Source organism: Humulus lupulus, chromosome 1 (assembly GCF_963169125.1).
Source record: "Humulus lupulus chromosome 1, drHumLupu1.1, whole genome shotgun sequence".
Taxonomy (NCBI): domain Eukaryota; kingdom Viridiplantae; phylum Streptophyta; class Magnoliopsida; order Rosales; family Cannabaceae; genus Humulus; species Humulus lupulus.
The window spans coordinates 146,425,435-146,497,523 of record NC_084793.1 but is presented as its reverse complement, the minus strand read 5'-3'; the positions used below and the strand labels follow the sequence as shown (position 1 = coordinate 146,497,523).

General features: G+C 33.5%; 3 protein-coding genes, 1 long non-coding RNA gene and 1 pseudogene across 5 annotated transcripts; 1 reads left to right on the top strand and 4 right to left on the bottom strand.

Moving 5' to 3' along the window:
* Positions 1-15,405: 15,405 nt before the first annotated feature.
* Positions 15,406-17,362, bottom strand: LOC133823208 (uncharacterized). Its single transcript, XM_062255849.1, has 3 exons — positions 17,114-17,362; positions 16,891-16,962; positions 15,406-15,423 (listed from the first exon to the last, which is right to left on the bottom strand). Exons 1-3 carry the CDS (start codon positions 17,333-17,335, stop codon positions 15,406-15,408), a joined length of 312 nt encoding a protein of 103 aa, XP_062111833.1. The 5' UTR covers positions 17,336-17,362.
* A 4,972-nt stretch (positions 17,363-22,334) lies between these two features.
* Positions 22,335-34,294, top strand: LOC133823203 (protein argonaute MEL1-like; annotated as a pseudogene).
* Positions 34,295-35,530: 1,236 nt separating this feature from the next.
* Positions 35,531-39,344, bottom strand: LOC133819707 (uncharacterized). 2 transcript variants are annotated; one of them, XR_009886434.1, is made up of 4 exons: positions 39,149-39,344; positions 38,988-39,066; positions 37,373-37,438; positions 35,531-36,312 (listed from the first exon to the last, which is right to left on the bottom strand). It is a non-coding gene; the product is annotated as an uncharacterized LOC133819707 (long non-coding RNA). The 2 variants fall into 2 exon arrangements; XR_009886435.1 differs by lacking the exon at positions 37,373-37,438.
* A 1,098-nt stretch (positions 39,345-40,442) lies between these two features.
* LOC133823196 (uncharacterized) lies at positions 40,443-42,884 on the bottom strand. Its single transcript, XM_062255823.1, has 4 exons — positions 42,232-42,884; positions 41,497-41,701; positions 41,013-41,311; positions 40,443-40,641 (listed from the first exon to the last, which is right to left on the bottom strand). The coding sequence occupies exons 1-4, from the start codon at positions 42,882-42,884 to the stop codon at positions 40,443-40,445; spliced, it is 1,356 nt and encodes a 451-aa protein (XP_062111807.1).
* A 22,796-nt stretch (positions 42,885-65,680) lies between these two features.
* Positions 65,681-66,779, bottom strand: LOC133798670 (organ-specific protein P4-like). The gene is made up of 2 exons (XM_062237109.1): positions 66,622-66,779; positions 65,681-66,304 (listed from the first exon to the last, which is right to left on the bottom strand). Exons 1-2 carry the CDS (start codon positions 66,667-66,669, stop codon positions 66,032-66,034), a joined length of 321 nt encoding a protein of 106 aa, XP_062093093.1. The 5' UTR covers positions 66,670-66,779; the 3' UTR covers positions 65,681-66,031.
* Positions 66,780-72,089: the final 5,310 nt, after the last annotated feature.

The window sequence follows — 72,089 nt, the reverse complement described above, 5'->3', positions numbered from 1 at the left end:
TAGGAGGGTGGGACCTTCATTTAGGGGTACAGGTAGGGGCAGAGGCCCTAGTTATCTGAAGAGGAAGGCTCCTGATGCCTTCCCAGCTCTGGGCTTTGACAGGCGACAATGTGGTATTACAATGGGTTGCTAGGGCAGCAGTGAGGCCTGGAGGGTTTATCATGAATGCTCTAGGTGCAAGATACACCATACACGGGAGTGTAGGGAAAAAGCTTGCTTCTTATGTGGAGTAGTGGAACATTTGAAGAAAGATTGTCTAAGAGCATGAAAGGAAGAGCCAAGAAAGGTGGACAGCTCGACCCCAGCTCGAGTGTTCGCATTGACTCAGGTAGAAGATGAGGCTTATCCCTCAGTAGTTACAGGTTAGCTTTTTAGTGTTGGAATTTGATTGATTCTGGTGCTACACATTCTTTTGTTGCTAGTAGAATTATTGATAGACTGTATAGACCATGTGATTATTATGTTGTGGGGTTCGGAACCTTATTACCCACTGGGGAGCTAGTAGTATCCAGAATATGGGTCAGAACATTTCCAGTGACAGTGGAAGGCAGAGAGTTATCCGTTGATTTGATAGAGTTGGTTATAACTGACTTTGAAATGATTCTGGGTATGGATTGGTTAGTGAAGTATGGGGAAACCATAGATTGCAGAAAGAAAATGGTAACCTTTGAGCCTGAAGGTGAGGATCCTTTTGTGTTTGTTGGCACTATGCACAGACCCCATATACCTATGATATATGTTCTGAAGGCTAGAGATCTATTGCAAGGAGGTTGCATAGGATTCTTAGCCAGTGTGGTTGATACCACTCAGATCATGCTAGTGGGACCAGAGGAGACCAGACTAGTCTGTGAGTTTCTAGATATGTTTCCAAAAGATTTACCAAGGTTGCCACCACACAGAGAGATTGAATTTGTGATTGAACTGGCACTAGGGACAGAGCCAGTGTCTAGAGCACATTACAGAATGGCCCCAGTAGAATTAAAAGAACTAAAAGTACAGTTGCAGGAGCTGTTAGACTTAGGTTATATCATATCTAGTTTTTCATTGTGGGGTGCACCAGTTCTGTTTGTGAAGAAGAAGAATGGTTCTCTGAGGATGTGTGTTGATTACAGAGAACTGAATAAGTTAACAATCAAGAACAAGTATCCTCTGCAAGGATAGATGATCCGTTTGATCAGATACAAGGTAAAAGGGTATTATGAAAGATAGACCTTCGATCTGGTTATCATCATTTGATGGTCAAGGAGGGAGATATACCGAAGACGGCTTTTTGAACTAGATATGGGCATTGTGATTTCTTAGTCATATCCTTTAGGTTGACTAATGCCCCAGCTGCTTTTATGGATTTGATGAATAGAGTGTTCAATGATTATTTGGACCAGTTTGTGATTTTCTTCTTTGATGATATTATGGTTTATTCTCAGTCTGAGTCAGAACATGAGCAGAAAGACTTATTATTCACCATTTGAATAGGGCTACAAACCCCAGAATGCTTTATTTATATTGTATGCATGCAGTAATAAGTTTTCTTGCTGAGCCTTGGCTCACGAGTGCTATGTGCTGCAGGTAAAGGGAATGAAAAGTTCACCCTGCCTTGGGTGGAGAGCTTTGGTGGTGATGTGTACATATGTGGCTGCTTCACCACCACGTCCAAGGTGTTTCTCAGGGGAACTGGGGTTTAACTCTATTTTTGCTGCTTAGGTCGGCAGATTGTAACTTTTTAACTATAATGACTATTTTGGATTGTAAATAACTTTGTAAGCACTTTTATGGGATCCCATGTATATTTTAATGTTTTAAATAATATATAACCATTCCTTTTAACTGAAATTTTCACCCTGGCCTATTAAAAACATTTAGATGCACGTTTATAACCTAATGACTCGTTTAGCGAGATAAGCACTATTTAAAGTACATAATGTGACTGTCTTGGGTTATCCAGGGCGTTACAATATCTCCTTTTAATCCTTTCAAAATCCTCCTCACTTTGTTGGCCTCTATACTGAATAAATCTGTGCAAATCTTGATTATTGTTCAAACTTATGAACGTATTCATGTACACTCATCGTTCTCTGCTTCAGATTAGATATGTCAACGACTTTGTTGCCCACCACAACTCGATTATAATACTTTGAGTTAAATAGTAACAAAAATTATGGCCACTCCATTTCTACTATGTTATGATTCTTCTTGGATGCATCCCACCGAATGCGGGTATCCTTCCTCGACATATACAGGACACATACCACCTTTTCTCATTCGGTAACTTCTATAAATTCAAAAATTAATTCTAGGAAACTGATCCATTCTTCTGCAACCATTGGGTCAGTAGTCCCTTCAAAGGCTGGTGGATTCTGTTTCCCAAACCTTTTCGAAATGGGTTTCGGCTGAACTGCTATCAGTACCACGACTGGCAAGCTACCATGTTCAGCCTCAGCCAATGGTTCAGGCTTTTGTTCCTCGACAACAGGTGGTTCTTGGATGTTTTGACCATTAGCTGGTACAACCAGAAGTCATTGCAGCAGAATCTAGAACATCTTAGCTTGATGGGCTTCAAAATCAGCATGTCGCTTCCTATCTTGTTCCCATATATTTCTCTGCTCCTCTAGAGCTCTCTGTAGTTGTTGCAATTATTCAACCAATGTGGGTTGATCTTACTGTGCTCTAGTTGTAGGCGCCATGTCTTGTTGTAGGTAGGATCTCCTATAGTAGGGTAGTGACGAGGGATTTGCAACATCATAAATAGTAACATAATATAAAAATTAAGTATGCCAAACATATCACACATAACACAATAAAAAAAAACATTAGATAGAACATAAATAACACTTTACTGTATAAAATGATAACTCTATAAGACTTTCAAAGTTGGGCTTACTCATCCTATGAGGTTTCCCAAAATCTAGCCCTAAGGTCTCAATTAACTGAGCTTAATTATCCTAACAAATTTACAAAACTTAGCTTTAACATATGAGTTCTACAAACCACTGATTAAAATATAATAACAAATATAATCATTTACAAAAAGTAAATAGTTTATCTATTGTTTACCCAAAAAAGATTCACCTGATGACGTGGCAAGATTAGTATGCACGTGGGATGCGCGTGACTATTTAAGTGGTTACATTCTGGTCGTCCTTCAACCAGAAGAGAATTCACTCGACAGAAGGCATATTTCTTGGGTGACCAGGACTGGTCATAGTATATTAGATATTTTCTAAAGATATTTGATCTTGCATTTATGTAATAATTTTAATTTCCATTATGATTGAGATACGCTTGTATTAAATGTAACCAAGGCCCATCGGGCCATAAGAAGATCCTTGAGCCTATAAATAAGGCTCAAAGGGTTCATGAGAAGGAATTTTTTTGGGATCTTTAGAAAGAGAATGTAACACCCTGGATAACCAAGGTTGTTACACGGTGTGATTATAACTGTGTAAGACTTGCTAATCAAGTCATATAGTTGAAAACGTGATCCTAAAGTCATAACTAGGTTAGGGTTAAAAGATTTTGGTCATAAAAGAGAAATTTCTCATTTAAATAAACATTTAGTACATGGGATCCCAAAAACAGGTTTTAAAGGATAGCTTACAAAATTTCAAAGTTATATACATCCATGAGCCATTCTAATGGAAAAATACGCATTTCAGGCTTTCCTGTCCCTATACTATTCCTCGGCCGTGGCGGACGAGCAACTGACTATGTACATTATGCCCCGTAGCTGTCCAACTCAAGATTGGTCCACCTTGCCCTTGCCTTTACCTACACCACGTAGCACCAGTGAGCCAAGGCCTAACAAGAAAACCATAATGCAGAGCATAAACAATACAGTCAACCAACAATCCATAAAGTTGTGAACCAAGTATTTAACACACTATAACAGTCACCTAATCAGAGAGGTCAATTCACTATTCATAAGCAATTCATCTCAGTATTAAGCTGATTATAAACAATAAACAATAGTGATAACATTTCAATAATCATCATACAATACTCAGGGTCGATGCCCTTAGGCTGCATCCTCCATTTAACCCACTGTCTCCAGCTCACTTAGGCCAAGCACAGTGTTTAACTCACTGACTACGGCCTGCTTAAGCCGAGCTCAGTGATTATTAAGCTGTCTTCAGCTACCAATGGCCGAGCCGCATCCTGTGCGCAAATATCAATTCCAGCACTCTTAGGCCATTTATTTCATGCTATCATGGCATATCATAATCATACAACAATTACATTCAAATATGGGGAGCCCTTAGTCTCATCAGTAACATACTGGTGTGGTTTTCTTACCTTTAATTCCGAGTGCTTTGGTTAATAAGACGACCCTCGAGCACAATCCCGTTCCGAGTCCTAGCGTACACCTTAGATGGATGAATCCGACCCTAGGTTTCCTCAATGTCCGTCCAAGCTTTAATTCCTAGATTCTCAAGCTTAGGTTCCTCACAACTCTTCTTGATTTCAAAATTCCTAAGAATAGCTAGCTGCAAATCCTCCTCCAAAGTTTAATTCTACTCCCAATTCCTCAAGAAATTTAGCTTCTTAACTTCAGCTCCTCTTTTCCCTTTGAAACCTTGAACCAAATGACCAAGAATCCTCTAGAAAATTCTAAAACTAAATTTAGTTGTGTTTTACCTCATATAATGCCTAAATGACCCTTCCACCCCTCCTTCTAACACCCTTCCTTTCTAAACCTCAAAGGCAACCTAGTTCTTTTACTCTTTGCGAAAATACCACTTTTTACTTACTATTTCAGTAACAACACTAATTCTCAGGTTACTAATAGTTACGAACTTCACAACCAAATACCAATTTCGAAACCCCTTGCTAACATCGAGGAACAAGATCTCCTCATGCTGGAAGCACCGCACATAGCTCAAAATCATACCCTCCATGGGTTCAAATTACAAATATGCCCTTCTAAACTAAACAGGGCCCACATGCATATTCAATATTCATAAACATGTGTTTAATCATTTATTCACATATAATTATATAATCATGCTTATCACATAATCATGCATTTAATCATTTAAATCACACATAAACCAATTATGCCCTCCCGGCATGCTAATCAAGGCCCTTAAGCCTTATTAGTGATTTTGGGTCGTTACAGAGAATTATTGTTTTTACACAATACTTTGTATCTTTTTTGGAGCTTGTGAAACTCGTTAAACCCTTGTTTACTGATCACAAGTTTTCATACATTAATAAGAACACTAAGTGGAAGTAGGTCATTACCATCATGTGGGGCCGAACCAGTATAAATCTTTGTGTCATTTATCTTTTTGGCTTGAATTCATCTTACTTTTGTCATTTTATTTGACTCTGTGTCATTGACCAACTCAAGGGTCAACATTTTGGTGCTTTCATTGAGAGTTGAACTCAAGACCTCCAGGAAGAAAAATGGCGAAAACAACTAGGAAAACTGGGCAAACTTCTGGTACTGCGCCAACCCAACCTCCTCCGCAAGGTGTGGCTGAGGATGAGCCACATGTGGAATTGGAAGAGGAGGAGATGGATAATGAAACTTTGAGAACAACTCTGATTGAGCTGCAAGAAGAATTAGCCAATTTGAGGGCTAATAAAGAGAATGTGGCTTAAATAATGGTGTTGCAGCAAAGGGAAATTGATAGGCAACACCAAGAGTTGAATGAGTGGCAGGCTGACATGGACCGCCGGCAGAGGGATGCCACCGCCACCTTGGAGGTAGCCATTCAGTTGGCCCGAGGACAGCCTGCACCTGCCTCCCAACTGGACCAGCCACCTAGTACTCACCCACAACAAAATCCACAATCAGTCCATCTCCAGCATTACCACAATCCGCCACAGCCGGCAAACCCTCAGAGGCCAGAATAACCCCTTGCTGCTCAACAAGAGATGTCGTTCTAGGATCCTGAGAAGCAACCACCATCTCACACTGGTCGAGATAACCCTCAGCAGCAAAGGCAGAATAGGGTCGGGCAACATCCTAGAAGCCCTAGACGCCAGACTATTGAGGAACAAAACTCTCCGAGCAGAGGACAACATCCTTCTGCGAGTAGAAGACAGGTGGAATCAAGCTCTGCGGTCAGGGGTCCCCCATGACATAATAATGCTAGGGGACCTACCAACCAATACAGGCCTCCACCTGTCGATCGGGATATTCCATCAAGGAGAGAGGGAAATAGTGCAAACAGCAGGTCGCACCATCATCAGTCACAATTTAGAGATGGCCATGATTATAATGAGGCGAATTCTGGCAGGAGGAATGCTGGTCGACGGCAAGAAGAGATGGGTGAAGAGCAAAACCCTCCACCAAGGGAGAAATGACCAATAAGCCAAAATGCTGGGGGGCAACCTAAACAGCCCAACGTCTTTGATCGACTGGGCGCGAGCGAGCAAAGGCGTAGGGAGGAAGATCTGAGGGATGTTCTCAATGATAGAAAGGAAAGACACGACGAGTGCTTCCCTCCAGCACCGGTCGCTCCAATAGTATCAGATGTTGTATAGGCCCAGCTCGATGCTTTAAATCAGGTCGTCTAGCAACTGGTTGGGAACCTTACATCCCATATAGAATTTGATCAAAGAAAGGACACTCCATTTATGCAAAGAATCATTGTGGTAGAGACTCCAAGAAAATTTAAAATGCTGGTCTTGCCAAGTTCACTGGATTAGAAGATCATGTATCTCACGTTCAAAAATTTGAGATACAGATGGACATCCAAAAGGTGTCAGACGATGCTCGGTGCATAATATTTCCGGCAACCTTGTCTGAAACTACTCATAAGAGGTTTTTCAAATTCCCTCCGGCCAGTATAGTTTCTTGGGAAATGTTCGTAAATGAGTTTTATGGACAGTTCTATCCTGGTAAAGTACATCCAACTGAGGCTAATCAGCAAGTCGAAATTTTCCAGAAGGAAGGAGAGACCCTAAAGGGATATGTTCAACGATTCATGCGAGCAGCTGCTAGGGCCAGGACGGTTGGGGATGAAGGAAAGATGATGGCTCTTACTGCTAGGGTACGACGCCACTCATCCCTTTGGAACAGTTTGTGGAAGAATGGAGTCAAGAGTAATAAGGAATTTCTGGATCGAGCAGACAGGTATATCAAGCTCCAGCAGGCCATTGCCAATGAAGGGAAGTCTCCCACAGACGACCAGGGCCTAAAAGAATCTCCCACCAATGTCACCATTGGATCTGGAAAAACCAATGGCAACGACAAAAATAATTAGAAGAATGGGGGGAAAAGGGCAAACCTCGAGCCGCCGACATCTGATAACAAGCTCCCAAAACAAAGTAGATACGAGCCGAGGTTCACCAATTATACAGCCCTAGTCAATAGCCAAGCGGAGGTGTACCAGGCCACTCACACTACTGTTCCCTTCAGGCGACCAGCCCCAATTACGAAAGATATATCCAAGAGAGATACTACCAAGTTTTGTCGTTTTCATAACGACTATGGGCATGAAACCAACGAGTGCAGCTAGCTTAAGGATGAGATTGAGTTCCTTATCAGAAAAGGACACCTGAGGAGATATGTGCGAACAACTAGAGGTTCTCAGCGAGAGGCTCAAGGAGGCAACGAGCAGGCACCTGAACGCCAATGCTCACCCCCTTTACAGCCAGATCTAGTTGCTGGTACATTGCTGACCATTTGCAGAGGACCACACATATTAGGTGATAGTGGGAAGGTGAGGGAAAGATATGCCTGAACCTTATGCCACAAGCAGGATATTAAAATGCTGCATGTAGAGGAGCGACTTTGGTCATTAAGGTCATAAATTGAATAACCACGAAGGGTAGTATCATCCTCATGCTTTATAATTGTAAAACGACACTCAAGGTTTTGGGAAAAATTTCTCTGAATGGGTCTTAATATTTAAAAGTCAACTTTTATAAAAAAAAAAAATTCCGCTCTATTTCCTCTATCGAACCTAGACGAAAAAATATAACTCAAAAACACTATAGCTTTACCAATTTTACTAATTTCTTTGATGTATTACCAAGAATCTAAACTTTTTGGTGAAATCATTTAAGTTGTAAACATTGATAAACTAATAAGTTAATTTATTTGATTAAGAATTAATTATAAAGATGGCAATAAAATATTATTTGCTTTTAAGAAAAATTAGGGAAAAGTTGATTTTATTTCATTTTCTTAAAAAGTTGAGCTTTTAACCCTTTTTAATTTCATAAATCTAAAATTTATTAATAAATAAAATTATTAATTTTTGATAACCAAATTAACAATAATATTTATTTAGTGTGCTAAACATAAATCTAAACTTTTAAAAAAACTCCCATTTTTCTACCAAGTATAAAACTTGTTATTTTAGTTTCTCAGTTGCCAAAATTAGAGAATTATTTTTTAAAAATCATTACTCTAAATATTCTCAAAATTTGTAGAATTAGTCTTAGCTATTCTAAGAATTTTATTGCCATATTTTATATATAAATAACGACATTTTTCAAAATTGGTCTTATAAAAGTGCACAAGGAAAATTTTAACATTTTTATTAAATTTGAGTGACGGTAAAATCCAATTGATTTATTAATTAGGTCTGAATTTTATCAAGTCCATATAAGGGTATGTGAATAGTGTTCATACAAAAAATTAGGTTATTTGGATATTTTTTACTTAGTGAAAAGTATTCCCAAACATGGTTTTCCAGAAGTTATTTTAAAATTTCTAAAAATTTTACCTAACTTTGAAAAATCATATCTCCTAGCCATTTTAATAGTTTTCTTTGAAACTTTACAAATTTTATTACCAATATCAAAAGAGTGTTCATACAAAAAACCAGTCAAGTACATTTATTGATTGTCTTTTTTGCTATCAAACTAATCTGAGAGTTTAAAGAAAATAATAGAAAAGAACACAAGGATTTTACGAGGTTCAGGCTATAAAAGAGCCCTAGTCCATGAGTATCTGGTATTTAGTGTGCTTGAAGCTTGTTTGAAAAAGCTTTAATGGTATTTTTCAAGCATTGTATATATTGCACTGAGTTACAGAGTTTCTCTCACTAAAGATCTGAACACTTTACAAGGAGATACCCCATCACTATTTATAGAGCCTTGGATCATTAATATTAATCATCTATCATTAATACAAACTCCCCCCATTCCAAGGTGTTAATGCTGAATTTATACAAAAAGGGTTGCACTAAATAGAGACTTTGGCCCAGGTGGATTGCATGGGGCCCATTGCAGAAAGTCGCGTACCAACTTTATGGGAAACATATCTCTGACTGTCAGGGTGTGGTGCATGTTTGTCCATGTCATGCGACATTGTGAGAAATGTTGATTCTTGAGGGTACGAACTCGACACCACTAATCGAGGCTCCCTAAAAATTGTCAAATGATCTTCTGGTGGCCCACACTTGCAGTGATTGACACTTGGCATATGTCTGAGGATCAGAATCTTAGACATGAGAGATGGGCGAGTGAAGAGAGCCTCTCTGGATGTGGCCTCACCTGGAGACATCCTTTCCTCAAGAACAGACCTCAGGATGTGGCCTCACTTGGAGACATCCTTTCCTCAAGAACAGACCTCAGGATGTGGCCTCACTTGGAGACATCCATGACTTGGAGAGTGGCTTGGGACTTGGCCACACCTAGAGACATCCTCACCTTGAGGACAGACCTCAAGGTGTTGTCTCACTTGGAGACATCCATGACTTGGAGATTGGCAAGGACATGCTCGGGATGTGGCCTCACCCCGAGACATCCTCGCCTTGAAGACAGACCTCCACTACAACAAAATACCCTTTCTATAACACATGATTATAACTCTATTAAAAAAGTATTATAATTACACCAATTTAGAGTTTCTATTATACATTAAAAAATAACATTGTTTAAAAAGTGTTATTATTGAAAAATTGGGCCAAAATTTTAAGCTAGCTCCATGGCCCTTTAAATATTCACTACAACACTTTAGAGTATCTATCACATTGAAAATTTTTTTTGGCCTTTTTCTTATACTAAATCAAAACGTGCCATTTCCATAAGACCTCAGTCGTCATGCTTCTTTAACTGGTTGAGACTTGAGATTGAGTGTGGTGAGGAGGGTTTCCTCTAGCTTCAAATTCGTATGCATTGTTGTTGTTGTTGTTCTTCTTCTTCTTTATGATTTTAGATCTCATATCAAATTCTATTGATTTATAATTTTTTTTTATCCTAATTTGAAAGATCTACCTGCGTTTTTTATTCAATTAGACACTGCGATTTCTGTTCTCTTGCATTTATGGCTGTTTCAACCGTTGGCGGCCGTCGGATGTTGGTTTTTTTTTTATGCTATTCTCGGACTGAGCCTTTCAATTCCATTTGAATATGGATTTATGACTTTCTTTGGTTTTGGTAATTGATGAGCTGACTGAGAAGAATCTTATTCTTTGTGAACCGAATCTATTTTGATCCATTTCCACCATTCATTTATTTCAACTTCTCGATCGTACTTTATAAACCTTAATTTCAAATAGGACATTTTTTTTGGGGAAAAATAAAAATGAAACATTTAGTAGTTTTAGCTAAATTAGGCGAAACTATTATTTGGGCAACATTTTTTCATATTGGTTCTTCTTATGGTATATAGGGTGAAAAATTAGTTAGTTTTGATAGATTTGCATTTGATTTCATTGATGTGGCTCTTACTTTTTATGCAGTCTTCTTATGGTTTCGTTGACTACTTCGATCGCAGATCAGCTGCTTTTGCTATTATAACTCAGGCATCTGTAAGTAGAAATCTTAAATGGTTTTTTCGTTGACCCTATCTTGTAAAATTAATATTTATTTTATTCTGAGCTAATAATTTATTTTTATTCTAGGTATGGCCAGCCTATTAGAGTTAATTGGGCATATGCAAGCAGTCAGAGAGAAGATACATCAGGTATATAAGGAAACTGGATTTTTTATTACGATATTTTGTTAACTTTGCGGATGCCAAACTAGCAAAGGATTGTTTGGTTGAAGAAAAATGGCAGTAGGTTTTTATATCTCTCTAATGATTATCTCTTTATTTTTTTTCTCCGTTCAAATGTACAGATTTTGTTTGTTTGCCAATATTTTTTTTAAAACTAAAAGCAATATGTTCTCTTTTGTTAAATTGTTTGGACTTTCCCTTTTTTTTACTTATAATTTTCCCAATATGTGAGTTTGCTTTCTATTTTTGGCATTTAGATATATGTTGATTTGTTTGTATTTTCTAAGTGAAACACTTGATACTCAATCCAATTATTAGTACTTTTTGTTTTTTTTTCCTAATTTGTATTTAAAACAAATTCTTTGCTAAAAGTCTTTATGTTGTTGATCTGGTTTGTATATTATTTATGGAATTTGAGAATAGGTTACTTACATGGTTCATATCAAGATAATGATCAATCAAAGATCGTTTTATATATACTATAATTCATCTACATTATATCAGCTGCATATGATGATTATGATTATGGGATTTTGGTTCCCAAGCCCTAAATATCTTACTCTACATGTGGTTGAATACTTGAATTAGGATACAATATAAAGAGAGGAAAATAGATATTGTTATTTTTTGATAAATCTGCTTTGAATATTGTTCCTTCTATATAAAAATAGTTAAAAATAAAATTCTTAACTATACTCAACAATATCATAACATATACTATTACTATTACCCTTTCTCTCCCTATCCTCTCTGTCTTTCTCTCTAAACGGTTGAGTGTTCTGATTAAGTTTTCATGGGAAATAACATGGCAGATGTACTAAGTGAGGAACAGATTGTTGAGTTTAAAGAAGCTTTTTGTCTTTTTGACAAGGAAGGAGATGGTGAGTTTTCTGCTATCTCCTCAATTATTGGTTAGTATTAATGGATGTGTTTCTTTTTTCTTTGGTTTTAATATGGCTAGCAGATAGTAGTATAGTATAAAGTTGCTGGTTCTCAGATTTTATTGGAGCATCTTGCATTTGTTATAAGCACAATATTTCAAGTACCACTGTTGGTAGCTTCTGAAATTCTTAGTCTTCTTGAGATTTCACTTGGCAATTAGTTTCTTTAGTATTGGAGTTTAGTTGGTGGCTATTGCATAGGTATGGTTAAGACTAGTAAAGTGCAAATTAGATTTTATATTAGTAGTCCAGAAGTTGTTAAATCATCTAAATCTTTTTTTATGGTTTTCTATGCTTTTCTGAATTTTTACTATCTTCAACAGTACTTTTTCTTAGATATAAATTTGTCATGTTTTATGCACAAAATTAAACATTAATAAAACATTCTTAGATATTAATGCCATTAATAGATTTAAATTTAATATTGTAGCATTTATTATGAAATGGTTTTGTTAACATAGTTTTTTACTTTATTAAAAAAAAAACACAGTTTTTTCCTTGCATGCTTTTCTTTTTATTGAAAAGAAAAGGAATCATTATTACTCCATGGTATTTGTAAACGAGATTCAGTGAGGTACTTTTTGTTTTGCTGTGATCCAATGATTATCACATGTGGTTTTATGCATTTATTACTTTTACAGGTTTATGACAGTCGGTGATGGTATCAAGCAACAAAATGTTGTTTAGAAGGTAAGCAATATTTGTTTTAGTTAAAATAAAGCTAAATTGGACAGCAAATATGAATAATTATGAGGTGGACTTTCTTAGAAAAAAAAATGATAACTACACATGAAAATTTGAATGAAATTTGCTCTTGAATTCAATAATGATGAGTTATGGTATAAGTGCATTGCTTAACAAAAGATTTTGTTGCAATTTTTATTTTGGTATATATATTTATATATTTTTCATTCAATGGTTTGAGTCTTTTAAAATGTTTGAACACTTTCATGCTCCTTGCTTCTATCTAGGTGCGTGCGTTTTTTAGAAGAGAGTGAGAGTTAGGATTCTGATTGGTTGAAAGAGCTTATTGTTAATACAAGGAATTTTTTTTCTATATTTGAGTTGATTCCCTTGCCTGTTGAATATGTAGAGTAAATGGACAAACTAATTGTGTCTTATGTCAAATTTTTCTCTGCACCTGTCGCTTATTTGCTTAGGTAATTTTTCTCTGCTTCATCTTTCACTGTTTGTAGTAAGTATGTTGTCTGCCAAATATTTATCTTCTACTCCATCAAATTTTCCATTAATAAAGTGGCTCTGAAGTCGTAAGTATAAATCTTTCTGTTTCTTTTCTGGTAGAACCATGCGACCAGCTGAAGGTTTATCACGGCTATCTGGCTAGTTCTTATCATACTGGGATTCTTTCTAGATTTGTGTTGATTTCTTCTTACATGGAAAGTGTGGCATCTAGTAAGACATCAGTAAGCACTGTACTTCCGAGTTCTATTTGTCTTTGTTAAGAGGAATTGTTGAAAATTTAGTTTGCCATATTATAAATCAGAAGAAGAATAGCTTTCATTTTCTTTTATATGCACACTTCATATCAAGAAAAAATGTGTTTTCTGTTGATTTTTTATTGTTTGTAATTGTGGAATTACTACATTTCTTGTTCTGTTAGGAGGCAAATCTTATAACTAGATTGATTGCTTGGCAGAACTATCTTGTTTCTTCATTATATTTGTGAAATGTGAAGGAAAATGACTACGCTTTGTTACACATTCTTACATGGCATTTAAACTCAACTGTGCCATTTTCAAGTTCAAGATTTCCCCCCTCTCGTTTTCAGTATTTTTTTATTTTTTTCTTATTTTTTGCTAACTAAAAATCTTAATCAGGCTAAAGCAGTTGTAATTGGTCTTGGAGCTGGTTTGCTCCCTATGTTCCTTCACGGACGCATGCCCTTTTGCACATTGAGGTCATACTGGGTTTACATCATGAACCACTTGTGGATTTAGAGTTATTATTTCATCCAATATGAATAGTTGTAAGTGGTGATAATTTGGTTGTGCTTTATGGCATATAGGTGGTGGAGCTAGATCCGGTGGTTCTTGATCTTGCAAAGGGCTACTTTGGTTTTACTGAAGAAAATCATTTGCAGGAAAGTTTACTGATCATGCAATGATGATTCGTGATTCCTTCCCCATCCCCATTTTTTCATGTAAAAAGACATTTTGGACCATTTTTGTACTATTTGCCAAAAAAATTATATACATAGAAAAATACCTTTAGCTGGACCATACCTGTGTCTAGGGGTGAAAATTTGGGAATGAAACTCGGGGTCCCATTTCTGATCCCTCTAGTTAAGTTGCCTTTGTACATTAGTTCTTAGGTACTACACTGCACCTTCTGTGGGAATGGTAGACTGCTGCGGACCATTAGTTTTACAATTCTAGTTGGCTAATGAGTTTTTTTAAAAAAAATAAAATAATCACCAACTGATAGTATTTTGTACTCTCTACTATATTGATGACTTCTAGATTCTATTTGGTGCATGCATCAGGTACATATTGCAGATGGTATCCAATTTATTAGAGACAGTAAAAGCTGTGCATCAGCTAATATGGTTTCTATTCCTAGAAATAATAATGATGCTGCTACTTCTAATGGAATTTGCACGACATTTCTCGAAGAAAGCGGTGTGAATACAAAGGTTGACATAATCATCATTGATGTGGACTCTGCAGATTCAAGGTAAATGGATAGATGTGTTATGTATGTTGTATTTAATAAATCCCTATTACATATGTTCAAATTCACTACAAGGAACTTCCAATGAGATTATTTGTTTTGCATAGCTCTGGTATGACTTGCCCTGCTGTGGATTTTGTGGAAGACTCGTTTCTGCAGACTGTAAAGAAGAATCTTTTTGAAAATGGTCTACTTGTTATTAATTTGGGCGCAATGTCCCAAGCTATCAACGACCAACACTACAAAAAATATGTCATTTAGCTACAAAAATATTAGTAGCTAATAATATATTTTTGGTAGCTAATGGATTTTTTGCTACCAAAATTTTTGGTTGCTAGTTCATAGTTAAATCTCCGTCGCTAAAAGTTTTTTGTTACCAAAAATTTTGGTAGCAAATGTTTTTTATTGGCTACTAAATATTTAGTAGCAAAAAATATAATATTTGATAGCAAAATAATTAACTTTTGTGTCTACTAAATTTTTTTTGCTACTATAATTTGGTAGAAAATTAATTTATTTTTATTAATAAAATGATCAATATAGTAATGTTATTTTGCAAGTAAAATTTGATAGCTACATATTTTAAATTATTAGCTAATAAAATAACTTCCACTAGTTTTTTGTTTGATAATTTGTATTCAGAAACTAACAAATTATATTTGTTTAAACATTATAATATATAAAAATAATAAATGCTCATGAAAAATATTAAAACAAAATCTAAATTTAAGATAAATATATATTGCACACATGCAAATTTCATATACATAGAAGATGCAAGCTAACATTGTTTAATTTATACAAAATTACAAGATGGTATTTAGTGGGGTTTGCTCCAAAGTGTAGAACAAATTTCTTCTAGTCTTCAATCCTTCAAGTTTTGTATAAAATCTGTAAAAGAGAAAAAAAAAATGTAATTATTAGTTATCTAATGGATTTGTATTTATATATATATATATATATATGAGAGATTGAGAAATAAAGACGTTGCTGGCTGAGAATAATAATTGTGAGAGACGTTCTTGGCTTGGAGTGATGATTGAGAGAGAGAAAGTTGAAGAAAGATGATAACTATATATGAGAGAAAGATGCTATGTATGTGTCAGACAGAATTATATAACTAAGAGAAGTATGAGAAATATATATTTTCTGCTCAAAGGAACACTACAAGAAAAAACAGTATTCATAACACTTAAAAACTGCTAACCGGGACTATTGATAACGCTTCTGAAAATGCTAACATAGCCCCTGTTATTAAAACTCCAGTCTTTTCTATAACAGTATTTGAATGTTATGTTCGATGTTATCTTAAACTATTCAATAACACACTTTTAGTTGCTATAATATTCAAAAAATAACATTTAGATAGAGTTTTTGGTTATAAGTTTGAAGTTTAATCTTATACTTTTTTCATAACACTTTTCAACTGTTACATTTGATTATTTTGATAACATTTTTAGTTTGTTATATTATATAAACCGTAACGATTTTTTACGCTTATAATATGTTTTTAAATCATAACATATAGTAATAGAATTTTAAATTTTATTTTGATAAGTATACTTATATGGTTTTTTTTAATTAAAAGATTTTCATTATTGTATTTTGATAAAAAAAATTCAAAATTAATCATAAAATGTAATTCTCAATAGATTAATAAACCATAAGTATTACATTAAACAATAACTAATTCAAACCATGAATGTGTCTACTTCATGAGATCTTAGTTCTAACTTAAGTTTGAAAGCATAACATAATAAAGTTTATAATCTTGAACAATTTCTACTTCAAAAATGAAAAATAGAAACATTACAAGATACACAAAAGTAAACCATGCGTGAAACTTGCTCCATCCTTCAATTCATCATCATTTGTGCACTTGTCTTTGTTGTGAGTCCATTTGCTTAGCTACAACAAAATTTAAATAAGTAATGCTTCAACTTAAAGTTATAGTAAACTAAAAGAGTACATAAAAAAAGTTAATTACCTAATTATAACTTTATCAGCTGGCCATGCAATTATACTACCTATAGCATCTTCTATTGTAGACATAACTGTTGAAGACCTCCACAGAAATGCATCATTCTTTCTCACAAGATCTATCCCCACTTTCATAGGACTAGGCCCAAGAGGAACATGGTGAACCTCATCCTTTGGGTCACTTGAGATAAAATAACCTTCTGCAATAATTTCTCCAAATCCAATCCAATCTAATATTTTGCATTTTGAGCCAAATGTGTGGTTCTTAACACTCTAACAATATATCAATAAAAAAAATTTAGTAGCAATAAATGATTTTATATTGAATATTATATGTTTTAGATTTTATCATTTTCAGATAATTAGTATCATGATTACCTGAGTGGAATGAACATGAGAATTTGATTGAACATTGACATTTGATTGCTCCTCACTCTGAGTGGATGTATTCTATTTACAAGTAAGATAGAAAGACATGAATTCAACATCAAAATTAAAAAAAATACAAAAGTAAAGACTAACCAAAAAATTAAACATGAATCTTAGTTATTATTGCAATTCAGCCACATGAAATATATAGTTTCAGCATCAAAATACTTACTTGATTTTTCATTAAAGAAACAATGAGTTGCTCCATGTGTTGCATTTTGTCTTTCAAATCTTTGCATTGACCTTCTATCTTCATCAGATGGTCATCTCTTTCTGACACAATTTGCAACTTTGACCGAGTAACTCCTCTTCCAAAAGCTCTCATGTATGTATTTTTTTCAAGACCAAGGACTTTTGTGAGGATGTCTTCATTAACACTTGTAGTTGAAGACATAGCAGGATCTTTCTTATATTCTTCAACCAAATCCTTCAAAAATAAATATTATCAATAAATGTATTCAAACAAATGAGTAAGTTAAAACTAAAGTCACATGATTTTGAAAGGGCAAGGTGTATACAAAAGCTTCAGCCACTTCTGAATTTATTGGCTCGCCATTTTTCTTCTTATGTGCTTTGGTCCAAACATCAACTCTAGAAGGTGGTGTTTTGGTTTCACTATGGTTCATCTATCAAAATAAGAAAATAAGTTAAAAAAATATCTAAACCAAATTCTATAATAAAACAACTCTAAATATGTTTGGCTTTACCAATTCATCAATCAATCTTGCATAACCTTTCCAACTACAAGTGTGGGGTAGTTGCTTTGTCCGTATTTTTCTGAATTTCTCACTTGTAGCCTAAGAATATAAAGTTAATAGAGACATTTAACTATAAATTTTAATCATAAATATATTTGGTTATAAGATGTTAAGAATAAAATACCTTAAACTCAGCACTATTTTTTTCCTTAACAAAACTTTTCCACTCATTCATGGATTTAATATTATCAATCTTTAGTTTTAATCTTGCTTCTTCATTTGGTGCCTTTGTTATTTTAGTAACTAGCCTTGATTTTGAAGCTCTCCAAAGATCTGCCATACTTTTGAATATATAGTTCTTTTGCCAATCTTTGTCAACCTTATATCTTGCCTAGTAAAAATAATAACAGGTTAGTATTAATGTAAATGAATTTCAACAAATTTCATGTTCAATGCATAGAACCTGAATATATATACCCGAATAGATTTCCATAAGACCTCTTTCATTCCTAGAGGAATCTTCCTCCAATCTTTTATCGTTAGTGGTACAATTTCTCTAACAAGTGCACCCAAAAATGAAGACAAAGATATTGATGTTGCACCTATTGGTTGTCCCTTTGAGTTAAACTTAACTTCCAAACGACCATCACTGTCTATTGTAATAGACTTCATTTTACTAGGGCCTCTAGTTCTCTTTTGGGTAATAGGTGCAACACCTTCTTCAGGTAGTTCTTGTTCGTCTGACAAGTTTTCAACAATTGTTTCATTTGGGTTTTCTGGGATTTGTAGGCGTTGTGATTTTCTTGTGGCTGTTAGTGAGATGGCATGGTCATTTGAAGGACTAATTTCTACTTCAACCACTCTTTTAATAGATCCCCTAGTGGCTGTCTTTGAAGCTAAGAATGGAGAAATTAGGTCATTAGTAGGTGGTCTCACTATTTTTTCAAGAGAGTCTATTGGTTGTTCAACCTCAAATAGATTTTTAAGAGATCTCCTTGTCACAGGGGAGATGGGTATTTCTTCTTCATCAGAAGAGTCATTTCTTACAATCATTCTACGTGCCTTTTTCTTTGGAGACACATCCTTAGTATATCTCTCTTCAACAACCTTATCCATTTCCAAATTTAGTCTAAAGCTCTTCCTCTTTTCATTGAGGAGTTTAACTAATTTTCCTATAGGTTTGTGTTTTGGCCTCTTTCCTTTTGTAGATGGAGGTAACATATCTTGTACTTGGCAAACTCTTTGACTAGTTTCTGATCAACCGTTTCTATAATTAGTACGAATTTTGATGAGTTACAAAAATCATATATAACAACATATTATCAATTATCACAAAAAAAAACTTATAATAAAAGTCAAAAAGAAAGAAATAAACAGTCATTCTTGGCATCAAAGAAATAAAAATTCAAAGTGTCATACTAATAGTAAAAGAGCGGATAAGCATCTCTTGGTCCATCATTTTTGCCACTTTTATCCTCATATTATTTTATATTTACTTTTTCCACTCCATAAAAATGTAGAATTTTTACATTACATACGACTGTTTTAGTAATTGCACTGATTTTTGTTTTGGACTATTGTTTTTTTTTTGGAAGTTTTCTCTCTCTCTCTAAAAATTTGTGTCTAACCTTATACATAATAGTAAGTATTTATATAATTTAAATATAAAATCATCACACATATTATCAACATATATGTATTTTCTCACCAACTACCACTCATTTTTATTTGTTTAGGTTCAATCACCAATAATAGATACCCAAAAAAATAATCACTGATAATAGATGGTTTATATAGTTTATATGATTAGTTTTAATTACTTCAAATATTATTATGAGATCAGTTAAATTTGGTATTTCACTACTGTCTACTGAAAAAAGCTTGTAACATGCTCCCCTATAAACAAAAATTATTTAATTTAAATATGCTTAAATTGGAATAGATGATATCCAATTTATTTTAACTAAAAGTTGTCATTTGTTACAAAAATGCACGTCTAGAGAGTACAGAGTAGAAATTTAATTAACTAAATAAAAATAAAAAACAAGTATGCATAAGCAAACCATCCAAAAGCATAGCAAAGTGTATTAATATATCTATTAGAAGACATTAACTACATCTCACTACACCAAACACCCATTACCATAACACATCATTATAATACTATTTAAAAAGAGTTATGGTATATTATCAAAGTTTCAGGCGGCAAATAAAATAAAAAGCGCCAATCTTTCCCGTGTACAGTAACTCCCCTTTCCCGTGTACCCATTTCCCCTATACCCATTTCCAATCTCATTTTCTTCAATCTTTCTCCTCCTGATATACTCTCCCGTGTCTCATTTTTCCTGGTATACCCATTTCCCTTTGACCCATTTCCCGTAGACCTATCTCTCTCGGTCTCTCACTCCCCTTCACAGAAGACAAATCCTGAGAAGAGGCACATCTTCTCTCTCTCGGATCTCTTTCTCCCACCAGACCTCTCTCCTTCCCTCTTTCTCTCTCGCCTGTCTTTATGGAGCCCGACCTTCCCTATCATCGGCAAACGACGCAAATGACAGGGGTGTAGGAAAAAACTCTTTGCAGGATCTTTATTTATTTTCATGCAATTTACATATTATCAAACAAACATGCAAATTCCTAGAAGATGCTCATATGAAATTGATACAAATACAGAGTAAAGTAAAAACTTACATTACGCAGCGGAACTGGAACAACTCCATCCTTCAATCTCTATAACCCTTGATTCCTTTCTGTAGCAGAGTATTATCAAGAGATCGAACAAGATTGGCAACACAGTCTTCCTCACCAAGCCTTTGATCAACCTAGAACTAGTGTGGGCTGGTTCTCAACACATGAGATAGAGATCTTGAAGAGAAGAAGAAGAGAGAGTGGCCAAGAAAGGATTAGAGTGTCTAGGTTTTCACTTACCCAAATCAACTGAGACTGACTTGCTTCCTTATGAAAACCCTAGATATCATATTCCTTATATAGGCAACTTAATTGGATTTATTTAAATTTAAATTAATTAAAAATAATAAACAAAAATAAATGCCTTGGGCTGCCATAAATGGACTTGGGCCCAATCTCTTTGTTTTGAATTTAAATCCCAACTGGGCCTAAATTCAAAACCTTTTATTTATTTATTTTTTAATTAATTAATTAAATTCTTATTCAAATTAACTAATTATAATTTGAAACTTGATTTAATATTATTTATTTATATTGATACCAATTTATCAATATTAATAAATTTACCCAAAGATTCTCTTTTATTCTCTAAATCTCATATCTCAGTAAATTTTCCAAAATTGACCTAGTCAACTTTAAAAATCCTAATTGATAATTAAATCAATTAATTGAGACATTCTAGATGATTTACTCAAAGGTGATGCGGGGACCATGGATCCATGAAATCAAGCTCCAACAAGTTACCGTGAATTTATTTACAAATAATTTCACTACCTTATTAATTCCTCGTGACTCCACTATAGACTCGGAATTGAACTCTTGAATTCATAGAACGTATTTTCAAAACCATAAATACGTTATCCATTGTTATAACCATTACAATCAGTCAATCCTCTATCGATGACTTACTAACGAGCTGGGTGCAAATTACCGTTTTACCCCTCATCAGTATTTTATCCTTAACTCCCACTAAGTTCCTTATAAATGATATTTCCGTGAACTTAATCACAGAAATGAGATCTCAATCATTTAACCTTTTGAACAAAGCAATTAAGGAAATCATCTTTTCACTTCTCATACAGAAGTTATAGATTTCGTATCTATGAATAATACTCCCACTCAATTACACTAATAAATCTCCAAGATGTAAGTATGGGCAAGACCGTAGGGTAAGCTGGTAACGAACAAGTCAAAAGATTTAAATAATATAATTAGCAGAATATTATCACTCAGAATTAAGATCGAATTAATATACGGCCAACGTTGTGACATTGATTAGATTTGATAACAACGATACTTATTTATCAATCAATATCGGTCCTAGTCCGATGTAACTAAATACATCTGATCTTATCTACTTGGTCGAAGCCTTGGACAAGACATCACACCCTGAATGTGTAAGTAGATCATAACATAGATTGCCTAATCAGTGAAAATCCAATGCACTGATCTAATCTTAGGACTCGTTCTTTTGAACATATAATTACAACTAAAATCCACTGTGACCTAGTCACTATAATTGTAACTATCCATATGTTCTGGATTTTATAAATGTTTGTATTATTTCAATAATCATGTAATAAAATAAGCAAGTAACACGGTTGTCAAACTAAATGATTTCTACTACTTTTATTGATAATATGAAATCGTGCTACATGTCCGATATGGTTTTATAAGGGCATAAAACCGAACAAGGGGCTCGTGGGTCTTGTGAAAACGACAGGCTCAGGGTCGTGGGTGGCTCGGTCTCATGGAGGGGGTGGGTGGCTCGGTCTCATGGAGGGGGTGGGTGGCTCGGTCTCGCGGAGGGGGTGGGTGGCTCGGTCTCACGGAGAGGGTGGGTGGCTCGGTCTTGCAGAGGGGTCCGAGCCCCCTCTTCTTTCTTCTTGAAATTTTGGTAAAATGTGAATCTCTCTAATTAAATTATTTATTTATTATATCTTCTGGAGGTGCAATTCTTCTCCTAACATACATTTCTTGTGTTGGTTGATTCAGACTAGCTTCCATATGAAGCTGTTTGAGGGTGGTGAGTTGGACTGTAACCGAATACCTGAAGCAGCTTTAATGGCACGATCTTACCTTCCAAGAAAGGTGTCAAAGATAGTTGCAATTTGGAGAGATGACCTAAAGAAGGTTAGTTTCTAGCTTGACTTATTTTGCATTTTAACCAAATATGAAGGTGTTTTACTTTTCGTTTTGTGTCAGAGCTTAAAACACAATCCCAATCTAAGTTCTATTCTTTACAAATTAATTTGCTTGTTTGGCTTTCAGGAAATTGCTACCAAAGCCCAAAGTGAATCAAAGTGGAAGCAGCTGGGAGAATTAGCTATGTCCATTGGGCAGGTATTCTCTTTCATTTATTTTTTATGAGAAGGATTGAAAATAGTATCCCCTTTCATCTCACCCTTTAGTTCACTCGAGTACAGCTTCCACTTAAATACTTATCTTTACCCATTATGTTTTAAAATATTTAATGTGTTTTACTTACCTATGGAACTGCGTTCACATTATCTTTTAGTCATTATGTATGCACAAGAGTCATCTTTTTCTTTGACATGAATATTGTATCATGAAGCTGATAGTACAAAGAGTAATATAAGTTCAGAATTTCAGATAAGTGGCCTACTTTTGAACATTTCATGATGAAAATGGAAATATAATTACATTTTTCAGGATTTATGTTTCAATTAAAAAGCGAATGTCCCTTGTGCTTTTTCGAGTCATCACATAAATGCATTTTATTTCCATCAGCAATGAGGTGTTTGCTAGTGTGCATTATTAGGACCACTGATTAATTATTATAGGAATTTAAGGAGCATGTTTACAATATAATTTTTTGCTATTTTTATGATTTTTTAGGACTTTTTTTCAGAACATGGTGACAAGTTACTTGGAAGGTTTACTTGAATATATGCAGGATAAATTGTCTACTTTTTAGGTTATTCTTCTTTTTTCACAAATGTTAGTCAGCCATTTACTATTTTGAGCTACTATGTTGTTGCAAGTTGCAAATTATCAAGTTATATCATCGACTTTATGCAATTTCACGTTTTATTTTGTTTTAATCTGTTTGTTCCTTTGGATCCTTTTTTATGAATCGTATGGCTTGTCTTATGAAAACATCAATGGTATCTTGTGTGTTTCTTTGTGTATTAATAATCTCCTATGCCTTAATCGTTTGCACAATTCGAATTGGCACACCTATATATAATAGTAGATGAGTATTTTTCTTTATTTTGTCGTTGTTAAAAAAGTTGAGAGGCAACCAGAATATTTGTATTTCAATACCATGTGAATAATAGTTTTATTATACAGAGAATAACTAAAAATTAATCATTTTCCTCTTGTTCAATTTGCCAGCGCTGGAAATCAAAGCTTTTCATCTAATGCCCCACTGATTGAGATCTCTGATGCTCAGATTGTCGTTCCAGATGTGAGTCTTTTTCCTTTATCTTTTTGCTTAGTATAAATGTAGTTTATTCATTAATTGGGTGCTTATCATGAATGGATACAAAATATTTTTATTTTTATCATTTTTCTAGTAAATCAGTCTTTAGTGTTTTTGATTCCCATCTTTTCAGTATAATGAAAAATATAGGTTGGTCAATCTATGAGAAGCAATTTGGTATTTGTAACTTGGTCTAAAAATGAAGTGCCAGATTAGTATATTATCTTTTTCTTTTTAATGAATATGCATCATATTGGTACTCCCAGGAATAACAACAAGATTTCTGCTCACAATTCTCTTTTCTTTCTGTTTTGAACTAACACTACCAATTTTAATTCTAGAACTTCAATTTTTTTCTCTTGCATAATTTCCCAAACACTGTAATAGCTTGTCTTTTGAAACTTCTAATTGATCATGGTAGGCCTATTAAAATCTTGCTTGATACTATGACCCATGAAGAGGTGGATGGTGGAACCTTCAGTGGTGAAGAGACCGTAGAAATTCTGATTCATAGTGCTGACCAGGTAAAATTCTGAAATGGATATTTTTTGCTTGATGTTATATGAACGTTTCTCTTCTTATTCTGGCTTGCTTATTCACGAGGTAGCCAATATACTGGGCAGTTATCTTCTGTTTTATTTATGTCTCTTTGTTCCTTGCTTTGATTTTTCATTTATGTGATAGATTGCAAAACCTTGTTATGTGCAAGCTAAAAATCAAGGATTCAATATCATAGTGGAGTGATTTCTATGACACATGGGTCCTTTTTTTAACTTTTAAAACAATTGCATCTGCATGTGACACTTGTTGAACTAAAAACTTTCCCTCTTGTTTAAAGATTCAGAGTGTATTTTTTTCATTATGCTTGTAAGTTTAAAAATTGGGATGGCAATCAGGTGTTTAATGGAGTTGTTGATAAAAATTCAGGGGTGTTTTTAAGCTTTCCTTGGTTCTATTTATGTTTTGTTATGACTTGTTTAGATTGAGAATTTAGGTTTTGGGATTTTGAAAAATGGTTTCGCTATCTCATTCTTTAGTTGTAATTCTGAAAAACCAGTTTCAGATCTTCTTTGGATGCTGATTCAAGTGACATGCATTTGTTTTGTTCAAACTGAAATCAAAATCCTATTGAAAAACAAAATATTATGTTCTACAAATCATTTTGCTGAATTCCAAATAAAATAGAACATGAATAACTTGTATAGGGTAATTTGATGTGCTCTCAGCTTTATTTTGTTTTCATGGGAGTTTGTGATGTTGGTTCTTTGCTAGGCACTTATTTTTGCGAAAGAATTTGCTATGCCTGGAAATGGAGAGAAAGAGTCAAATTTGAGCAAGAAAAACACTCACAAACTCAGTGATTTATAAGGTAATTTCTCAGTTTTTGTTGGAATAAATTAACAAACAGCAAGCCATTTTAGCTTTTGATATTCATTACTTAATTGGTATAACTAATGAGAATACATGACAAACTTCTATATCTGTCTTTGTTCCTTGCTTTGATTTTGCATTTATGTGATAGATTGCAAAACCTTGTTATGTGCATAGAGGGAGTCATATATTTTGAGAATGGTTTATTTATGGTTTTGCATTTTGAGAATGGGATTAGTCAATGAGTAATGATCTTGAAATTATTGCCAGGTCGTTGAGCATGGTCTGGGACATCTGCCATTTACAGAAAAACAGGTGGTCACTCCAACTGGTAAGCTGACAGTCAAATGGAATTTTTTAGTTCTTTGTCCCTTTCAGTTTTCTGTTTTCATTTTTAATGGGTTCCTTCAGCTTATATGTGAAAAATTACTTATCATATTGTAACTTTTCCTTTTTTCTTTTTTTAAACAGGAAATTTTTTAGCATATGAGTAACATTAGCTTCTTGTCTGAATGTGAAGGCATTAACTGTTTAGCCTCAACAATTAAGTGCCACTACTCATATTAGAAAAGCAAAGCATTATGTTGTCAGTACTGCAAATCTCTAAAAAGGAAAATCTAATATTGTTTTTCATCTGAAAATTCAGTGCCTGGTAGTTTATTTTGGTTTGTATATGTTATGTAACTTGATAATAATGTACTTTGTATGTTGTTAAAAGTGCTGAGTTTTTTTTAGTCGATGGCTTGAGTGTATGTATATCTTTAACTGTAGGAATACTGTTGTTGGGAGGTCGTTTTTTCACTGCACACTAGGGCGTCCTGGTGAGCTTGCAGATGGCATAATCTATTGGAAAGGGTACTATCAAAGTTTGAGGCCAATTCAGTTGGGGTTTTCTCTTAACATTGGTATTGCCTTTAGCCAGTTTACTCTTTTATGGTTATATTGTTACAAGGCACCATATGGTGCACCACCTGATGGCGTAAGGTCGTCGTTTGTGCAATTTAATGTCAGTTCACACATAATCTAGTAAGATGCTAAAATCTAATATGGAAGATGTTATGTGATGCCCTACAACAATTTTTGTTATCTAGATGGTTTTTACCAAGTGGACTGACGTTTCTTTTTCTGAACTACCTTATCCAATTGTTGTAGATGTTTTAGCAAGGGCTTTTTATGAAACTATAAGGGTATCTGATTTCGTTTTCAAAAACTTTAGTGTGAGAGACGATCTAAGGCCATTGCATGATCAAGTCTGGCTCCAGGTTCTTGCATATTACTAAGTTGGATATCGGTGATTTTCTTATCTATTATTAACATTATTAAAAGAAATTTATATCTATTTTTACTGCTGTAGCTAAAGAAAAATTTGAAAGGGGTTAAAGTAGCATGCAGTCATTTTCATAATACAAGGACTTATAAGATTACTGGGATATCGACAGAGCCACTGAACAAATTAATGTGAGTGTGCATATGTCATGACCTTAACTATTCCATGTTGGTATGTGCTATGTGCTGCTATTTGATTTTAATAATTTGGGAAGATTTTTCTTGGTGGTATTTAAACTTCTCTACCTGTACTTTCAAATTGTTTTACTAACATGTTTATATTTTATTTTAGGTTTACTCTTGATGATAACATGACACAGATTTCAGTTGTTGCTTACTTTCAAGACAAGTACAAAATCAAACTCAGATATGTGACATGGCCTTCTCTGCAAGCAGGAAATGCAGCAAAGCCTATTTACTTACCCATGGAGGTTCCCATCATAGTTTCAATAACATTTTTTTTTGCGTGCTAAGTTCTATTGGACAACAGCTATTTTCATGATTATATTTCTAAATGTTGTATCTGTTATAGGTTTGTACAATTGTTGAGGGGCAAAGATACTTTAAGAAACTCAATGAAAGGCAAGTAACCAATCTATTGAGGGCAACCTGTCAAAGACCAAACGACAGGGAAGAAAGCATTTGGCGAATTGTTAAGCAGAAAAAATACAGTGATCAGGAACTTGTCCAGGATTTTGGAATTAGTGTTGCAAACAATTTGACAATGGTTGATGCTGGAGTTTTGCCTCCACCAGTGGTATTTTTCTAATATGTGCTTGCTTTTGCGTTTGACGAGTGAGTTCTACTCTTTCAATTGGAACTAATTCTATTATTTTTCTTCATGAAGCTTTTATACAGAGGTACTGGGAGGGAGGCTACTGAGCATCCTCGATTTGGGCAATGGAATATGTCCAATAAAGTAAGTAAATGATCTTTATAACTCCATTTTGTTATGATGTATGTGAAGAGGTATGATTCATTGACTTATTTTTTTTTTATTTTGGGTTATGATAGAAAATGATCAATGGAGGCCAAGTTGAGTTTTGGACATGTGTGAACTTCTCGCGTATCAATTCAGATATTCATGATCGCTTTTGTTAAGAATTGGTCAGTACTTGCCTCAATAGGGGAATGTTATGGTTACCAGATCTTTCTGTCTCATCTCTTTTACTGTGACATTGCATTGCCTGTTTATAATTGACATTTTTTTTTATCATTTTGGATACTTGGAAGGCCTTCCAAACTAGACCAGTAATTCCCTGCAACGCTTGGCCAGCTAACCAAATTGAGAGGGCTTTGAGATCTGTTCATGAACAATGCAAGAAGATACTTATCAACAAAAAACTACAGTTTTTAATAGTCATCTTGCCTGATTCTGGTGGTTCATATGGTGAGCGACTTGGCCAAGACTTGTAACTATGAAGTTTGAAATGCCATTATAACATTTTGTTTTAGCTAAAAAATGTTACATGCCTGTTCCAGGGATGATTAAACGAATTTGTGAAACTGAGCTTGGAATTGTTTCACAATGCTGTGCGCCTAAACGGGCAGTGAAGCTCAACAGACAGTATTTGGAGAATCTATCCCTGAAGATTAATAGCAAGGTCCATTTACCTTAATTCTGCTTTGATTTATTATTTGTTGTTGGAGCTGGTGTTGTTGTGTTTTTTATTTATTTGTACCTATTTATATTATATAGGTTGGCGGCCAGAATACAGTGTTAAGTGATGCTATCCATAGGAAAATTCCTTTTGTGTCTGATTTGCCTACAATAATCTTTGGTGCTGATATAACACATCCACAACCCGGAGAGGATTCTCCCTTCAATAGCAGCCGTAAGTAATTACTAATTAATAATCTTTTTGCTCCATTGTTTAGTTTAATTGATAAAATCTCAATTATTTTTCTTTATTCTTTCTTTCTTTTTGGTCCATTATTTTCCTTCCTTAGTAAAACTTATTTGGCTGGTATAGGTGAAAGAGAGAGATAGTTGGTTCCATCCTTACCAAACAAAAACTAGATGTTGGGTCCTAATAGATATTTGGTCATTACAATGTCTCCATTATACAAATATTTAAATATATGTTATATAAAAGTGTAGTACTTGGCACTTGTATAAATGAAAATGAATTAAATAATAATAATAATACAGTCCTAAAAGGAAACTGAAATTAATTATTATTGATAGAGCTATAGTAGTGCAGTTGATAACTTGATATTTAATACATGACATTTTAGTAGTCAAACTCCATAGGCGTTGAACTAATGATGATATATATTTGATAAATTGTAGTGAAAATCAAACATTATTATAAGTACCTTCTCATAGATACATCTCTTTTAATATGCTTTCTTAGTTTGAAATTATCAAGATCAATAGCAAGAGATACACTATATTGATTTTTCTTAATATTTTATTTTGTAAATATAAGATTGTTCATATCTTAAAAAAATTTCTTACATATATAGATACATCTCTCCTAATATGCTTCAGCCCCATGTATTATTTCATATGGAAATAGACAAGGCTTATTATACATACTATTGTAAACACAACCTCAAAACAAGAACATAAACACACCATAAACCAGAAAACAATTGATTAATAATCAATCTTAAAGACAAAACTGGTTTAATCAAGGAATCAAATCAAAACAGAAATGAAACATAAAGAGGAACACAAACACAAACACATATGTGGTTCGAATGAGTGTTGGCTAGACACCAGGTAATGACCCAACTACTCTAGACTTTGGACCATTAACGAAAACTATACATAGACCCTAATCTTTAATAGAACTTACAAGTGAAAAAGATCATACTTTATTAAAAACTTGTAAAAAAAAACCAATATTCAAACTTACATAACTCAAAGCAGGACATGGGATCCCATTGTTTTAAAAAGAAAACATATCTTAATTAAAATGAAAAGAGATTACATGAATAGGTGCGGAAAATACACATAAACCATAAATAAAAGACTACATCCTCGAAATCGAACTCTCGACTCCTTGAATCCATTCATCACCGATACACATTCCCCAAGCGTCCACGAACCTTACCCGCCACTATAGCTATTTTCCTGCACATATAAACAAAAAGGAATGAGCCTAATGCCCAGCAAGGAAAATCTACCACATAGTTCATATACATAAATTTCATAAGAAACATAAAAAAAAAACATAACATAACATTACACTTATATCATACACATACTATAATGGCCATTATTACTTGGGGTCCCATCGACTAAACAAGTCATATACCCATGAGATTAGTGGGGTCCTACTAGCTAAGCAGGTCATATGCCCATAATCTATTTGGGGCTTGTTAGTCATATGGGTCATATGCCCAAGCCTACAAACATACATATCATAACACTTATCATAACATAAGAAACATAAGATAACATATAAAACATATAACATATGAATTTCTATCCTATTTTCCTTACCAAAATACCGGGATAAGAGGACAGAGGTGGGACTTTGGAACACTCCTAAGAACCATTTGAAAAAGAGTGAGTATAGAGAGGAAGAGAAATGAAAGGAATGGAAGGACTAAACCATTGAGAAAAATACTTACCAAAAACTTATGTGCGAGATCTTAGATTTCCTAACCAAAATAAGAATAAGGTTAGAATAAGTAGAAGACTATGAGAACTTTTAAAGAAAAGGTACAGAAATGAACTAGAGTTTGGGTTACCTTGAAGACTTGTAAGATCAATCTAAACCTCGAACCGAAATACTATAAAACCTTACTTCCCCAAGTGTTTAATAAGCTTGTGATGATAAAGATTATGATTCCCAACCCAAGTGTTTACACTCTCACACTCACCTAGCAACTTGCAGCCTCTGAACTTAGAGAAAAAGATGAATAATGGCTGGGTACTAGGTCCTAATTATAGAGTTTAGGAATGAAAGGATCTTAATTTCACTTGAATAAAAATAATGGCTTTTTAGGTGAAAATAATTTGAATAATCGTTCAGCAGAGGCTGAAGACTCGTTCAAAAGGTGCTGGACTTATCAAGAGGTTGAATGGAAAACGAATTCAAAAGCATTCAAAATATGCTGAAGGAGGCGATATATCGCCCCCTATAGGCGATATATCGCCTGGACCATTATGCCCGAGGCAAACGTGCATCATTTCGTGTTTTCCGTATCTACGTGCTGCGATATATCGCCCCCTATAGCTGCGATATATTGGCATTCGCTGATTATTTAAACACGAAATTACACATTTTTAGCTTAATTCAAATTGAGTAAACAGCCTTGACTAAGCCCTTAAACGTATTCAAAGCTGCTGACTGACCTTAGAGCATTCAAACTTTACCCTTATTAAATTTAATCCTCAAAATAATTAATCCTTAATCACCCATACATAACATGTGCTTAAAATCCAATTGGCTCTTATCTAAACCTTATAGTATAATAAATATTATCCTTAATATCAGTCATATTAATCAAACCTTAGGTTAAAATTAATATTCTTAAACTATAGGTTAAACTTAGAAAATCTACAAGTACTACTATGAGTGTCCAAATAAGTCCCGGTCTGAACCAAAAATCCACAGTCATAAAGATAATACTATAATTACTATAATACTACTATCTAATTAACTAAGTAAAGTTCTTGGACTCTACACACCACTCTACTCCACGGCCAAAACCAGCCCCAAGGGCTTGACAATCTCTTTAATGATTCTAAGTTTCAATCTGTACAACAATGGAGTCTAGCTCCAAGCTTCTCTCATAACAGTAGTACAAGATATCTCTAGGCTCTCTAAAACTCACTCCCAATATTACAATGTATGTAAAAACTGAATTGGATTAAATGATACAAGAGGAGCCTTATATATACATGTGATGGAAGTGACTGAAATCCCCTTCAAGGCCCAAGCACCAACTATCATAACTTAATTTTCAAAATAAATTCATTTCCAATTTGTTTTATGTTCAAATAAATTCAAATTTTATTCTTTTTCATGTCATTAACAGTTTTACATCACTGTCTTTTTCTTTATAATTTCATTTTAGCCAAATAAGAAGATTTAACTCCATCTCTATTTCGTTTCTCTATCTGATGTTATTCTAATAAATTTTTGCTATATATCGTCCTTGCCTATTTAATTTAATTTATTTAATGCTGAGTTTTTTTTTTCTCTTTAGTTGAAACTTTTCTAGTTGCCTGCCTTCAAAAGAAGAGGCAAGATACTTGGTGTGCAAGTAATTTTTTACGGGAGACTCTTATTTTTGTTTGCAAGAGGTATTCCTTTTACCTTGGTTTTATATTATTGAAATATTAGAGGAGTTTGAATATCTTAAATATTCATCCATAGTGAAGTAGGTTCTGAGATTATTATTGTGTGCTGCGGTGATAACGGAAGGTTGAGACCTTGTGTGTCTTAGTGAAGTAGGATCTGAGAAATTTGTGTGCTGTGGCGAGATAAGGAAGAAAACATGTGTGTTGTTTCTCTATATGCTTGTTAAGGTAGCTTTCATTTCCAATCGATTTTATATATGTAGGTCACTTAATGTCAAAGAACAGTCAATAATTGAAAATACCACTACAAGAATACCAACAAAAAATAGAACCTCCACTCCTTGATATTGAAAACCCAATAACTAAACACAGAAAGAGAGAGTACTTTGAGTACTAATAAGATATAAGGAAGGCCATGCACTTGAAATTATTGGAAAACTAGCATTGTTAATACTTATAAAAAAAGGCCATGCCTAAGAGCAGCTTCCTACAGAGAGCAAAAGCTTGAGTAACAAACATAATAAAATTAAATAAAAAAGAATAATATACCTGATGTAACCATAATAGTCTTTTCTTGGTCTCCAAGCTGTCAAATTTCTATGTTGGATGTTCACTACCACCTCAAATTCTCGTTTTATTGAGAAATAGAATCCTACTTCTCTGTTTACATTGAAAGAGTAACACCTACAGTTTCCCTTACTTATCTCATACGAATCATATATCAGATAATGACAAAAACTAGACCTGTTAATTTTCCAAGTGTTTCTAAATAGAAATTGGGTTATTATTTAATGTTTGTCCAATTTTTTTTATTAACTAATTCTTAGTGCAATATAACATCAGCCAATACCTACAACGTATATACTCCACACCATTGTACTTTCTTATTCATTGTTTAAATATCAACTTAATAATTGAGGATGTTCCCTTTTCAACTTTTATTTAAAATGAGTGCAATATAACTCACAATGCTATATAAAGGTCTCTCCTCTTAGCCATCACAAACAAAAGTAAACTCAAAAAAAGATTCTTCACAAAATAATGGCATGATCAATAAAAGATTTTACTAGAATTTAGAAGTTTTTTTTTAATCTAGAATCCATAGAAAACAGTCAATGCTTATCTAAAATATGTTCAATGTACACTTTATCAATGACTTAGTAAGCCTAACAATAATAGCAAACTAAAAATAGCACCCTTATTTCCCTTATTTCATAGGATAGGATCAAGCACAACAGAGTAAGGTTGGTTAAGAAAACATATAGCTTGGTCAGAGTTGTAACCTTCAACAACAATTTTGTTAGCACACACTTTATTTCAAAAAAATTCTATCCATGTGGGCAAGTTTCCTAATTCAAATCCCTCTGAGTGTGAGTTGAATGTTGTTTTATTTGAGATTCATGCCTTGACACATCACACTAATAAAAGGACAACCATAGAAAAAGTTCTCCAATATGCTTTCATTTTTTTTTTATGAAAAAGGATAACAAGGTGCTGATCCATTTTCATACTTTTTGATATTTTAAACAATCCAAAAAACATGACTGAGTGTAAAGACTAGAAATTAAAATGGTTTTCCAAATGTTGAATCATAAGCTCCATCCACAAAGGGATAAATTACCAAGTCTTTTACGCTGTTGGATTTTCACTTCTCAAATCCCTCCATTTTAGTTATAGATAGTAGATATAAATATTAGGGCAGACATAGCAACAATTAAATCCCAAAAACCTCACAAAAAGGGCTGTAATTAATATATATACTCTTGTCATTTTCAAAAAGATTATAACATAGGGAACTCAATCTCTATTGTAGAAATTAAACCAATTAGTAAAGTCACTATAGAGCCCTTGGAAACACAATGGCCAAAAGTTGGACAAGCAACTAGCAAACTTAACAAAATTATAGTAAAGGGCAATACAACAAATAAAACAAAAAAATTGACAAATAAGACACAACACACAAACGGAGAGCAGAACAGCAACACCAAATCAAAGTTTGCTTTCATATTCAAAGACAATAGGTTGAAAGAGCATACATTCTATATATTTAAAAAAAAATGACAGCCTAAATCCTATATCAAGTGAAAACACAGCAAAACAAACTTCAGTATTTATACGATCTTGTGTTTGGTAAGATTTTCAATTCACTATCAGGAAAAAAAGATATTGAATTTATTTAAGATATGAGAAGATGAACAATGAGAAGCAAACCTGGGAGAAGGAACGTACTACTCTAGAGTTTCTAATTTTTTCCCTTATTTTGTCTATTATGCTTATTTTTTGTGTGGTTACATGACAGGTAGTTGAGAAAAGGTTATGATTTCAGAATAATTGGAGGATGAATTTATGCTCATAATGCATACATTAGTTATACTAATTTATATGCAGGGTTCATTGAATGGGAGTCTCCTTGAAGACCCGAAATCTAGAACTACAGACAACGCTCATGAGGATGCCATGACAAAATTATTTGGTAACCCAAAATCTGATCGTTTAATCGGACACGGAAGAGGCGTAACAAGGTCGAAGCTAACTGTTGTTAATATGTGTAATAGCTAGATCTCCAAATTAGAAGAAGAGCAGCTGTAGAATATTTTGTGCTGAAAGTAGTAACTTTTCAATATGTTGAATATTTAAGACTACTTGAATAATTTAAGAACATTTTGTTGTTGATGACAGTGTTGAATGTTTTAAACTAATTTGTGGATTGTTAATATAATGTTGAATGTTTTTACCATTTGTTATTTGAAAATCAAGTTCATTTGATGATGCTAGTATATATTAGAAAGCTAATTTTAATTATATAAAAAAAAATTAAAATATAATAGAATAAATTAGTGTTATATAAATAAAATATATAATGAGAATTTAAATATATCTAAATATAACAATAATACGAAAATTGTGTTATAATATCTATTACAATAACACTTTTTAGGCAAAGAATTGTGTTATGCAAACTTCATTATATAACACAAATAATGTGTTATACTAAAGTGTAGTATAACACAAAAAAAGTGTTATATAATCGACTATAAAATAACATAATTCAACACTTATCTATATATTAAAATAACACAGAAATTGTGTTATCGTTGACAGTACAATAACACATCTGTATAACACTGATAAAGTGTTATGTAAAGTACCCTGACCTACGATAACATAGTCGGTCTTAACACATCAGAAAGTGTTATCGTATGTTTTGATAACACATTTTCGGAGTTATTAAAAGCATTTTTTCTTGTAGTGTCTACACCTTAAGCTTAAATAGAAATTAATGTGATCATTTAAATGTTTGATTATTATTTATTTCACATACATATTTTAGTGTGTTTGTGACTGTTTTGTTTCTGAATTTATAGTGACTATTTTTCATTTTTATGAATTTATACATATAAATTAGTTATATAACTATGAAAATAGATGAGATTAAATTTTATCAGTAAATTGAACAATTTTTTCTAAAATATATATATAAAAAAGTTTATCATATACTAGCCACTAACAACAACAAAAATAAAAATAAAAATAAATAAAAGACATGTTTTCAAGAGTTCTTCGCTAAAAAGACACAAATAAGAAACAACCAATTAATGAGCTAAAGTATAAATTGAAATTTCCATTGATTACAACTTTAAATGTCAAGTGCAACATCTTCTACAATTTATAAAAAACACAACAATAATAAAACTAATATACCCTCATAATCATCTCTAACATATTGTTCATCTTCCTCTACATTATATAACCTAGATTTAGTAACTTCAGACATTATAGGCATGAATTCTTGCTCATCATAATTTTCCATGTCATAAAAACCTCTAGGGGGTGTCCTAATCACCACATACCAATTGGAAGAATCATGTTCTCATGAGTAGAAGACCTGTTTAACTAGTGTTGCTAAAATAAAAGGGTCTCTACCAACAGACCATTGACTTTAGTGTAGATTAACTAGAGTAAGACTATCCTCCACCCTAAAACCGTTAGGGACATTTGCCCAATCACATTTGAAAATTGGAGTTTGAACTATATAGCAATCTAACAAGATTATCTCCCTTATAACCCCATAGTATGAAACTAAATTAGGAACTTGAGATACATCTTTGGCACTAGATCTACACATAGTTGTAGCTTCAATTGAGACACCACTATTCTGTGTGGACTTCTCAATGTCATGTATATGGAATCTTTGACCATTGATAATATATCCAGCGTAAGAAGCAGCATGTTTTCTGGGTCCATATGCTAGCCATTTCAACAAATCAGTTTCATCACAAGTTGAGGAATGCATAGGTGTAACGACCCGGATTTTCAAGACTCGATAATGCGGAAATATAAATGTTTTCATTTAACAAAATGTCTCAAAAACCCATAGAAAAAAAACTTTTTAAAAAGTCGTATGGCCATACTTAACATTTAATTACAAACATGTTTTATAAAGATTAGAGTGAGCCTAGTTTAGGAAAATTACAGAACATTTCCAAAAATAAAAAGGCTTCCCAAAAGGTCGGTCCACATGTACATTTGCAAGGAAGACTCCAGCGCTCACTGCTCTGCCTTGCCCTTGCACTTACCTACAACATGAAACAACTAGGTAAGCGAAAACGCTTAGTAAGATCAACTTTCAAACAAAGCATGTAGAGAATTAGGGTTCCGGACCCATCCGGACCCTAAACAATCAATTTCAAGAACGCTAAAGCGTCCTGGCAAACTTATGGTCATGCCTGATAACCAATGATAAATTAATTCGTAACTAGATAAAAATCCTGCACTCAGAAAATCCCAGAACAAGCAGATATATTATATCACAACTATATCTTACCAACAATTATATCCCTGCACTCAGAAAATCCCAGAGCAAGCAGATATATTATATCACAACTATATCTTATCAACAATTATATCCCTACACTCAGAAAATCCCAGAGCAAGCAGATATATTATATCACCAAATAATTCGAGACCAACGCTCGACAATTTCCAACAATTCATGCGTAACGCGCCCTCCAACATAATTGCTAATCTGTAAAATAGAACTGAGTCCCCACACTAAGATCTAGCCAATAAATATTCTCATCAAGGGTAACTATCGTGTTACCTAGGGCATCGCTACATATTCAAGAGTGTAATCCAATTTACACGATTTTATGGAGACTTCTATGTTAATCAGTGGTGCTGGTGAGCAGCTGCCCCTAGGGTGTTCAACCTCACTCTATCTTGGCAACCCCTAGTATCTCTAGGCACTCTCACGGAATGGCCAATATTCACGGCTGCTATCCGGGAATAACTTATCAGAGCACTTGCTCGGATTCTAACCGTCCAATGATTAAGTAAGCATGAGGGCCCCTAGGTCCCATTTATCTTGGCGCCCCTAGGTTTAACCAGCTTATCCTCATCTCATGGCCACTCGTCTCGGTAATGAACCGGACATAAATAAAATCAAGCAGTGTGACGGGGATCAACCGTCTAGGATATGACGGACTTCTACCGTTCATATTTTCTAAATCAGCACTCACTAGACTAACGTCTCTAAGCAACTTTCTATGACAGCCTATGTATATGCATGTATCCCTATACTAACATACAAGACAATAATCATCTCATGTTGCAGCCATACAATATAAGTTGACTTACTTGGAGTCCTTAGCGCTCAGCAAGTTTTCACCCTCCAACGTTCAGTCCAATTACGCTTAGCCAATACTGTAGTTATCCATACAGTATACTCGGATTAATTATGGCACTCATAATTCATTATTATTATTTTGGGCAGTTTGGTCATTTTAATAAAAGTCATTTGTAAGGATTTACAATCCTTATTTGGTTTTAAACCTATTAAGGAAAGTTATACAAAATATTCGAGACTAAACCCTAAGTCTCGGGGAGACCTATCCTAAGGTCTCGATACCTAGGCTCGGGTATCACAATGGTATTTCCCACAATCCGCTAAAAATCTTATTCTTTCAAGGTATCGCTATTAACCCGCACTTTCGACTAGTCGGTTAAAATATGTAAGATTTTAGCCGGTATTATATCCAGAAAATACAAATAAATTCCTTAATTATTTTTAAAGAAAATAAACTCTTTAAATTTTCCTTTTATTTTTCTTAAGGTTTTAATATCTAAAAACCGTTTTAAGAAAATTGCCTAATTTGTCTTAATTAGGAAAACCGTTATAAATTTTTCATCTTGACTAATTAATTTTCCAAAAGCAATAAATCAATTTTACTTACTAGGAAAATAATTTATTTAATTATTTTCTCAAAATATAGGGTTTTAAACCCTCTTTTAATTTATTAACTATTAATAAATTAAATCTCTTATTTTTAGAAAGAATAAAAACTCTTTAATAAAAATAATTCATTTAAACTCAAAGGGTAAATTTTAGTGAAAATATGATTTCAAGACTTACCATTTTATATCTTGAAATAAGCAAAATTTTACTTTTTACCTTATGTTCCAAAATCTCATTTTTACACTAAGTGTGAAAAACCTATTTTTCACATTTTTAACTACATACTTCGTTAGTTCATAACTTGAAATTCACTTACCCAATTGTTACCAAAATTTCCCAATTCCATTTTTGTTATGCCATTTAGGTCTTTGTAAAATCTTAGGTCAAAATGAGCATTTTTGATTGGTGAAATCATTTTCCAACAATGAGGTAAAAATGACCTTATTTTCAAGTCCTTATTTTTTTCCAAACTTTGACAGTTAATAACTTTCAAACCGTTTAATATTTTCTTACCAAATTTTACAGTGGACTAATAGGTTATGCCAGTAATATGTCCACAAAATTTTAGAAAAAACTGGGTTCATTTTCCCTATACAGTGGCTGTCCAAACTTGGTTCCGAAAATAAGAATACGAAAAAAACAGTTTTTTACCTAATCTTTGAAATAGCATAACTTACTCATTTCTAAACATTTTTTAGTGTTTCAAAAGCTCAATTTTATGTACTCAATCTCAACAACATCACAGTACAATTTAATTTAACAAAAACAATATACAGTTGCTGCTTGACCCCTTGGAAGTCACAGCTCAAAACATGTTTTGTTTTAGGGTATCCTACAAAACCCTTGGGGGTTTTGGTTCCCATTTTCAAAAATCAATACACATGCATCATAAAAATTATTAAACAACTACCATAACCTTATTACATCACCAACAATAAACTTTAAGCATTAGATATACAAAATAATGCTTAAAACTAAAAACCCTACAACCAAAATCATCAAAAGTAAACTTTTTACCTCTTTGGTGTTCTTGCTTAAGGTTTGGACCTTCCTATTAGCTTTGGCTCCTCCAAAACCTTTCAAAAACCCTAACCAACTTCCCCCAACAACATAGTTAATTAGCTATTTGAAACTCTAAGCTTAAAACTTTACAAAAGCCTAGATTAGTGAAGGTTTACCTTAGGGAAAATACTTCCTAGACCAAGACTTAGCCTCCAAGTTTTCCTTGGTGTTCTTGAGGTTGAATATTGAGAGAACACTTTGAATGGTCTTAAAAAATCAGATGAGAGTGAATGAGAGAGGGAGAGTGGTCGGATTTGGGGGTTAGAATGGCTCACACAACTCTTCAAAATATCACAAAACACTTGAGTGCTTTTCTACCCACTTGCCCACTTGACTTCTTAATTAAAATGGGAGTTAGACTTTATAGAATTGGGTTCACACCACTCTAAAACACCACATGGCCGGCCACCCTTTGCCATATATGATCATTTCATTATTTTTTAATTTTTTTTATTTTTTATTAAAGGTTAATAAAGGTTTCATAAGAAGAAAAGTCCAAATTGGCTTTTTACACCTTTTTTTTTCACTCTTATTAAGTTTTAATCACCAAACTTAACATTAATTAATTAAATTAAATGTCTCTCACATTTAATTTAATTAATCACATAGTAAAATTTAACCTAAGGTCCATTCATGGAATAAAATTCCACATTTCGGTAAAATTAGGCATTTAACACAAAATGCCCTAAAATTTCCATTTTCTTTTAGGTTTATTATTTTTGACCAAACTTTAACTTTTATGAATGTATTTTATGCCCAAAATATAATTGCCATGATTTTTCATTTTATTTTCCGAGATTTTTACCCGATCAGGGTTTTTGTGTCGGTCCAGGACCGAAAGTCTTATCTTGACTTTTAAAATCACAAAATTCATATTTTGGCTAGCAATAACTCATGGAATACTTACAAACAAAATATAATATTATTTAAAATAATATTCTTAACCCGGGGGAAAAATCCCGACCCAAGTCGTTTAAAGGTACCCAAAAACGTAGGACGTTACAATAGGAACCTATACAAATAATAGTATGACATTGTTAATTTTCTTAATGATATTTAAAACAACTGATATGAACCAGTTAGTTTGCATTAATTTACCTTTTCCTTCATCCATGTTGAAAAAGTTTGTATATGTTTCTTCCAAAGTAATCCACTATTTCTCTCATATATTTTGTTTGTTTTTTTCAACTCCTCTAGGTGAATCCTAATTTATAGGACCAATGAGTTAGTATTACTACATTTTTAATATAAAAAATAATAATTGATAATATCAGACACTTACTCTAGAAAAGGCTCCACAACAGATGTATTTAACAGAATGTATCGATGTGCAATTTCTAACAACTCATCTGTCAATATAATTTCTTTCCTCCTAGAAATTGGATGACTTTCAAGTATCACATCATTTGATCACTCTTCATTTCGACCTTCTTTTATGTTTAGTTCAATTGAATGGTCAGTGAATTCATTACAAAAGCTCACACACTCATCTACAAGATAACACTCTGCAATACAACCTTCAGGCCTTGCTCGATTTCTGACATAATCTTTCAATAACTTCATGTGTCTATTAATCACTTTCTCATCATTAATAGAATGTTCACGTAAACTAACAAGAATAAACAAAACAATTAAGTCTTAGTGATTCACCTCTCAAATGGATACATCCATCGAAATTGGACTAGTCCACATAGTCGTGCTTCTCGTCCGATATGAACCACTAAGTGAATCATGACATCAAAAAATGATGGTGGAAAGAATCTCTCTAGTAAGCATAAAGTTTCAATAACATCATTTTCTAATGCCATTATGATTTCTCTATCAAGAACACGTTGACATATTTGATTAAAGAACGTGCATAATCTTATTATAGCATCTCTTGGACCCAATGGTATCAATCCTTTTATAGCCACCGGTAGTAATTGTTGCATCAAAATGTGGCAATCATGTGACTTAAGGCCCATGAGCTTGCATTGTTACATTGAAACACAATTTCGAATATTTGAGCTATATCCATCAGGTACTTTCAATGAGAACATCCTTTTACAAAATAATTCTTTCTCAAGCTTTGATAGTGTATGTAAAGCTGCAGGAAGATAGGTTCTAGTCCCCTTCTCTTGTGGGTGTAATGCACTCCTAATACCCATATGTTGCAAATCCAAGCGAGCTTTTAGTCCATCTTTACTTTTTTCAGCAACATCTAGCAATGTATTACACATGCTTTCACAAACATTTTTCTCTATGTGCATCACATCCAAATTGTGATGAACATACAATTCCTAAAAAAATTGCGAAAGAAATAACTAATGAAATTCCTCCGAAAACAATAATTTACACAAAATTTTTAGAGTAGTAAGAATGTGCTAACCTTCCAATAAGGTAACTGAAAAAATATGGATCGCTTTTTCCACATTTCTTTTGAATCATTTTGTTTCCTTTTCTTTGAAGTGGATTTTCCCCAAACATTCACAAAATCTTTAAAGTGTTCAGCAATTGTAGTCCCATTCATGATTCTTGGCAGATTTCCATGCTCTTCTTCTCCATCAAACCAACTTCTTTTACTCCGAAATGGATGGTCTTCTTTAAGAAATTTCCGATGACCTCGATATGAAAACTTCCCACTATGTTTTAGCCACTCTGAATGAGTACCATAACCACATAGGGGACAACTGAAACATCCCTTATTTTTACAACCAGCAAGGTTCTTGTATGCTGGAAAATCTTGGATTGTCCACATGAAAATAACCCGCAACTTGAAATTTGTATTGTCCAATGCATCATGAGCATCAACACCCTCATTCCATAATAATTTCAAGTCCTCTACGAGGGGTTCTAAGTATATATCAATATCATTCCCAGGTTGTTTAGGTCCTGGAATTAACATTGATAATAAAATATTCTCCTGTTTCATGCACAACCATGGGGGTAAGTTGTACATGACCAACAATACAGGACAAACACTATACATAGAACTTAAATTACTAAATGGGTTAAATCCATCTGTGGAAAGGCCAAGTCTAATTTTCTCTCTTCATTTGAAAATGATAGCCATTTATCATTGACTAGCTCCCATGCTGCTGAATCCACTGGGTGACGCATTTTTCCATCGCAACTTTTATTGTTGTGATGCCATCTTAATTCCTTCGAAATTCTTTTAGACATGAACATCCGTTACAACCTAGGGATTATAGGAAAGTACCTTAAAAATTTTGCTGGGACACCATGTCGAACCTTTTTAGTCAGCTTATCTGACATCCAACGTGAAGTTCCACATGTTGGACATTCTTGCAAGTTTTCTTTATCTTTTCTAAACAAACAACAATCATTAACACACGCATGAATCTTTTCATATCCTAAGTCAAATAATCGAAGAAATTTTCGAACCTCGTACATAGACTTGGGGATCATATTATCTAAAGGAAGCATATCATTCAAAAGTCTTAACAATTCATCAAAACTTTTGTTACACCATCCATTGGTAGTTTTAAGCTTATACAATGCAACAATTGACGATAACTTAGTATATTTAGTGCATTGTGGATATAATGGAGTGTCTGCATCTTCTATTTTTTCCATAAAAGTGTCATCATGACCTTCTAGATGACTTTCAAAATCGCAACCATCAATATTTGTAGCCCTAAACAAGTTGTAAGAATCAAAGGTTTCCATTGTCTCTACATCATCATCTCTTGATAATTCTTCCCCATGATGAAACCAGATTTTGTATGTTGGATCAATCCCATAAATGACTAAGTGTTCATACAAAATGTTAATACATTGGTGACTTAAGTTTCGACAAACTTTGCATGGACACAATAACTTTTCTGGATAACCACCCAGCTTTTCTGACATTTCTACAAAATTCTTAGCGCCTTCTCTATACTCATCCGAGGCTCTACAATTCAAAGACAAGTTCATATTTATAATATATTAGTAACAAATACAGTAAGTTACTAATTTTACTAAGCTAGCACTAATTAAATCCCTAATTCTTATTACCTATTGAAGCGTAGCCAATTTTTATCCAACATGATCACCAACTTAGTTGTCCTGTTCTAACCAACAAAAAGAAATTTTTTGATAAGTCTATGTAATGGTAAATACAAAACTTTATCAACCAAAATATACTATATGATTTTATTTTTAAAATTACTTGATTTTGAGTTCAGAAATGAATTTAAGTTGTTTATTTAGTCTTATTGCTAAACTTGAGATAATTCTGGCATTTCCAATCCTCATCTCAAAGAAATATTATATATATATTTGATATAAATATATATTTATATTTATATATATATATATATATTTGAATAAGAGGATTTCATTGAAGGCTAATTAACATTGACCACCTTGCTACTAACAGTAAGAATTGTGTTAAGGTTTGAGCTTTTGCTGGGGCTTTAGCTATGGGTTTTGATGGAGCTTGGGCTGGAGAGTGAGCTTGCATGAGCCTGAAGGTATCCTTGACCAGGAATTTTTTTGTTCTATTGTCAATTGATTATATGCTAAAACCTTGAATTAGTGCAGCTCTGATGGTATACATTTCTATATTGGAGCAACAAGCAAAGTATGTGGATGCTTTGGAAATTCTCACTGGGAATTTAGGATCTCTGTTAATGATTGAAGTTGATAAACTACGTATACATGTACTTTAGAAGATTTATTTGCACTGTTTGATGTTTTTGGCTTGTCACCTACTCATGAACTTGTGAATATTGGTTATTACATTACATCTTATGAAGCATATTACATTAAATCTTTCATGTTTTTAGGATTAAGAGTTTTATCTTTGTATTATTAGGATAGTTTCAGAGTTAAGATTGTGTAAAGACCTAACAATAACATTGCAAGACTTGTTTCAAGAATAATCAGACTTATTCGGATTCTCTCTCTAACTTGTCTCTTTCTCTCACTTCTCCTCTGTCTTCCTTTATCTGCTCTGCTACATTATTTTCACTTCAAAATTTAACTTATTTGTGCTAGCCTGGTATATGATACTCAACAACCTTATTTGCTATCCTTACCAACTTGTGAACTTTGACTTCAAGTTGACAGGGAAGGCTACTTGCTAGGGCGGGTGATTACAGTGCTGCTGCTAATATTTTTCAGAAAATCTTAGAGCTAAGGTATGGTAGTAAAAAAATAAAAACTTTACAGCAGAAGAATATGTTAGTATTATTCATTGGCAATTGATGGCAGTTCTTTGCTGGCTATTTCATTGCCTAGGCGTTTACACATTATGCTAATTTCGAGAGTATTTATGGCATTGCTTTTAGGTTTTATTTTTCTATATATTATATATATATTTCTATTTGTTATTCAGCACTTTAGCTCCCCTCCCCTCCCTCCCTCCCTCCCCCACCCACCCACCCTTCTGTTCTTTGAATAATATGCTGATGATAGTATACTAGTATGGTACTGTGCTGTACTTGACTTTGATTTGTTATGGTAGTGCTCAATGATTGTTGTCACTGTTATTTAACCATAGAAGATATACTTATCCAAGAGAAAAGAAAAAACTGAAATAAACATATATAAGATGTTATACTTCGATTTAGTGTAACACATATTTTCTGTTTTGGCCTGGAGCTCAACATTATTCAATTTCCTTATTAATGCGTGTTTTTTATTGACTTTACTTACATGTAACCTTTTATCTGTTCAGCTATAATTTTGTTTAGCCCCGACGATTGGGAGTGTTTCATACATTATCTAGGCTGTTTGCTGGAGGATGACAGCTACTGGCGCAATCAAGCCTTGATTGATCCAATTCATCCATCAAAATCTGTTGATTACAAGATTTTACATTTGGAAGATGAAGCAGCGTGTATTTAAATCCAAATGTCATTTACCATTTCTGTTTTCATTTATTTTAAAGTGTTGACTTGGTGCAATAATTGATACAATTTCTCTTTTGCAAATTGAATTTGCAGTTTGACTCTCGAATATCAAAGGCACTAGCTTTTGTACAAAAATTACAGGCAGATACTGATAAGAACATTGTAAGGTGTCCGTACCTGGCAAATATTGAAATTGAAAGGAGAAGCACTTCCAGGGAAAGGGGGATAATGACAAATTAATAGAGTTTTTGATGCAATATTTTGTTAGGTACTATATAAATTTGACATCTTATTTGCATTTTATTCCATGTTGTGCATTATCGTCGTAAGGATGCTTCATTTGATGCATTACTAACATCAACATATTATCATTCAACTTTATAACTAAGTTTTAGCTTTGTAAACTGATTATAAAAAATTCCCAGTGATGGACCATGTATTTACAATATGTAGAATTTGGGAGATTAGCACCAGAATAGTATATGATTAATATTTAAAAAAAAAAAGAAAAAAATTATGCATCAATTTCTCCTATGAGATATCTCACGAAAAGAGTAAATTATTATACAATTAATCATATTCTGCAATTTTGTTACAGATTACTTGTTCTACACTTTCATTCGTGCTTTCAATTGGTTTCCGTTTTAGTGCCCTTATCAAATAAGTTTAACATGTCACAGGTTAGGTCCCATGGTTGAACTATTAAGGAATTCCCCAGTTGCCACTTATACTGTGGCTATGCCACCTCAGAAGTTGCAGCTCAGCCATTCACTTAAGCATGATGTTCTTAGGGATGAAATTGAGAATGTAAATTTTTTCTTGTAATATTTTTTTGTTTGTTTGTTATGATGCTTTTAACATATTTTTCATCAACTACTGAACTATTTTGTTCCTTCACTCATTAAGTTGATCCTCTAATCTTTTATAGGTGTATACAAAAGGGATACTACTATTTACAGAGGTTTCAAACTCATTAAAGGAAGTTAAATCCCAATTTGAAGGCTTGTCTTTGGATCTTCAAGGTTCTATAAAAGAATTTTCGGGTATTGAGGATATGTTAAAGCAGGAAAGAACAGAATTTGAGGTCAACACTTAGATAATCAGCTAACAATTTCCCTTTTCCTGTGTATGCACATCTTATAGTAATCAGGAACTTTTGTGATAAGTTTGGGTTTCGCATGGTTATTATGATGCATTTAGTCTTAAATGCTTTCATACCTGGGAAGTTTTTTTTCAAGGAGCTTTGGGAACCCAAGATTTTTTGTGCAGTTTGTTAGTTTTAAGGTTATTTATTCATTTTTAAATAGAAACTAAACTTTGTATGAATCAATGGGATAAAATAAAAAGTAAAAGGAACATGTTAATTTCTTTAGTTCTTTTCTTTACTTTCCATAAAAAAAATAAAAAGAAACATGTTAACTTCTTTAGTTCTTTTCTTTATTTTCAATGTATGCATTTGTTTTTCATATGCTAGAACTACTTTTTTTGGTATTCTACAAGACTTGCACTTAATATATAAATTTTAAATAGGAAAATATCCAGAGAATTTTCTCATAAATAGTACTTTTGTTAATGGGATGTTACTCTTTCTTTTGTATTTGGTTTTTGATGTATATATTCAAACTAAAAAATTTTATGTACTGGCCTTGCACTAAAAAATGTTTTACATTTTATTACCCAAGTTTTTGAATTGCAAGAAGCTATTTATATAATTATTCTAATACATTTCCCCACATGGGTTTGGATTCTACTTTCAAATTTCTATGGTTTTTGAAGTTTATTAGATATGCATCAAATAACTAACAGAAAATCAGAAAACATTCCAACCATATTTATTAACCAACCATCAATCATTATCAATTCAAAATATTCAAACAACACACAAGTTTTCTTCCTTATCTCGCCGCAGCACACAAATTTCTTAGAACCTACTTCACTAATACACACAAGTTCTCAACCTTCCGTTATCACCGCATCACACAATAATAATAATCTCAGAACCTACTTCACTATGGATGAATATCTATGATATTCAAACTCATCTAACATTTGCAAAATATTTTATAAAAAATAAAAGAGAACATACCTCTTGCAAACTGCTGCAAATAAAGTTCCCTCCAATTTGAAATCCAATGAAGCCACTAAAATGAAAGCAAAATTACATACCAATTAATAGACTATCATCATCATTCGACCTTTAATTAGGAGTCATTATTAAAAAAAAAATTACAACTCTTACAACCAAGAAACTATCCAAACCCACTATAGAGTCCTTGGAAACTAGAGCTCACAAAATAAAAAGAACAACAAAACTCTTAAATACAACAACAAGAGGCAGCAAAAGCAGCAGAAAAACTAATAGCAAAGGCCAACAATAATGCAACAGTTTGAAGTAAAACCAATAATAAAAAGAAAAGCGGACACAACACACATAGAAAGAACAAAAAACCAAAAATTGTTTGTATTCCAATTTAAAAGGATGAAAAAAATCAGATTTATTATCAATACAAATAAGGGAAATGATAAATCCATGAAAGTTTGTTCTATCTTGAGAATTTTCTCTACAATAATGAATACCTTGAAAGTGAAAAAATAGCCAAATGAACCAAACCTAGCTGAGATGAAAATATGAGATCCATTTATAAATGCCTCAGTTCCCTAAAGTTGCTTGTCTTCTTTTATGAATTTTTGAAAGAGTTAAAGAAATTTAGAAACTTGTGTAGAGAACCCAATAAATCAAAAAGTCATGTCACAATTATCTCATATTGAAAGAACAACATGCTTATAAGATCAAAATAAAAATTACATGAACAATCTCAAATGATCATTGATTAAAAAAATATCAACATTCTTGTGCTACTAAAACCTCATACCATAGACAACAAAGCATGTACATGTTTGTATATATAGTATTCTTTTGATATATCAGATATGGCGACTAGATTATACTCTGCGGCACCATTATTGAGTAGATTTCAGGTATGATGGCATGATAATTAATTATATAACGAAATGCATGGTTTAGATTTGTGTAGTTTGATTCAAATTTGCATAACTTTTTATATTTTTATGACAAAAAATGCTTGTAATTAATTAAAGTTGTGAAAACTAGACTAGGCACTGAAAATGATATACAAGACTTCAAAAAATAAAAACCAAATATGGCAAGAAAATTTAGTTGCTAGCTGTAATGTGTGAGCAAATTGGTAAAACAAGCACAAGTTTTTATTTATTTGGAACCTAGAATTGGCTTTGAAAATTAAAACATCACTTACCTTAATTAATTATAATTTAACTAATGTAAAAACAAGTTTTATGGACTTGACTCAACTATTTGTTAGCTTCGTTTCATGAGTGTGCCATATTATATTAGAACCAAATTAGTAGATGCCTAGTCAAGTAGGAAAAACAAATTTTCACATTATGCTAGTTGTCTTAGAGATCAAATATGAAAAATCCATCAAGGTTATGTTTATACTTTACTTGTGTGGAAAAAGTTCAGGTCTTACTTTCAATTTCAGTAGATATGGTTTTTAGTTTTTCTCATATTCTTCTGTCTTTATCTTCTTCACTGATCTAGATTTCTCTACAATAACTTCAGACATTGGGAATTGTATGGGAGAGGTTTAATAACATAGGTTCTTCATATGTTTCAAATTGTAGTAAGAAATACAATCATATAAAGGGAAGCCAAACTAACATCATGCAGAAACATGGTACAAACTGTCAAGGTGTCAATTTACATATATGTATGCAACCAAATGCTTATAAGATAGCATCTTCTTTTCAATACATAATCAGCAAAACATGCTAATTCAACCATGTACGGAATCTAGCAGAAGCAATAAATATCACTTGACCTCACACATTGGAACCAATTATAAGTCTAGTTACCAACCAATATATCAGAAAAGATATCATATATTTACCCTTATAGCACATAATACAAAACAACAAATTAGATGGTTGTTGACCTCCTTCTACATCCTGCTGCAAATGAAGAAAAGCAGATTGAGTATTGACAAAAGAAACCATGTAACCAATAATTACGGAAAAGAAAATTCCCTTCCCACTGAATATAACAGAAAGATGGTTATATAATAGCAAGCATGGGCATGATAGCAACTACCAAGCCCAACAGTAAGGCCCAATGAACATTTATAGCTGCCTTTTGTTGTTGTTGCTGTTCAGCTCAGCCCTTTATAGTTTAGCTATTTCAAGTTTATGACCAATTTTTTTTCCCTTTCCTTTTCTCATGTATATAGTTATGAATAAAATTCATTTTATGATAAGATGTGTAGGTGTTCTTGGTTATCTATGATGCTATATTATCATTCCATGTTAAAAACAAAACGACCCCACTAAATTGTACTTTACACCTAAACCCCAGTTTGTTTATTTGCTCTTTATTTTATTTCCATCATCATTATCATCATAAGCTAGAGATTAAAGTGGTTATATCATATTCCTGAAGAGGGTAGTTAACTAATTGAAAAGATGCTGATTTTTTAAGGCTAAGTATATGAGAATTTTTAAAATACTTTGGTTTAAAGCTAAACTATTGAACATAACAACATCTTATAATATAGTTATCTTTTCTTTTCTTCTCCTTAACTATTCTCCATTACAGCTAATCAAGCATTAGTTTAGATTCATTATAATCACTCCTATACATATCCAAATCGAGTCAACTTTGTTCCAATTGATGGGACAAGGTGACACGCGGAATCTTCAGACACACACATACAATATATATGTACATATCTACAACCAAAAGGATTAATAAGCCTATTGATCAATAATTACTTACAATAAATGCTTTGTTTTTTTAAAAAAATAAATAAATAATACTTTGGTTCCAAAATGGATAATGGGATATAATGGTAAGCACGATAAAGACTAGTTAATAATATCAAAGAAAAAGCTTTTCTTTCTTAAATCTTCAACTGTTTCTCTTGACTTAAAATATTGTAAAATTGCATATCAATCTAGTTTCTATCAAAGATGGGTTTTTATCAAATCAACTATAGCTATGAAAAAGAAAAGGAGAGGAGCAAAAGTAAGCAAATCAACTACAACATTCAGCAAACAATTTGTATTATCAGGGATGAATCATATGGTATCGCTCCTTAAAAAAGATGTAAGCCGAGGAGAGAATAGAACCTAAGATAGTGGGCGTGAGGCAGAGATAGATCTCTGGAAGGCGTGACTTCGTGAGGCAGAGAAAGAACTCTGGAGCGTGAATTCGTGAGGCAGAGAAAGAACTCTGGAGCATGACTTCGTGAGGCAGAGAGAGATGGGATGAGACGAGAGTGAGAGATGAGTTGAGGCGAGACGAGAGTGAGAGATGGAGGCTAAGAGAAATGGTTTGGGTAACTTAGATTTAGGGATTAAAATTTGGCTGAGAGAGATGAAACTAAAAAAAAAAATTCATTTGGCGCCTGAGGTTTATTTCTGTAGAGTCCAAGAACTTTACTTAGCTAGTTAGATGGTAGTATTATAGTAATTATAGTATTATCTTTATGACTGTGGATTTTTGGTTCAGGCCGGGATTTATTTGGACACTCATAGTAGTACTTGTAGATTTTCTAAGTTTAACCTATAGTTTAAGAATATTAATTTTAACCTAAGGTTTGATTAATATGACTGATATTGAGGATAATATTTAGTATACTATAAGGTTTAGATAAGAACCAACAGGATTTTAAGCACATGTTATGTATGGGTGATTAATGATTAAGTATTTTGAGGATTAAATTTATTAAGGGTAAAGTTTGAATGCTCTAAGGTCAGTCAGCAGCTTTGAAAACGTTTAAGGGCTTAGTCAAGGTTGTTTACTCAATTCAAATTAAGCTAAAAATGTGTAATTTCATGTTTAAATAATCAGCGTATGCCGATATATCGCAGCTATAGGGGGTGATATATCGCTGCACGAAGATACGAAAAACCCGAAACGATACACGACTGCCTCGGGCATACTGGCCCAGGCGATATATCGCCTACAGGGGGCGATATATCGCCCCTCTCAGTACATTTTGAAACTTTTTGAAATCGTTTTCCATTCAACCCTTCAACCTCTAGATAAGTCCAGCATCTTTTTGAACGAGTCTTCAGCCTCTGCTGAACGATAATTCAAATTATTTTCACTTAAAAAGCCATTATTTTTATTCAAGTTAAATGAATATCTCTTCATTCCTAAACTCTATAAATAGGACCTAGTACCCAGCCATTTATTCATCTTTTACTCTAAGTTCAGAGGCTGCAAGTTGCTAGGTGAGTGTGAGAGTGTAAACACTTGGGTTGGGAATCATAAGCTTGATCATCATAAGCTTATCAAAACACTTGGGAAGTAAGATTTTATAGCATTTCGGTTCAAGGTATAGATCGGTCTTATAAGTCTTCAAGGTATCCCAAACTCTAGTTTGTTTCTGTACTTTTTCCTTAAAAGTTCTCATAGTCTTCTACTCATTCTAACCTTATTCTTATTTTGGTTAGGAAATCTAAGTTCTTGAGCAAAAGGTTTTGGAAAGTATATTTTAAAAGTATAGTTCCTTCATCTCTTTTTCTTCAATAGACTCACCCTTTCATAAATGGTTTTTAGGAGTGTTCCAAAGTCCCAACTCTGTCCTCATATCCCGGTAACTTTGGTAAGGAAAATAGGATAGAATTTATATGTTATATGCTTTTTATATGTTATCTTATGTTTTTATGTTATGAAATATGTTATGTTATCTTATGTATGTTTGTAGGCTTGGGCATATGACCCATATGACTAACAAGCCCCAAATGGATTATGGGCATATGACCTGCTTAGCTAGCAGGACCCCACTAATCTAATGGGCATATATGACTTGTTTAGTCTATGGGAGCCCAAGTAATAATGGCTATTATAGTATGTGTATGATATAAGTGTTATGTTATGTTTTTATGTTTCTTATGAAATTTTTGTATATGAACTATGTGTTAGATTTTCCTTGCTGGGCATTAGGCTCATTCCTTTTTGTTTATATGTGCAGGAAAATAGTCTTAGTGGCGGGAAAGGTTCTTGGAAGCTTGGAGAATGTGTATTGAGGTCGAATGGATTCAAGAGCCGAGCGTTACGATTCGAGGATGTAGTTTTGTTTTTTATGGTTTTTACATGTATTTTTCCGCACTTATTATGTAATCCCTTTTTATTTTAAATTATGTTTTGTTTTGTTTTTAAAACAATGGGATCCCATATCCTACTTGAGATTTTATGTAAGTTTAACCCTTATTTTTTTTTTTTTACAAGTTTCTTAATAAAGTTATGGTATTTTCACTTGTAAGTTTTATTAAGGATTAGTATGCATAGTTTTCGTTAATGGTCCAAAAGTCTAGAGGAGTTGGGTCATTACAGTTGGTATCAGAGCAACGGTTCCTTCGCATGAAGTTCTCCTCGATACACACACTCAAAATCTCGGAATCTGACCGCCAAGTAAGTATTTAAGTTATGGTTATTTTGCTTATATGTATAGCTAACGATTTTTAGTATTTATGTTTTCAGTTAAGTATGAATGGAGCTTTAACCTATCAGGATATTCGAGCCATTAAGGCTTTAAAAAGAATAAGGGAGCCAAGAAACACCGTAGGAGCACTAGAAAGAATCACACGAAGACTGCTTTTGTTCCACAAAGAGATAGGTCACCTTTAAGAGTCTAAGCAAATAATGATGAGATCAACGGAACAATATGTATTAATAATTAGACTATTTAAATATTTTCCTCCTGTAATAGCAGCCTTAGAAGAAATATGGGAAACCATTTATGATGAGGATGAACTGCCATTAGCAATGCGATATTACTTCCTCTTAATTAGGTTCACTGCAAAATCATAATTTCAGTTTACAAATGAGCAAAAACATAGGATTTTCACAAACCTTCCTAAAGGACATTTTGATGCACATGATAGCGACGATTATGAGGAGATAGATGATGACATGCTAGATGAAGGATCAGACGTAGAAGATCCCGATTTTTAGAATAGTTAGTTTTTGTTTGTTTTATTTATTTCTTTATTTTATGATTGTAATAAGTGAAAACTATTTTTCCAAATGAATAACATGTTATTTTATTATCATGTATGAGTTTGATTTTATTGTTGCAATCATAATAAATACTAAATAAAATGAATAATGACTAAGTTCGGTGAGGGTGGATACAAATCAATGAACCAAGTTTCCTTATTGAGAGTTAGGGGGCCTTAGTAGTGGGAACGATTTTACTGATCCCAGCCCTCCCTCAATATGGTTAACTTTGGAACAAAGATAAGTTTCGAGCCTGAGAATTAAGTCATATAGGATGATTAGAAACAGACTTAGAAAATAAAGATGGATTGTTTTTCTAAGTATAGAAACCCACTCTAAATAATAAATAAAGACCTATATAATTTTTTTTTCATAAGACGTCATAATAAATAGGTCAGAGATATGTTTGTTTTAGAATAAGTTTTTGCCTTAGAGCCTATTAGGTAAAGTTCTAACATGTTTCTTTCAACTGTTAGAACTCTGCTACGATGTCGCTCTGAAGATCTGCACGCACCAACGGAAACGTCTCCAGCGCTGTCCCAACAACCAATGAAGCCCCTCCAGTTCGCAGAAGGGGAGTGTGTGCTACTTCCTGCCGCAACGCGCCGGCACCGCCAGCTGACAACACTGCAGAGATCGCCAGACTGCGACAGCAAGTCGAGGAACTTTTGCAGCAACAACGCCAACAGGCTCAAACTCAGCCGCAGCCACAGCAAATGGCCCCAGCACCCCAACAAGTTGGTCCATATGGGGGATGGCCACTGATGAACTACGCGCCATATTCAGTACCGAACATGGAGCCAGTGTATGAGAGGTTCCGCAAGCAGCACGCTCCAAACTTCGAAGGGACTACAGACCCCTTTGAGGCAGAAGAGTGGCTAAGGAACGTGGAACCGATTCTGACGCACATGAATCTCAGTAATGCGGACCGCATATCCTGCATCTCGTCTTTGCTCAAGAAGGATGCCAGGATATGGTGGGACTTGGTCCAGCAATCCCATGATGCTGCCACCATGACATGGACTCGATTTGTGGAGCTGTTCCACAAAAAGTACTACAAATCAGCTGTTGCTTCAAGAGTTGAGGAGTTTGCCAACTTGAAGCAAGGAAATTTATTAGTGGCGGAGTATGCTCATCAGTTCGACCACTTAGCAAAGTTCGCATCAGAGATGGTTCCAACCAATTTTCTGAGGGTGAACAAATTTGTTAGAGGACTTCGACCGAAGATCGAGATGGGGGTTAAGCTAGCAAACCCGGGAAATACTACATATGCCGATGTTCTTGAGACGGCAATCAAAGTAGAAAGGTTGCAGGCCAATGTAAGCAAAGAAGAAGCCAGTAATCCTGAACCTAGACAGCAGAGTCAACCTCAGACCAGTCGGAACAGCAATTATAATGGCAACAATCAATCAGGCAACAACGGTAACGGCCAGAAAAGACGGCATCCTGATAACAAGAAAGTCGATAACGATAAGAGGGCACGTACGAATAATGGAGGAAATAGGCCGGGCTACGTGGAATACCCGCCATGTGCTAAGTATCAGAAGAAGCATCCTGGAGAATGCCGCGCAAACACCAAGGAATGATTTAACTGTGGTCAGGAAGGGCATTGTAAAAGAGATTGTCCTCAGCAGAAGCTAGAAGGGAAGAAGGACGAAAAGATGGTTCCTGCTAGGGTTTTTACTTTAACCCAAGGAGAGGGTGATGCTAGCAACAAGGTAATCACAGGTTAGGTTTCTATCCTCAATAACTTATGTTCTGTATTATTTGATTAGGGAGCCACTCATTCATATATCTCGTTAGGAATGATAGAAAAACTAGACGAACCTTGTGAAAGATTTAGAACTAGGTTTGTAACCGAGTTACCTTCGGGCAAAGTAGTTCTATCATCACGGATAGTACGAGGTGTGCTGATCAAGATTGAGGACATAGAACTAGAAGGAGACCTGATAGAACTGGTGATCAAGGACTTCGACGTAATACTAGGCATGGACTGGCTAGCACGGCATGGCGCAACCATCGACTGTAAACGCAAGAAGGTGATGTTCGAGACTCCTGACGACCAGAGGTTATGCTTCATGGGACAAGCTTCAGGATTGCGCACCCCGTTAGTATCATCTCTCAAAGCTCAGAGAATGATGGAGAAAGGATGTCAAGCATTCTTAGCCAGCATCACGAATGTGGAAAGGGAGACACCACTTAAGGTTGGAGATGTCCGTGTTATACGAGAATTTCCAGAGGTATTTCCCGATGACTTGCCAGGATTGCTGCCAACTCGAGAAATAGACTTCACGATAGAATTAGTACTGGCCACCAAGCCCATCTCTAAGGCACCATACCGGATGGCACCTACGGAACTCAAGGAGTTAAAGGCGCAGCTACAAGAACTCCTAGACTTGGGTTTTATTAGGCCAAGCCATTCACCATGGGGAGCTCCGGTACTATTCGTGAAGAAGAAGGACGGAAGTATACGGATGTGCATAGACTATCATGAGCTGAACAAAGTAACGATTAAGAACAAGTACCCGCTACCTCGGATAGACGATTTGTTTGATCAACTCCAAGGCGCGACTGTATTTTCAAAGATCAATTTACGGTCCGGGTATCATCAGCTCAAGGTAAAGGGAGAAGATATTCCTAAGACAGCCTTTAGGACTCGTTATGGACATTACGAGTTCTTGGTTATGTCCTTTGGTCTTACTAACGCACCAGCCGCGTTTATGGACTTAATGAATAGGGTTTTCAAGGATTACTTAGATAAATTCGTCGTTGTGTTCATCAACGACATTTTGATATACTCCAAGGATGAAGTAGAGCACGAGGAACATTTGAGGATGATTCTGACGCGATTGAAGGAGCATCAACTCTACGCAAAGTTCAAGAAATGCGAATTTTGGCTTTCGCAAGTGGCGTTCCTCGGGCACATTATATCAAAAGACGAAGTTGCAGTAGACCCATCAAAGGTAGAGGTCGTGAAGGATTGGCCCAGACCAAAGAACGCATCTGAAGTAAGAAGCTTTCTAGGGTCAGCAGGTTATTATAGGAAGTTTGTAGAGGGCTTTTCAAAGAAAGCCACTCCGCTCACCAACCTGACCCGGAAACAACAAAGATTTAACTGGAACGATAAGTGTGAAGAAAGCTTCCAATTGCTCAAGGATAAGCTTTGCTCAGCACCAGTACTTAGTGTACTGACACCCAGCAATAAGTTTGTTGTCTACTGTGATGCATCAAAACAAGGATTGGTTTGCGTACTGATGCAAAATGACAAGGTGATAGCCTACGCCTCACGACAATTGAAGGAGTACGAGCAGCGCTATCCAACTCACGATATGGAGTTGGCAGCGGTGGTCTTTGCGTTATAAATCTAGCGCCATTATCTTTACGGAGAACGGTGCGAGATTTATACGGACCACAAGAGTTTAAAGTACTTCTTTACTCAAAAGGAGCTCAATATGAGGCAGCGCAGGTGGTTAGAGTTAGTAAAGGATTACGACTGCGAAATCCTATACCACCCAGGAAACGCGAACGTAGTTGCCGATGCGCTTAGCAGAAAAAGTTATGGAAATTTAGCAGCTTTATCCGGAATAGAAAAGCCGCTACAGCAGGAGCTTATCAGTGCCGGAATAGAAGTAGTTGTAGGCAAGCTGGCTAACTTGTCTATCCAATCGAATCTGCTAGAGGACATACGGATTGGACAGAGACATGATGACACACTAACAGCACATATGGATGTAGTCAAAGAAGGCAAGGCTACAAATTTCTCAATATCTAGCCAAGGTTTATTGAGATATAAGGATCGGGTATGCGTGCCAAATGATCAAAGTATTAAGAAGACGATTTTAGAAGAAGCGCACAGTACCCCGTACTCAGTTCACCCAGGGTAAACCAAGATGACTCATGATGTTAAGGCAGTATATTGGTGGCCAGAAATGAAGAAGGACATTGTAGAATTTGTGTCTAAGTGTCTTGTATGCCAGCAAGTGAAAGCAGAGCATCAGCGGCCTGCAGGTGTATTGCAACCGCTTAGCGTACCAGAATGGAAGTGGGACGATATAGCTATGGACTTCGTGACGGGTGTGCCAAAGACGAATAAGCAGCATGATTTCGCTTGGATAGTAATAGATAGACTAACCAAGTTGACTCATTTCCTGCCTGTTAAGACTTCATACACGGCAGACCAATATGAAGACATCTATATCCAAGAGATTGTAAGGTTGCATGGAATCCCCAAGACGATAATGTCAGATAGAGAATCGGTGTTTACGTCAAGATTTTGGGGAAGTTTACAGCAAGCTATGGGTACTAAGTTAAGTCTTAGTACAGCTTTTCATCCTCATACAAATGGGCAGTCCGAGCGTACGATTCAGATTTTAGAGGATATGCTACGCGCGTGTGTACTTGATTTTGGAGGATCATGGAATAAGTACTTGTCGCTGATCGAGTTCTCGTACAACAACAGCTACCAGTTAACAATCGGGATGGCACCTTATGAGTTGCTTTATGGAAGAAGGTGTCGATCACCGTTGCACTGGGACGAGGTAGGAGAAAGGCAGCTTCTAGGCCCCGAAGCTGTTAGACAAGCTCAAGAAGCAGTAGCGCTTATTAGACAGCGTATGCTTGCTGCTGAAAGCCGTCAGAAAAGCTATGCGGATGCCAAGCGACGCGATGTGGAATTCCAAGTTGGAGATCAAGTCTTCCTGAAGATATCTCCTATGAAAGGTGTCAAGCAGTTTGGGAAGAAAGGCAAGCTTAGTCCCCGATTCATAGGTCCTTTTAAGATATTGGACAAAGTGGGACCAGTTGCGTATAGACTAGCCCTAGCACTAGCCGATAGTCACAACGTGTTCCACATCTCGATGTTACGCAAATATGTGTCAGACCCATCTCACGTCCTCAAGTACGATACATTAGCACTCCAGAAAGACTTAAGTTACGAGGAACGACCGGTTAGCATCCTAGATAGGGGGATGAAGCAGTTACGGTCCAAGAGCTTTCCTATAGTCAAAGTCCTATGGAGTAATAGTTCTGAACGAGAGGCAACATGGGAGTTGGAGGAGGACATGCAAGGCCAGTATCCGGAATTATTTGGTAAGTAAATTTCGAGGCCGAAATTCTTTTTAGTAGGGGAGAATTGTAGAGTCCAAGAAATTTACTTAGCTAGTTAGATAGTAGTATTATAGTAATTATAGTATTATCTTTATGACTGTGGATTTTTGGTTCAGACCGGGATTTATTTGGACACTCATAGTAGTACTTGTAGATTTTCTAAGTTTAACCTATAGTTTAAGAATATTAATTTTAACCTAAGGTTTGATTAATATGACTGATATTGAGGATAATATTTAGTATACTATAAGGTTTAGATAAGAACCAATAGGATTTTAAGCACATGTTATGTATGGGTGATTAATGATTAAGTATTTTGAGGATTAAATTTATTAAGGGTAAAGTTTGAATGCTCTAAGGTCAGTCAGCAGCTTTGAAAACGTTTAAGGGCTTAGTCAAGGCTGTTTACTCAATTCAAATTAAACTAAAAATGTGTAATTTCATGTTTAAATAATCAGTGTATGCCGATATATCGCAGCTATAGGGGGCGATATATCGCAGCACGAAGATACGAAAAACCCGAAACGATGCACGACTGCCTCGGGCATACTGGCCCAGGAGATATATCGCCTACAGGGGGCGATATATCGCCCCTCTCAGTACATTTTGAAACTTTTTGAAATCGTTTTCCATTCAACCCTTCAACTTCTTGATAAGTCCAGCATCTTTTTGAACGAGTCTTCAGCCTCTGCTGAACGATAATTCAAATTATTTTCACTTAAAAAGCCATTATTTTTATTCAAGTTAAATGAAGATCTCTTCATTCCTAAACTCTATAAATAGGACCTAGTACCCAGCCATTTATTCATCTTTTACTCTAAGTTCAGAGGCTACAAGTTGCTAAGTGAGTGTGAGAGTGTAAACACTTGGGTTGGGAATCATAAGCTTGATCATCATAAGCTTATCAAAACACTTGGGAAGTAAGATTTTATAGCATTTCGGTTCAAGGTATAGATCGGTCTTATAAGTCTTCAAGGTATCCCAAACTCTAGTTCATTTCTGTACTTTTTCCTTAAAAGTTCTCATAGTCTTCTACTCATTCTAACCTTATTCTTATTTTGGTTAGGAAATCTAAGTTCTTGAGCAAAAGGTTTTGGAAAGTATATTTTAAAAGTATAGTTCCTTCATCTCTTTTTCTTCAATAGACTCACCCTTTCATAAATGGTTTTTAGGAGTGTTCCAAAGTCCCAACTCTGTCCTCATATCCCGGTAACTTTGGTAAGGAAAATAGGATAGAATTTATATGTTATATGCTTTTTATATGTTATCTTATGTTTTTATGTTATGAAATATGTTATGTTATCTTATGTATGTTTGTAGGCTTGGGCATATGACCCATATGACTAACAAGCCCCAAATGGATTATGGGCATATGACCTGCTTAGCTAGTAGGACCCCACTAATCTAATGGCCATATATGACTTGTTTAGTCTATGGGACCCCAAGTAATAATGGTCATTATAGTATGTGTATGATATAAGTGTTATGTTATGTTTTTATGTTTCTTATGAAATTTATGTATATGAACTATGTGTTAGATTTTCCTTGCTGGGCATTAGGCTCATTCCTTTTTGTTTATATGTGCAGGAAAATAGTCTTAGTGGCGGGAAAGGTTCTTGGAAGCTTGGAGAATGTGTATTGAGGTCGAATGGATTCAAGAGCCGAGCATTACGATTCGAGGATGTAGTTTTGTTTTTTATGGTTTTTACATGTATTTTTCTGCACTTATTATGTAATCCCTTTTTATTTTAAATTATGTTATGTTTTGTTTTTAAAACAATGGGATCCCATATCCTACTTGAGATTTTATGTAAGTTTAACCCTTATTTTTTTTTTTTACAAGTTTCTTAATAAAGTTATGGTATTTTCACTTGTAAGTTTTATCAAGGATTAGTATGCATAGTTTTCGTTAATGGTCCAAAAGTCTAGAGTAGTTGGGTCATTACAATTTCATATGGCGCCAAAATATTCCGTGTGTTTTATTTTTATCACCCATTAATAACACTTCTAAATATGTGTTATTTTTTAATGTAATATATACTAAAAATTGTTGTAGTGGAAAATGATAACATTGTGATTCCTTTTATCTGTATAATACATATATATATGCGAGAAGGTAAATATTGTGTAGAGAAGCTAGCAGTTTATGGAGAAAGTGGTAGTGTAGTGGTGAGATAAATGTGAGAGAGTGTGTGCATGTAATAGATTTTATAACTGGTGGTTGGTTATGTTATGTTATATTAATATATATTTATTATATGATTTATCTTATATAAACACAAATACTTTATTTTATAAGTATGTGTGTATATATGTATTATTGTATATAATTATTATAAATATGTTAAAAGATAAGTATGATTTATTAAGTCCAATCAGCTATCAATATTTTAGTAGTATAATTGAAATACTTATATTGCTACAAGATATTAGTAGCAAAATTTTCTAAACTTTATAATTTAAAATTTTAGTTTTTGCTACTAAAAAAATTAGTAGCTAAAGATTTCAGTTTTTGCTACAAAAATAAATTGGTAGCAAATAATATATAAAGTAGCCAATTTTATATTTTGGCGCCAATAAATTTAGCTACCAAAAACAATTGGTAGCTAAAATTATAAATTAGCTACTAAGAAGTTTGGTAGTAGAAATATTTGGTCTTTTATTTATGGATTTTTCCACTAAACTATTTTGCTACTATAATTAATTGCTACCAATAATATTTGGGAGCTAAAAACTTAGTAGCTAAAAATTATTTTTTCTTGTAGTGCAAGTTATTTCCATAGCATTTTTCTTGAAGTAATTTGTGATGCTAGATAATAACAATAAAATATTTCTATGTTTCTTTTGCAGATGTGACAAGCGAAATAGAAAATGATACTTAATTTTGAAGGCTTTGTGTTGGGCAGCAATAGAATATTTTGTGCTGAAAGTAGTAACTTTTCAACATGTTGAATATTTAAGACTACTTGAATACTTAAATAACATTTTGTTGTTTATGACAGTGTTGAATGTTTTAAACTAATTTGTGGATTGTTAATACAATGTTGAATGTTTTTACTTTTTGTTATTTGAAAATCAAGTTCATTTGATGATGCTAGTATATATTAGAAAGCTAATTTTAATTATATAAATAAAAATTAAAAATATAATAGAAGAAATTAGTGTTATATAAATGAATATATAATGAGAATTTAAACTTATCTAAATATTAAAATAATACGAAAAATATGTTATAATATCTATTACAATAACACTTTTTATAAGTAAAGAATTTTGTTATGGAAATTTCATTATATAACACAAAAAATGCGTTATACTAAAGTTTAGTATAACACAAAAAATTATAAGTATTGAAATGTGTTATATAATCAACTATAAATAATATAATTAAACACTTATCTATTTATTAAAATAACACAGAAAGTGTGTTATCGTTGACAGTATAATAACACATCTGTATAACAATGATGAAGTGTTATGTAAAGTACCCTGACCTACGATAACATAGTCGGTCTTAACACGTCAAAAAGTGTTATGGTATGTTTTGATAACACATTTTTGGTCTTATTAAAAGCATTTTTTCTTGTAGTGCTCAAGGCGTAGTTTCACTTGGAGACATCCACGACTTGTCCGAATTGTGCTTTCTCGAAGAGTTGACACTCCGAGAACTTCATCACATCTCTTGTTGATAATTACTCCTAATTGCCACGTGTCTGGTGGTGAAAACACGGAAAACAACATTAATTCACTTAGAGAACTTACTGTCCAAAATTGATTGTTTGTACAATTTTTAAAAGCCATTTTTTAGATTGCACAACAATTTTGTAAAAATCATAACTTGGTCATTTCATAACATTTTTTAGCATTTATACATACTATGAACACCTACTCTTCCTAAAATACACAATGGAACTACGAAAATTCATAAAGAAGTTTGTATAATTTTTGCTTCACCTTTTGGAATTCTAGAGTTAAACATTTTTCACATAAAATCATTCAACCAAACCTTCATGCATGCATGATCAACTACCATTTATACAATAATATTGTCCCAATAATGTATTTAAACACATTAAAACATACATGCAAGGCAGATTTATCCAAGATTTGAGTATAAACACATCTAACTGACCATATACTTCTTGTAGTCACATTGAATCATTTAGTTTGTCTCTACACCTCTAGCATTTGAATAAAACCTCAAACCTTCATATTTACACTCATCAAAGACCCAACAATCCGATCAATATACTCTAACAAGTCGGAAAGAAAATCTAAAGTGAGGAACTAACAAAACTAACACAAGATCTTAGTACGTTACCGTGTATTTTCTCATTTGAAGCTTCTTCTAACTCTTAGAAATTACAAAGGGAAGTGGAATAGATTTTAGAGATGGGTAGAGATGAGAGATTGAGAGAAAACTTAGAGAAATCGGTGAAAAAATTTCAGAGAGAGCACCAACGGGGTCTCGGCGAAGCTAGAAAGAAGTGAGAGGATGAAAGTGTTTAGAGAGAAAGTAAAGAGAAAAATGAGGATTTCTCTTGATTCGTATCTATTTATATTTTCACTAAAAAGATGCAAAAGACCAAAATAACCCTAAATCTGCCACCCAATTAGTGTCTAATTAACACAAAAAATATCTTAATTAATCCCTAATTAACTTACTAATCTCCCACTTGATCCTATACCTCACGGATAATTACCAAGTGGTAATTTTTAACTTAATTCACCAAATTTAATTATTAACCTAGGGTAATAAAATTAAATGGGTCTTGCCATTTAATTTATGTGGTCACACTCCTATGTTTATAACTCATGGAATTTACTTAACCAAAATCATATTTTTGGCTAAGTAAGAATTTTTCACAAAAATACATTTTTAGAGATTTTGTCACAATAATTTTTTTTTTTTTGATCTTAATATAAAATAATTCAATATTTTTATGCCCATTAATATTTTACCATAATTATATTTCTCCAATAATATTTTATCCAATAATTTACCCAGTTAGGATGTCAATTTCGGTCCGAGACTGAAACACTCAGTTTGTCACAAAACCGCACATTTGACACTCTGACTAACAATAACAATATGAAATTTTCTTCTCAAGCATATGTTATTATTAAAAATAATATTCATACATATTTCACCACCTCGTTCTTAGATACTAGTAGGTGCTTGAACGCAAGGCGTTACATGAAAAACTTGTATAGCTAGAGGATTTTCTTTGGTTTCCTCTCGATCGATGTATTAGACGCTAATTATTTAAAAAAAAATTATTCAATGCTGCAAAAAAATTAACACTCATTTTATAAATATATATTACAAAATTATGTATTATTTATTATATTATATTTACAATATAAATACAAATATAATAATATTAAAAAATGAGAAACACAAGAAGAAAGTATCAGTGGGACTATTTTCTTGTGTTAAACGTGGACACGAGACAATGGTTCGATAATGTAAGTTTTAGTGTCCATGGGATGACGATTCCTATGCAACCGTCTTCTCATGTGCCTTGTATAACTACAACTTTCAGTAGCTTCAATTATTTAGTTACTAAGTAAAGATTTCTAGTTAGTGCAGTTTTTTATTTTAACTAAAAGAAGTACTCGATAAGGAATAAAAAAAACCTCATTTAAGAGGAAGAACAAAGATGGAATATTCCTTTCTTAACTTTTTTTGTTTATAGCAAGGTTATAAAATAAAATCAAACAATGATTCATATTCATCAAAACACAAATTAAAATTTAATGTAAACCTAAATTCAGTCTACGCAAAAAGTAATTTTGCCATTTCAAAACATTTTTTTTAAATGAACTTAAATAAGAAGGTTATATATCAAAACTAATTAGATTGTAATAATTTCATTTTCCCAACAGATTTACTAGGACTATTTGTTGTATTAGAGTTACTTTATTGGTCATGATAGAATTATTTGATTTCATTACATTTTTCCGTAATCAATCAAACTTCATAAGTATTTCATGTTGAAAAAAAATATATTAGTTCTGTGAGTGATCTAAAATAAGGTTTTGCTAGAATTATTTAATTTCAAGAGATTTTGAACGAGTATAAATTCATGGCAGCTTTTGTAATAAAACTAATAGATCTAGGCAGCTTATGCTAGTTCCGTAAATATTTTATTCATAATATTTCAATTTTTACAGCAGCAATCATGGTAATTTATCACTTCTATATGGAAGTTGCTAATATTTTGGTGCTAACTTTTGATTGGATGTGTGTATATATGTATACCAGTAATAATGCATAGAGACTGTTGGATTTCAAGATATTAGAACCTAATGGAAGCATTAAAAGAAAGGGTTGACTTTTATCAGAGTGGTGAGAATTAAAGATATGGCCTTTCACCCACTAACACGTCTCTTTTAAGTATATGATCTGTTAGATCATTTGCAATAGAGTCCGAAAAAAGTGGTGCAGTACTATATATTTCTTTTTTTTTAAAAATACCATTTTAATAGTATTTTTAATACAGTACTAAATTTCTGATGTAATGTTATATATTAGCATTTTGGTAAAAAATATTTCTCTGCTACAAATTATTTCAATTTTTTGTACAAAAATAGCATGGTGTAAACTTAGTATAACAACAAATATATATTTTTTATTTATAATATTGTTATATATTAAACATTATTTCAATTTACATTTTGTTGAACCAAATATAGAATTAGTTTTTTATATATATATATATATATATAATTTAGGACAAAATTTACAACATATATTGGAGATGGTCTACAGGGAGACGTTGTAAACTTAAGAAATTATTCTGCGGCCAAATCTACAACTTTCAGTTGTTCTTATTTTATCTTTATTTTCTCAAAATAATAATATCTCGCATAGTTGAATAAAGAGGATGATCCCAATCAAAGCCGAAGCTCTCCTATCCTATTGTTTAGTCTTGTCTCGCCCTTCTGGAAGAGTTGACTTTAGCATTTTTAAATAAAATTTGGACTTTTTTTTTTGTATATGATGATGAATTTTATATGGGAGAATTTGCTCTTAACAATTAATTAATTATATGTTTTTTTTTTCTTTTGTTAAATATTTGAGCTTCTCTTAAGAACAATTGTAATATCTTACGATTAGATAGATTCGCGAAGAGTTGAAGTCAGAAAACTATTCCAATATAGGATCAGGGCAAATATATGCTGCAAGATCTTATAATAACAAGTAAAGAGTGCCCAACTTAAGAAGTAAAATCCTATCTGTTACGTACATATATACTTTGAATTCTGTAAATTTCTCTGTCTGCAACGCTGAAACTTATGTCCATGTTCGAAGGCATTTAATAGTGCAGTTTCATAAATGAAATCATAATTTCTTTTAATTTTCCTATTTTGTATGGGACTAGTGCTTGTTGGTTTGTTGCTCTTTTTTTTTTTATTGAAAGTGATTGTTGCTATTGACAACAATTAAGTAGATTAAAATAATAGCTCATATGCACTTTTATTTTTTCAATAATATAATTTTATAGTAATAGATAGCTCTTCTTAAACTACTACGAATCTACTAGACTTGGATGAGAAACAGAATCCTAAAGCAGTTTTACTCAATTCTCAGTTATCTATCTGTGATAAAAAAGGATAAAAAAAGGATGCAGCTGAAATCAAAGCGAACTATATACTCTAAGCTAATTTATTTTGTCTTTCTAGAAGGATTCAAAACAGCTACAATTATACAAAAGCAATGTTCAAGATACAACTGGGATATAATAGCCAATCTATCAAATCAACTTCCCTACATATATATATATATATGAAAACAACTGCTTTGCAGGATTAATTAAATTAGGGAGAGAGGGGGTGAGGAAGAGGTAGAGATAAACGGGAATGAAACCCCCTAAACTCCAAGCACAACCTATAAATACTACTAAATATACTTTATATATATATATGTAATAGTAACAGCTAATTTTCTAATAGTAACAGAGAAATTATGAAAACATATACATGTATATATATTAACCTGATCTTCAGTTGTCACGACTAATTTTCTTATTGATAGGTTTTTGATGACGTTTATGATTCATGACTCCATGGGGCTGGGAATGACTGCTGTGATATATGATAACATTAGGACGAAGATCGAAATCCTTGACAAAACGATCCCGTTTAATTGAACCACTGAGGGATGGCAGTTCTTGATCATGGAAAAGGTCTCTGATCGCGTCTGGCATCGGTTGGTCTTTCATAATGTTCTTCCAGTACTCTCCCACGTCTTGTCTAGCATCGCTGATATCTGCCAACTATTTTTTAAAACAAAGGAACGAGTTGATCGATCAGTAATACTTTTGACATGTAGCATCTATCTGTCTATCTATATATATATATGTGTGTGTGTGTGTGTGTGTGATTTCGGAGAATCCCAGAAAACCCCTTCAGATAATAATTGAATCTCTTTTATTTACAAAAGCTAAAAAATATTTATGACTTATTTGAAATTTTCTTAACGTCTTACAATACAAGGAAAAACTTTCCAACGGACAAGTAGTTTAACAAAATTATTACATGAACAATATATATAGAATCTAGATGAAGCTTGTTTTTGAAGATGTATGCTTACCACGATAATAGAGCAGACAAAGATGAAAGTAGAGAAAGACTTCTTCATCTTCGTTGCTTATTTGAATGGTATTCTCTAATCTGACTGATAGTCTATAGCTTTTATAGACAAGCACGCAATATTGGTATCCAGCCAAAAACAAAAAAGTACACAATATTGGTATCCAACCAAAAACAAAATAGTACACAATATTGGTCAATGCATTTTCTTTCTATATTTTTTAATGGATTTAATTAGAGAATATCTTGAACTCTTGCCCCAGTATATATTAAAATATATATTTGTAATAATTATAACATGATGGATTATACTGGTACTCTACAAAAAACATAAATAAAACCATAATTTATCAACAAAAAAAAAACACTAAACAACCATCGACAAAAGGAATAGAAATAAATGCACAAAATTACTGAAAATATTTTATGAAATAACTGAAGTGAATAATTTTATTCTTCTGAATGTGAATCTTTAGTTTGTTATTATTTTTAATCTTTTTTTCTTGTATGGGGAAACAATTCACTTAAAAAACCCAAACTAAACATAGATTATCAATACAAACAATTTATGCCCAAACAACAAAATAGGCATGCACAAAACTAAAAATTCCAAAGAGAAGCTACCCAAAGAAAAAAATATATAAAACTGAATGAAGAAATTAAAAGAACGAAACAGAAAACTACATAAAGAAATAAGAGTAGTAGCCAGGTATATATGTACTTATATAACTAGTGGAAGATATCAGAGATTTTTTAAGAAAGAGTACCTTTAAAAAAAAAATTAACTTTCTTCTTAATTTTTTTAAATCGAAATTATAATTTCTTCATTTCTTTTTCAATCGTGTTTCACTTCTTTTCATATAAACATATATATGTATATTTATATATATACTTATATCAAACATATTCATTATCCCTTCTTCTTCTTCTTTTTTTTCAAGGTACAACATCTAATATATTCTCTATCTTTTTCTTATTTCTTTCATTTATTATATACTCTTCTCCTCGTTCTTCACATCAGCCTCTCCACGATTCATTTCGATTTTGCAATATTGCTTGGTATTGAATATTCAATATACGCTGTAGTTGTACGTGGACAACGCTAATCCACTCAAAATATATGTACAGTATTGATTTTAATCTAATCATCATTTATTTCGGGTATATAATATACAATTAGTCATGACATTTCATAAATAGTATTACCAATATTTCTCAGGGTATATACATGTAACATTATATATAGTCATCAAATGTCCATTTTCAACTAATGTAGCAACTTCTTTCTCTGACATAACTATATATTATTGATTAAAACATGAAATTAATATTTAATTTTTGAAGAATAAGAAAAATATTTGGGTAGGAAATTAGGTGGAATGAGTAAAGGTAATATGGTAGGCTTGTTTTCTTTTTGCTACAAGGAATACAGTTGTCACCTAGCCGACATCCCTCATGGCCGGTGACTTTATAGCTCTTACTTTTCCTAAAGTCTATCTATACATTACATTACACAGAATAAAATCGTGCATGCACACTATTACAGATCTCTGTCGGCACAGTAGTTTCTATTAATAAACTCAACTTTGAAAAATGTAACGAAGAAATCCTCAACATTAACATATTACTAGATAGGAGTAGGCTAACAACATCGTTATATTTCAATCTCTTAATTAACTTCTGCCTCTAAAATCATATATGCCGGCCGAATATTTTTTTTCCAAATTTTTTTCCGGATGGTGTTCGATTTAGTTATAATATATATCATACAAATTATTCAAAAAAATTTAAATAATTTATAATATCAAAAATAGATTTATATTTTTTTAACACATATCGTAAACCAAAATATAAAAAAATGTCAGAAATTCTGTTTTTGCTACTGTAAATTATTCAAAAATTTACAAGAAGGATGTTATAACTACAACGAATACAGTTATAGAAATTTTTTTGAGAAAAATACTCTAATATATATTTTTAGGGACAGATATTGACTAAAAGACTAAAATAGAAAGTTCATAGGAACATTCTTCTACTAAATATATGTATTTTTACTTCATATTTTTGGGTCATCAACACCTGTATTAGCTGTAGTTTTCTATGTCTAATAATTACATTGATTACACTGACCACAATTATAGATCGATTCTGTATTAATTATATATATAAACAATAATTTTTCAAAATGTATTTATTATCTCAATATATATATATATGTATATTGTTTTGTTATTAATATATGGATACTCTTCACATATTCTAGCTATATCAAAGAAAAAGAAAAAAAAAATTATAGTGGCAAAGCAAACTCCAATAATTAATTAGCAGTACTGCTTATTGCGAGGGGAAAAATAATGAAACCGTTGAAATTCTTGTAATGAAAATATTCCAACTGTTCAAGTTGACTCAACGAAACATTTGGCTATTTATGTTTTTTTTTTCTAGAGAAAATATAATTAAAGTATAACAGTAAACTTGCGTTACGTCGAAGAGTAGACATAAAAACATGTACGTACACTTTCTTTGTCCACTTCAATCGCTGTATTAATTTATGAAAGTTCCTTTATGTTAATATAGCAGTACTACGTGATATTTATTTACACTAAATAATTAATTTTTTTTTTTTGGTTTCATTGTGCACCACATTACTGAATCCGATAAGTAGTAATATTATATAACTAAGACGACATTGATTAATTAATAAGGAGATGAAAGATAAAAAAATCGACCAATAAGCTAAACTAATCGATGTGTTAAAATTTCGATGAACTAGAATCAAATGTAGTGAAAGCATATATAAATATGAAGAACCGAACTTTTTAACATATTTTGCTCAAACAAAAATACATGTTAATAATGTAGTTCCGGAAAAGTAAGAAATAAACCATATAAACTCCCATGAAAATTTCAAAATTATTATAAATATCTCCTCAATATATAAAAAATATGACTTCTTATGTAATTTTCTGTTATTTTTAAAAAAATAAACTACTCTATTTTCTGTCTTCTGTATCACTGACTTTCCCACTTTCGTCAATACAAAATGGTGACTCTTGAAATCAATGGGGAAACAATAGGACTGGTAAAAAATTTGGGGCTTTGGTTGTCGACAAAGGCTGAACAACTTAGTCTCAGAGGTGATGACGATGACACTATTCAATCAACAACGATATTTCGATCTGGGGAATGATCTTACAATGTTGTCATTGAATAATACTTTGCCTTTCAGAGATCCCATCAGCAATGGTAGGAGAGTTTTCATGACCGACCAACTGTAGAATCTTATTTATATAAGTCTATATATGCATGCTCCTTATAAGTATAAATTCAAAACAATATACATAGTAGAAAACATAAAATCATACAAGCATGTGAATATTATTCAAGAGATGCCACTACAAGAAATATTGGTTTTAGAGGCGACACTATTAGGGGCGACTATATGCCGCCCCTAATATTCTAGTAATCAGGGGTGACACATCATTAGTCGCCCCTGATATTAGTATAAGTCGCCCCTGATGTTGAGAAATTTTCGTCATTTGTGAAAATTATTAGGGGTGACTAATATCTAGAAATCAGGGGCGACACATCATTAGTCGCGCCTGATATTGGTATAAGTCGCCCCTCATGTTGAGAAATTTTCGCCATTTTGTGAAAATTATTAGGGGCGACATGTCGCCCCTAATATTCTAGAAATCAGGGGCGACATATCATTAGTCGCCCCTGATATTGGTATAAATCACCCCTGATGTTGAGAAATTTTCGCTATTTGTGAAAATTATTAGGGGCGACACGTCGCCCCTAATATTCTAGAAATCAGGGGCGACACATCATTAGTCGCCCCTGATATTGGTATAAAGTCACCCCTGATGTTGAGAAATTTTCGCCATTTTGTGAAAATTATTAGGGGCGACACGTTGCCCCTAATATTCTAGAAATCAAGGGCGACACGTCATTAGTCACCCCTGATATTGGTATAAAGTCGCCTCTGATGTTGAGAAATTTTCGCCATTTGTGAAAATTATTAGGGGCGACGAATATTCTAGAAATCAGGGGCGACACATCATTAGTCGCCCCTGATATTGGTATAAGTCGCCCCTTATGTTGAGAAATTTTCGCCATTTGTGAAAATTATTAGGGGCGACTCTAGAAATCAGGGGCGACACATCATTAGTCGCCCCTAATGTTGAGAAATTTTCCCCATTTCTGAAAATTATTAGGGGCGACGTGTCGCCCCTAATATTATAGAATGTCGCCCCTGATACATTTTATCATTCTCCTCCACTGCATAAAACCTAATTACACAGCCGCAGACCCTCATTTTCCTCTTTGCCTTATAGTTTCGATTTATTTATTGCCGCAGACCTCACCCTCACTCTCACTCTCACTCTCGATCTCAGCCTCACCACCGCTGCACCCTCACCCTCACTCTCGATCTCAGCCTCACCGCCACCGTTGCCGCTGCACCCTCACCCTCACCCTCTCTATCACTCTCACTCTCGATCTCAGCCTCACCGCCGCTGCACCCTCACCCTCACCCTCACTCTCGATGTCAGCCTCACCGCCACCGTCGCCGCACCTTCACCCTCACTCTCGATCTCAGCCAGCTGATTATAGCCGCACCGCCACCGTCCCCGCACCCTCACCCTCACTCTCACTCACTACTACAAAACTGGGCTTTCCCGACACCCAACCATGACAGTTGACTGTCGTTGTTGCTTAGTGTGACTCTACGCCGACAGTTAAAAACTGTAGGCATAGAGACCAACGCCGATAGCTAATAACTGTCACCGTTGCTTTTGACTGTCGCTATTGACCCCAACGCCGACAGTTAATTCGAGACCAATGCCGATAGTTAAAATGTGTCGCTATTGACCCCAACGCCGACAGTTAATTCTAGATCAATGCTAATACTAGATTAAAATTAAAAAGGGGTTTTAGTTTTAATAGATGAAAACATAAAATGAAATAAATATCAATGATTGAATAACTAAGGATATAACGATATTAAAGAAATAGTCAAGAATTACTCTCCACCTTCAACAATCAATCTATCAACAATGATGAATAATATTCCCTATTCCCAATTAAACTATTAACCCCGCAGATAACACTTAAGCAGTCAATTATCCCAGTTTGCCTAATATAATTAATTAAAGCTAAGCGCTCTTAATTAACCCTTTTTACCCAGCAATAAACCCATTAAGCATGCAATCTATCTAACATAGTAAAAGCATTACACTTTGTGGAAACAGGTTAATCTAGGTTCATTAAGCATGCAATTCATTTAACCTAGGTTCTATTTCTCATCACAATTAGAATACCCGTCACAATACCTTAATTGCAATTTATCACTTGTAACGCCCTGGATAGCCAAGATCGTTACACTGTGTGTTAATAAAGTGCCAGACTTGCTAATCAAGTCAATCAATTGAAAGTGTGTCATCGAAACTATAAAAGAACTAGGGT

Bases quoted from the DNA above. Each gene is read 5' to 3' on its own strand.
- LOC133823208 (XM_062255849.1), bottom strand. From the start codon at position 17,335: ATGTCTTCAACTACAAGTGTTAATGAAGACATCCTCACAAAAGTCCTT. The intron at 16,963-17,113 runs GTAAGTATTTTG...ACTTGTAAATAG, and splicing joins TTTCTTTAATGAAAAATCAA to AATACATCCACTCAGAGTGA.
- LOC133823196 (XM_062255823.1), bottom strand. From the start codon at position 42,884: ATGTCAGAAAAGCTGGGTGGTTATCCAGAAAAGTTATTGTGTCCATGC. The intron at 41,702-42,231 runs GTACTTTCCTAT...GGGATGTTTCAG, and splicing joins GTCCCAGCAAAATTTTTAAG to TTGTCCCCTATGTGGTTATG. The intron at 40,642-41,012 runs GTAACAATGCAA...TATTCTTGTTAG, and splicing joins ATTCGAAATTGTGTTTCAAT to TTTACGTGAACATTCTATTA.
- LOC133798670 (XM_062237109.1), bottom strand. From the start codon at position 66,669: ATGAAGAAGTCTTTCTCTACTTTCATCTTTGTCTGCTCTATTATCGTG. The intron at 66,305-66,621 runs GTAAGCATACAT...TTTAAAAAATAG, and splicing joins TTGTCTGCTCTATTATCGTG to TTGGCAGATATCAGCGATGC.